The sequence below is a fragment of the Apium graveolens genome, chromosome 3, assembly GCF_009905375.1.
Source record: "Apium graveolens cultivar Ventura chromosome 3, ASM990537v1, whole genome shotgun sequence".
In the NCBI taxonomy this organism is placed as follows: Eukaryota; Viridiplantae; Streptophyta; class Magnoliopsida; order Apiales; family Apiaceae; genus Apium; species Apium graveolens.
Genome location: NC_133649.1, coordinates 5,479,219 through 5,551,307, shown reverse-complemented (window position 1 = coordinate 5,551,307; position 72,089 = coordinate 5,479,219). Strand labels below are relative to the sequence as shown.

Sequence of the window (72,089 nt, the reverse complement as noted above, 5' to 3'; positions counted from 1 at the left end):
TAGCAAAATTGGACAAGAGACATTTCAATGAGAAAAAAAATAAAAAAAAATTCATGATAAGAGAAAGATATATTTCTTTTTTAATTTACTTTTTTTCAATACTTTTGAAAAAAAATCACTTCTAAAATTTAACTTGATTACGTTTTTATTTATCCTTTCATTATCTATTGTTCTATTTATTCTATCATGACAATAATTTATCTTTTGAAATGCTCTTATATATTTATAAACAAAATATCCAAATTAATTAAGCATTTACTTCTCTTTTTTAAGTAAAATAAAGTAAGATATACATAAAAATAGGATTATCTTTTAATTACTTTTAACATTATGCTAAGTTAGTAAAAAAAATTAAAAAGTTCAATAACACATTCATTAAATATTGAGAAAAATAATGGACTAAAATTCAAAAGTAAACACCAATGTCAATTTAGAAACGATAAGACCAATAAACATATCTTCCTATATAGATCAGCCAATACAGCAAGTAAATTGAACAAAATATAAATAGATTAAAACAGAGAAACATAATCAACACAAATAAATTTAGAGATTGAGATCAAGATTGAGATCTTCTTCTTCTTCTTCCTCCTCTTCATGAGGCTCAACAACACCAGCTGCAACAGATGGCCCAAAGAAATTATATGTCCTAGCAGGGGGGATACCAGGCACTGGAGGAGGAGGCATACGGGCACGTACGGGAGCCGGTACCATGGGAGCTGGCAGACAAGGAGCTGTCGGTAAAAGTGTCAAAGCGGACTGTGGAGACATAGGGGTAGATCCATAAGGACCTATTGAGCCTGGTGGAAAAAGAGGCAGAAGAGGTCGTCGAGGAGGTGACACAGGGACTGAGGGGCCAGTCATAGGAGTTACTGGGCCTGGAGGAAAAAGAGCCAAAGTGCGTAGCCTAGGAGGAGAGACAGGGGCTGAACGAGAAGGAGCCACTGGGCCTGGTGGAAATAGAATCAAAGTGCGTGACCTGGGAGGAGACACATGGACTGAGGGACGGGCTGCAGGGGCTGAGGGAGAAGGAAACATCATATGACTAACATGCTGCTCCATCCTCCTCCTTTTCATCAATGTCAGTTCCCACCTTAGCCCAGATGAAGAAGAAATCGAGGAGGAGAAAGAGGATGGATTGTTTAAAGACTCAGCCCTCTTCTTTCGCTCATTTCTGTGAGCATTTTGATGGCCAGCTAGGGCCATAGGGGTGGAAAATGTCAGTGGGCAATATCTGCAGGGATAAATTTTAGCACTGGCTGGTTGAGGTAATATAGATTTATGGTTGGCTGCTGTGTCATTGTCTGAGGAAGATGATGAAGAGACACACATTTTGGTGGAAAGATTTTTTATATTTTGTAATGGATACAAAGTTTAGTGATAATGAGATAGTGATCGTTTAAATAGATGAAATTATATTGTAACTAAAACATTAGGATATGTTTGAATTAAATTATTTCCCAACCACTTTTAATTTTATATGATACTTTTTGATATATTTTGACAGTGTAAATGTAGTTACATTTATTAAATCTTGAATTTTAGAGATTTGATACATCTCCATTTAATAATATGTATTCTCATCTCATAATAAAGATATGACTTTATTTCACTGAATCTATAAAATATTTTTAGCATTAATTTTACTTTATTCAATAACTAACATATGTTTTTTTTTTTTAAAAAGTACTTACAATTTATGAAATTTCAAATCATATTGCAAATGTACCTTGCATTTAATAGTAAAATCCAAAATCTCTTAATAAATATTATGTATTAATTGTCATACATATAGCACCAAGTTTTATGAAATAGAGTCATTTAAAAAAAATCTAAACTCGGAATTTTTTATCTCCTCTCTCTATTTATGATTATTAATTACGATATATTGGGCAAATCTGTTTTTGCTATCAACAAGATATATATTATATAATTACTTTGTAAGTATAGAAAATTGAATATTGATAAAAAAAATTAGGTTTTGCTGCAAAACAAGCTTGTGTCAAATTTTGTTCCTAATTAAAGATAGAATTTTATGATGTGCATATATATGTATAATTAAAAAGAAAAGATATAATTATTTATAAAAATAATTGGATTACTGCATATTATCAATAATCTTTTAATAGCACCAGGAATGCTAATAAAACGTGATTTCTTCTTTTGTTTGGAAGCCTAGCACTAAATGTCAAAAGAAAAAAGCTCTTTTTTAAAAAATAATAGTTAATTAGATACACTTAATCTTTTCTTCTATTCTTTTTTTTCCTTTGGTTTTTTAGAGAAGACTTTCAATTTTTACTTGTTTTAATCTCATAATCTTATTCTGTGTCCTAGCTCAGTTGTGACAATCCAATCCAGTCTTTTTGGATTGTCATCTAGCTGTCAATCGAGTCTTTTTGGGTTGATAGGAAGATAACACCTACAGCCATCCATTAATTCAGACCTAGTTAGTCTATGTCACTTCTCTCCTCAGTCTTTAAAAAATTTGCCTCAAAACTTGTTCTTAATATTGTTACTATATCTTGCTATGAAAATCTTAATTGTTAAACCTTGTTTTCCTCTAAATTTTAGGTTCTCTTGATATATTATGTTGAATTTCTCAAATTTTTAATTGTACTTTGATGACAAAAACACAATTAAATTTATTAACACAATTTCTAATATGTTAGCAGTGCTAACATATTTTTGTTCATTAGGTGATCAGCTGAAATTGAAGTATCTAATGATAATTACTAGATACACATTATTATATGAAGGAACCTGTGTATGATAGATGTATTTAAGCATGTTGGTATAGTTATATTTTCTAGTCATCTAAAGAGAGAAGTATATTTACAATTATATAATAAAAAAACTAACTTCAAACACAAATAATTTTCAATTACTACAATTTAAGTATATTCTAGCTTTTACTTGGCAAATACACAATTTAAACATTGCACTTGTGTACTCACACTTCAAAAAGAGTTTGAAGTGAAAAACTTGGATGTTAATAAATTACAATATTGGTATGAGGGGCTTTCTAGTAATTACATAATATAATTTTAATTGCCTAAAATATCTTTTTTTGCCAGATATTAATAATTTCCAACTCTCTCCATTTAAAATATTTAAGAAAAGAAATTTAAATCTCATTAAGTTTACCTAAAATTCTTTTCTTAAATAATAATATTTACTTGTGAAAATCTTATTCATATTGATGGCTAAATTAAAGCTTTAATTAATATAACTCACACACTTTGTTATGAATTTAGACAGAACAAGATACACCAGAACTACTTACTTCTTATTATTATGCAAACAATACACATAAATAAAAATATGCTCCAAATGTGAGCTAAAAACTAGGAAACTAGGAAGCCACTATTCTAATACAAATGAACTACCCGTTTGTTTCTCAACTACTACTCCTGCAAATTCTCTATCTCATGTCGACTTATTTGAGCTGATGATCTGGAATACAGACAATGCCATAACGGAAACAAAGTGAATAAAAACACAAGTTAACGGAAACAAAGTGAATAAAAATACAAGTTAAGATTAAACTAACAAATCTCTCGTAATCTAAACTTGCCCAGTTAAATCCTTAACTCCAAGAAGCCTCCTCATTTTTTCGAACTTGAATATTGCTCGTGATTTTGTTAAAACATCTGCACGCTGGTTCTCTGAGCTTACATACTTCAACACAATCTCTCCTCTTTCAACGCACTCACGAATAAAATGGTACCGGATGTCTATATGTTTGCTGCGGCCATGAAACACCGGATTTTTGGCTAAGTCGATGGCTGATCTATTGTCTATATATAACACCACAGGACCCAACTTTTTACCTGTTACTTCCATGAGTAAATTCTTTAACCAGATGGCTTGACAGAGTGCTGCAGTTGCAGCCATAAACTCGGCTTCACAAGAACTCAGAGCTACACACCTTTGCTTCTAGGACACCCATGTGATTAAACTTTCATTCAGAAAAAATGTCATACCTCCTGTACTTTTTCTATCATCAATGTGGCCTGCCAAATCGCTATCCGAATATCTAGTTAACATATTATTCCTGCTATCTTCAGTATATGTATGACCAAAGTCCAATGTTCCTTTAATATACCGCATAATATGCTTAACAGCATTTAAATGAATTGTCGTTGGTGTCTCCATGAACCTACTAATAATTCAAACAGAGAAGGCAATGTCCGATCTGGTATGGACAAGATACCTTAGACCTCCAACTATGCTCTTAAAATAAGTCACATCTACCTTTTTGCCTCCTTGATCCTTCGTGATAACCTCATTTGGATCCATAGGATAACTTGTTGGATTGCAATCCTATAAACCAGCTTTCTCCAAGATCCTTTTTGCATATGTTGTCTGTCTCAATTCTATATGACCTGGAGGCTGATTAACCTCAATTTCGAGATAGTGTGACAGGTAACCGAGATCACTCATTTCAAAACGCTCATTCATTTACTTCTTGAACTGCTCTATGATCGACTTCTGTGTTTCAGTTAATAGTAAGTCATCTACGTATACTGCTATAATCAGTGTTTCCTCCCCAAACTTTTTCGTGTAAACCGCATGCTCATAAGGACACCTAACAAAATCAAGTTCCTCCAGAAACTTGTTCAATTTTGCATACCAAGCTCGGGGTACTTGGCGCAACCCGTACAGGGCCTTACACAATTTATAGACCAGATGCTATTTACCTTCTTAACAAAACCTTCGGGTTGTGAAACATACACCTCTTCCTCGATTTCCACATTTAAAAATGCCGTCTTCACATCGAGATGATGAACTTCCCACTTATTTTTTGTTGTACGAGCGAGAAGCAGTCGAACCATTTCTAAGCGAGTAACTGGGGCAAAAATTTCTTCAAAATTAATCCCTTTTATTTGCACGTACCCGTTTGCCACAATTATTATTTTATGCTTTACAATATTCCCACCGGTGTCTCTCTTTATCTTGTAAACCCATTTAAGATCAATAGATTTTTTACCAGCTGGGAGTATTGTCAATTTCCACGTGTTATTTCGTTCAACTGCCTCCAGTTCCTTTTCCATAGCTTCTCTCCATCTCTTGTCTTTCGATGCCTGTTGGTAACTTACTGGTTCGTCTGCTGCTGTAAAATATAGCTCATCACTTTGTAATTCAATTTCTTCCGTGTTGGCATATACTTCAGCAAGCGTTTTATAATTTTGAACTTCATTACTCGCTTCTGATCCAGAAGTCGAATTTGTAATACTTGTGGACTCTGTTCCAAATTCAGTACTTTGTGTATTTTCGGATTTTCTAAGAGTTCTACCAGCATTAAAACTTTGTGTACTGCTCTCTCCCATTGTTTCGCCTCCCCCATAATCAGCAGTACCAAATACCACAAACATTTCCTTTTGTGACGTAGAGTCCTCAACATTTTGGTTCCAAGACCACAATTTTTGCTCCTCAAAAACTACATCCCTGCTTACATAAATTTTCTTACTCACTGGATCATATAAACGATAAGCCTTCGTTCCAGGCTCCTTCCCCAAATATATTACCATTTTGCTTCTGTCATCTAACTTCTTCATATTTACACTTGGTATACGCATATGTGCCATACAGCTAAATACACTGATGTGCCCAATGTGAGCTTTCATTCCAGACCAAGCCTCATACGGGGTGACAATGGACACAGCACGTGTGGGTAACCTGTTCAAGAGATAAATAGTGTGGTGAATTGCCTCTCCCCAAAAGTAACAAGGAAACTGCATCTCCTTTAACAAACACCTCGCCATCTCGATCATGGTCTTGTTTCTCCGTTCAATAACCCTGTTTTGCTGGGGTGTGTAAGGTGCCGTGTATTGTCTGGTGATACCATTCTCCTCGCAGTAACTAATGAATTATTTTGAATAAAATTGTCTTCCTCGGTCGATTCTGAAAGTTTTAATCTTTTTCTCCAGTCCATCTTCAACTTGAGCTCGAAACTTTCTGATTGCCTCAAAAGCCTCATCCTTCGATTTCAATAGGTATGCCCACATAACCCGAATGTAATCATCAACTAGCAAAAACACATACTTGCTCCCGGCCTTTGTTGATGGCGTAACCGGACCACACAAGTCACCGTGCAGTAACTCCAGAACTTTCATGGCACTGTAATTTGATTGGAGCGGGTATGATTTTTTTCGTTTGTTTTGACATAAGGCAGCCCGTGCAGACTTCCTTGGTGTGATTTAAATTTGGTAAACTGTATGCGATCTATTTTGAGGCCATCTGAACAATTACATTGAAATTCAAATGTCCCAAACGGGAGTGCCACAGCCACTCTGGACTATTTCTTTCAGATAACAAGCAACTGTAATCAATAGGTTCAAGAATAATTTTGTACAACTTGTTAAATGACCACATTACTTTCATCAACAATTTTTCTTGCTAATCTCGAATCCATAAATATTCACCACTTAACAATATTTTATACCCTTCTTCTGATAATTGAACGAGACTAATGATATTACTTCGAATAGAGGGAATATAGTATACCTGGTTAAGAATCTTCTCCTCTCCTCTTTTGCACTTGATTGCTATAGATCCCATTCCCTTTATATGAACAACTGAATTATCTCCAAATTTCATTTGCCCCGTTATTTCTTTGTTTAGCTCCTTAAATTTTGATCTTTGCCCGGTCATGTGGTTGCTTGCTCTGTTGTCTAAATACCACAGGTTTGACACAAATTTATTTTCTTCTTCATTTTGATTCAGCCTTGGACTCACCTTGTCTTTATTTAACATCAGAGCATTGCCTTTGTCATTCTCCTTCTCTGCGAGAAGCAATGCCGATTCATCACCGGGTATATGTGAAATATTCACTTCTTCTTTGAATTTCTTGTCGCGTTTGGGCTTTTTACATTCTACTGCAAAATGACCGTACCCCAAAAAATTAAAACATCTGACTTTACTCTTGTCACGAACACCTCGAGTATCTCCCTTTCCTCTGTATCTATGATAAGAACCATCTGTCCTATTTGAGCGCCTCAGCCATTCGATCCTGGTGAGCAGAAGTTTACTCTCTTCCTTATCTTTCTTTCTCCACTCTTCTTCAGTGAGAAGGAGTTGATTAGTACCTCCAGTGGTTTCAGTTTGTCCACACAGTCTCTCGTCATGTGCTTTCAATGACCCAATTACCTCTTCGATGGTCATCTTCTCAAGATCACCAAACTGTTCGATTGCAGACGTGATCTGCAAAAACTTTTGTGGCATCGCTCGCAATACTTTCTTTACTACGTACGACTCAGTCATTTCATCTCCCAGTGCACGAATATTGGTTACCAAACCATTCAACTTCATGCAAAAATAGTCAAGAGACTCAGAATCTCTCATATTCATCGACTCAAACTCCAATCTTAACATCTGAATGCTCGCTGTCTTCACGCGTTCTGTGCCCTGGCACAAAACTTTCACTGCCTCTCAGGCCTCCTTTGTTGTCTCCTTCTCAGCAATGGACATCAATACGTCTTCAGGTACAGCAATACATCTTCAGGTACAGCAATACGTCTTCAGGTACATCAATAAGTCTTCAGGTATACCCTGATAAATGGCAGCTAATGCCATTTTGTCCCTTTTTTCTTCAGCAGCAGTTCTAGAACCAGATTTTGATTTCACGGCTTCCCAGATTCCGTGAGCCTGCATGTTCACTCTCATCTTCAACGCCCACACCGTATAATTTCCTCTAGTCAGCATGGGGTATGTCAAGCCAATTGTGCCCTCCTTGTTCTTTTCTGTCTCCATAGTTAATGTCCTTGGCATACACTTGGGCATCAACTAAAGAAATTAAGGCTCTAATACCAGATTGATGGGTAAATCAAAGCCTTACCTAATATAACTCACACACTTTGTTATGAATTTAGAGAGAACAAGATACACCAGAACGAAATACTTCTTATTATTAGGCAAACAATATAGATAAATAGAAATATGCTCCAATTGTGAGCTAAAAATTAGGAAACTAGGAAGTCACTATCCAAATACAAATGAACTACCCGTTTATTTCTTAACTACTACTCGTGCAAATTCTCCACCTCATGTAGACTTATTCAGGTGATGATCTGGAATACAGACAAGGCTTTAACGAAAACAAAGTGAATAAAGACACAAGTTTAGATTAAACCAACACATATTTCATTTGCATAATATTATTTGAAAAAATCAATTAAAATGTACTCGTATTTGATCAACGGTGATCCAGGTAAGCAACAGTCTATAGATGTATTGATTACAAGTCGATTTAGGATAAGCCTTATTAATCCTTTGATTAGTATGCATTTAAGATAAGCCTTATTAATCCTTTGATTAGTATACTTTTACGTCTAATACTTTTTTTGTTAAATAACTCCCTCTCATACTTAATTCTCTAGAAGTAAGAGATTTAATTCTGTAGAAGTATGAGATTGGCAATTTTGATCTCTAGATTAGACAAAACATAAATTAAAGATGATTATATTTATGTTTTAATAATATAAGTTTAATGGTATTTTGAGTCATGATCCTTTACTAATTTGTTAAAAATAAATAATTTAAATTCTAATTATATAATGTTATTTCGGAGACAAATAGTTTAAAATATAATACAAATAAAGAATATTAATATTTAACTACAAAATGATGTTAACACTATTCTAACCTTAGACCCATGAGATTAGTTCACGTATCAAACTCATCATATAGTAGTTTTTAATATCTTAGAAAAAAATTGTACATCAAATAAAAGTATTCAACATCAAACTTATTTTATTATTTTATTCTGATATATGCAATTACAAGTAAATGTTTAATAAAAAATAAAATAGTCCTCTCCTTTTAGCTACAAGTGTGTAAAAATATGTACTGACTCTAGAGAAAGGAAACTAGAATATACATATATACTATTATGTGAAACGTGAGAAATAAATTTGTATACACTTATCATATAATAAGAATACATGATATTTAAATAGAATTAAATCAACAAGGTGGTAGCATGAAATCATAAATAAAACATAAAGTAAATAATATTATTTATATTAAAATCCCAACAATCTCTCCATTAATTTAAATTTGCCTCAACAAATCCTATCGACCCATATGGCTTTTAATCTAGCCAGCTTGGCTTTCAACTTTTCTGCACAATTCAACTTAAACCGTATGATTTTCACTTTCTCTTCACGTTTAGCATATCAGCTTAGGGTCTGTTTAGCACTGTTGAAAACTGCTGTGATGTGAGAAAAAGTGTTGTTGAAAAAAGTTTTTAGAATTTACCAAACACATTTCTGACAGTTTTGCAGCAAAAAGCTGTTGTAGCTGTGTGCAACAACAATATCAAACAGACCCTTAGTCCATGGGTCTGACTGCATATTTTATAGAACCAAACTACTATGCTAAGAATGAGAGTAATGATTTTATATGAAATTGCAACTGGGATTACTTATAGTGTGTGGAAGATGTACAAAGAATATATAAAATATGCAACCAACGTCTATTACTCATAAAGATCAGGCCATACTCCTGATTTGTCTCCATGATATCCAAACGGCCTATTACTACTTCAACGTAATTGTTGATTTATTCAATCAGATATAAAACAAAACAAATAAATAAAAGATGTTTAGAATTAAGCCTGACATGCTCCCCATTTAACCTAAACATGTTACTGACCTCCAAGTGAATGTCTCATCTTTTCGAACTTTGCTGCAAACAATGCCTTGGTGAATATATCTGCTCGTTGCTCACATGTTCTGATGTGCTTGATCTCGATCAAACCCTGCTCCACACAATCTCTTGTGAAATGATAACGCACATCAATGTGCATACTTTTACCATGGAAAACTGGATTATTTGCAAGGTCTATGGCAGACTTATTATCAATATAGAGAACGACTGGTGCAGCCTTCACACCCATGATCTGACTTAGTACACTTTGAAGCCATATTCCTCGGCTTCGTATGATGACAAGGCTACACATCTCTGCTTCTGTGAAACCCACGGAACTGAGCTTTTATCATAGTAAAAAGCCATGCCCCCTATACTTTTTTGATCCTCAATACTCCCAACAAGGTCACTATCGGAGAAGCCAGACAATAGATAATTACCACGACCTTTTGTGTACACCAGACCGTTAATGCAAAGTACCTTCCAAATATCCACATATCCGTTTTATTGCATTCAAATGCATGACAGTGGGTCTCTCCATGTAACAGCTGACTATGCCTACAGAATAGGCTATATCGGGTCGAGTATAAACTAAGTAGCACAATCCTCCCACCAGGCTCTTATAATGAGCTGGGTTTACTGCTTCACCATATTTGTCAATATCGATTTGCAGCTTTAATTCCACATGATAATTAACTGCATTGCATTCACTTAACCCAGCTCTTTGTAGCACTTTCTTTGCATATGTCGTCTGCTTTATTTCAATACAACCGTTTGTTTGTTCAACCTCCAAACCCAAATAATAAGAAAGTTTTCCAAGATCAATCATGTCAAATTCACGGCTCATCTCCCCCTTGAATTTCACAATGGCTAAAACAGTGGTACCCGTGATGAGCAAATCATCAACATAGACTCCTACGATTAAAGAATCATTCCCATCCTTATATGTAAAAACTACATGTTTATAAAGACACTTGAGAAATCCTAAATGAAGCAAACACTTGTTTAACTGAGAGTACCATGCTCGAGGGGCTTGACATAAATTATATAACGCCTTTAAGAGTTTACCCCTTAGGTTGAGATACGTAGACCTCTTGATATACCCCTTAGGTTTATCGACGATATCTTGATATACTCTAAGTCAGAAGAGGAACATATGAAATATTTGATGATTGCTTTGGAAACCTTGACGAAAGATATGTTAGACGCGGAATTGCCAAATATGAAATTTAGTTAAAGGAAGTTGAGTTTATTGGGCATATAGTTAGTTGTGAAAGCATTACAGTGGATCCCGTAAAGATTGAGGTTGTGATGAACTGGGAAAGACCTAAGACTCCAATAGAAGTAAAAAGTTTTCTAGGATTGGCTGGTTATTATCGATGATTTGTGCAAGATTTCCCTAAAATAGTTGTTCCATTGACTAAGTTGAAAAGGAAAAATGAGAAGTATATTTGGACGGATAAGTGTGAAGAAAGTTGTCAGGATTTAAGGAAATATTTAGTTTCTGCACCAGTATTGGTTCTACCCGATAACTTTATCAACGGAACTGGTAAAAGAATTTGAGAAATTGAAACCAGAAATAAGAGTCCCTGAGTTAGAGTTAGCAAAAGAAAGTGATCAATACAAAGACGTTTCAGCCTGAGATTCTAGAAAAGATTCTGGAAAAGATTCGACGTTGTTAGGAGAAGATAATGGATCACGAAAAGGATAAACTATCTGGTGGTGAAGAGATTAAGGCTCAAAAAGATGATACAAATGATAAAGGTGTAACTAGGTTTATAGATTGAGTATATGTTCTAATAAATTCTCGGAAAGAATAATAGTTCCTTTTTTATTTTTTTTACTAATAAAATTTATAGACTTATAATTGTGAGTATTTGTTCCAATAAATTATATCGGGTAATTTGATTTTTATTTCTGTACTAAAAACACTTATTTCTTATACACTTATAAACACTTATATATTTCAAAAAATTATCGGAGTGAGTAATAGTTTCTTTTTTGCTTTTTTACTATTAAGCTTATAGCCCTTATAATTGTGGGTTTATGTTCTAATAAATTCTTTAGGAAAAGTCTAACTTAGGACCTAGAATTTAGGAACATGGGACAATAGAGGATAAGTTCTTAACCACACTTATCCAATCGTGAGCTCAGATCTAATAATTTTATTAATTTAAAAAGAATATTAGAAATATACTAATTGATTGATCGATAAATTAATAATTATACTAATCTTTGTTATTAAGAAAAAATTATTTTTATAATATACATGTAAAAAAATGATTTAAGCATTAGAGAGGACTCGTAAATCAATTCCACAAATACACAATAAATTTCTAACTAATATATATATATATTTAAAAAATCTAACAAAACATCCAATCTAATGATGAGGTGTAATCTTTGGTAAAACATCTCTCAACCATTTATCAATCAACCACCAGTATATTATTTATAATTATATATAATTTTCATCTCATGACCTTCCTTATTTTTATTCACTGAGTTAGTGCCTCTATCCACATAACATTGGTAAGGATATAGACTTTTTTGGGGCTTATAGACTTGAAACAATATACATTGAACCAACTAATGATGGATAAATGAAACAAATGAAATCTTACATTATGTTTAATTGACATGTATTGAAAAGTAAAGATCATATCATTAGAATGGAAAAAAACTTATAAATATTCCCACTGTTGGGCTGTTTTTAATATAAAAATGCTTAGTCTTTTATTTGTTTGATTAGTAATAAACCAATGTTATTCGTTAACGTTGGAGAGTTTGATTTAGTCTAGGAAGTTGCTTATGTTTAGGAAGTTAGTGGAGATAAAATAGGAGATGTGAACATATTTTGTAGGAGTATGTGGTTTTTTCTCTTATATGTATTTTGCAGTTGTAGTTATTAAAAGTAATAAGATTACTGAATTTTTCATATCAGTAATCTATACAATTCCGTATTTACTTTCAGATTTATATCCATCATCTGGTATCAGAGATTTTACGCATCCTGGGTAAACATTTTAATGGAGTCCAACAGAAGCAAGGAGGGAAGTTATGGTTTAAGCTATCCAATGCTTACAAAGGCGAACTACACGGCCTGGGCAGTTAAAATAAAGGTGATAATACAGGCCTATGGCGTTTGGGAGGCTATCGAACCTAAAGATCCTAAGGCTGCTGTTGAAGAGAAGATGGACAAGCGAGCATTGGCAATTATTTATCAAGGAATCCCTGATGACACCTTGTTAGCGCTGGCAGAAAAAAATCATCCAAAGAGGCATGGACTGCACTTAAAACACTGAGCCAAGGTGCTGACAAGGTGAAACAAGCTAAGGCAAAGACACTAAAAGCTGAATTTGTGGCGTTAAAAATGAAAGACACGTAACACATTGATGATTTCTGTATGAGAGTCAATGGTTTGGTCACAAATATCAGATCGTTGAGGGAGGTAGTTGGTGAAACATATGTTGTTAAGAAGTTGTTGAGGGCCGTACCAACGAGGTTTCATCAAATTGCTTAAGCAATTGAGCAGTTTGGGAACCTCGACACTATGTCCGTAGAAGAGGTCATGGGCTCACTAAAAGCTCACGAAAAGCGTGTGCAGGGAGGGTCAGAAATAAGTGAAGAACAACAACTTTTGATGACAGAGGAGGAATGGAAAAGAAGGGAGAACAAAGACGGAAAACTTCACCTAACACGAGAGGAATGGTTAAAACAAAGTGGGAAGAATGTGTCTCTTGGTGGTAGGGACTATCGTTTAAAAGAGAGTCGAATTGTTAGAGATGGGAGCCAAGTCAACTGTTTCAATTGTGAAGGATACAGTCATTTTGCGATCGAATGTCCAAAACCAAAGAAATTCAGACCACAGAAGGGAGAGGTGAACCTGACCTAGTTAAATGATGATGAGCCTGCGTTACTTATGGTTATGTGTGAAACAAATGCAGATGAAATTATTTTCCTGACAGAGAATGAGAATTCAAAAACCAAGCAAGAAGTAGAGGCGAACACATGGTACCTCGATAATGGAGTGAGTAACCATATGAGAGGATATCGAGAGAAGTTTGAGATTTTGGACAAAATAGTGAAAGGAGAAGTGAAATTCGGAGATGGGTCTGGAGTCAAAATCGAGGGCAAAGTATCTATCAAAATTATATGCAAAAATGTAGAAGTCAGGGAGTTACATGGAGTTTACTACATCCCCACGTTAAGGAGCAACATTATCAGCTTAGGACAGCTATCTGAGGAAGGGAATCGAGTCTTTCTGAATGGTAAAAACCTGTCGGTGTTTGATAGTTGTGGGAAACTACTCATGCAAGTCAAAAGATCTGGGATCTGGCTTTACAAAATTCAAAATTCACATAACTGAAGCAAAACAACAATGTTTACTGACGCATCGTGAGGAAGAAAAGTGGTTATGGAACCATAGACTCGGGCATGTAAATTTTAAAGCGATGCATTTGATGTCCAAGCATAATATAGCACATGGCCTACTTGCACTTGCCCAGCTGAATGAAGATTGCAGTGGATGCATCATGTTGATCTTTATGGACCAATAACTCCATCTACACCTGCATGATGTGGGTATATATGTTAAAAATAAATCTGATGTTCTTCACAGGAGTTGAGATCAGATCGTGGAGGGGAATTTTGCTCCAAAGATTTTAAATCTTTCTGTAATGAACATGGAATATTGAGACACTATACAGCACCCTACACACCCCAACAAAATTTTGTGGTAGAGCACCATAATCGCACAGTTATGGCCATGGTTCGGAACATAGTGAAGGAGAGACAGGTACCTACGAAGTATTGGGGCGAGGCAGTGAGGCATGCTATGTATGTGCTGAATAAATTACCAATGTGTTCATTGTCTTCCATCACACCGTATGAGGCATGGTATAACAGAAAGCCTAGTGTGGAATATTTGAAGATTTTTGGATGCACAGCCTATATGAAGGTCCCATCCGTACCCACAACTAAACTCGATGATCGAAGCAAGTTGGTTGTGCATTTTGGCAGGGAACCAGGGAATAAGGCGTACAGGTTATTCGACCCAGACATCAATAATATCCATCTTAGTTGCGATATGAAGTTTATTGAAGATCAAGCTTGGGCCTGGACTCCTCAAAACACTAGTGATCCATCTGTTCAAGGCCACTGTACGCTGGACATCAGTGACACAGATTTTTCAGTCACTCCCGATGAAACACTTGAGTTACAATCTCCGCACACTAGCTTCAGACCTACTATTGATCCTACAATCGACACTAGTGAGCCACCACGAAAGTACAAGAGTTTGACTGATATTTATGATCACACCACAGAGGTCGAACTGGCAGAAGAAGAACTATTCCTAATGGGGTTGACGAGCCACTGTGCTTCAAACAAGAAGTACAGGAGAAAGTTTGGAAGGTAGCAATGGACAAGGAAATCGAATCCATTGAAATTGACTATGTTACCAAAAGGACATTAAGCTATCGATTTGAAATGGGTTTTCAAACTAAAATCGTTCAGCATGGTGAAATTACGAAGCATAAAGCTCGCCTTGTTGCCAAAGGTTATGCACAAAGGCAAGAAATTGATTATGAGGAGGTGTTTTCCCCAGTCATCCGTTTAGAAAATGTGCGTCTTATTCTTGATTTGGCAGCTAAAAATGACTGGGAGGTCCATCATCTTGACGTTAAATCTGCATTTTTAAATGGTACATTGAAAGAGGAGGTCGGTGTCTCACAGCCAAAAGGGTATGTCAAAAAAGGGCAGGAACACATGGTCTATCATTTGTTTAAAGCTTTGTATGGTTTATGTCAGGCCCCCCGGGCTTGGTACACATGTTTAAATCACTACTTGCTGCAACTGGGGTTTGTTAAGTGCCATTTCGAATACGCAGTTTATTCCAAACGCACCAGTACTGAAGTTTTACTCGTTGGTGTGTATGTCGACGATCTTATCATCACAGGCACAAAACTGTCAATCATTGTCAAATTCAAGGGGAAGATGAGCAAAGAATTTTACATGCCTGACTTAGGAAAACTAACTTATTATCTCATTTTGGAAGTGAATCAGGGTCGTTGTTATATTAAAATTCGACAATCAGCTTATGCAAAAAAAGTTCTTGAACGAGCTGGTTTGGTACAATGCAATTCTTTGAAGTATCCCATAGAGTATAAGTTCTGGGAGAAATATATTTTTTTTGATTTATACTTTTATGCTAAAAATATTAAAATTTTGGCTATACAATTATGCTAAAAGTACTATATTCAAATTATTTTCTCTTATTGCTTGCACAAAATTATATAATGATTATGTATTTTTCTAATCATCATAATATAAAAAATTTGTAATTAAATAATTTCAATTAATTTTTTATGAGAGAAAAGTATTTATATAGTTTCCTCATTGATTCATGTTTTGATTTTTGCAAAAAAAAATCAACGATTCAACCGTACGGATGTCAATATCTATATATTTTAGAAATATTCCCAAAATTTCATTTAAATATAAAATTATTTTCTTTGTGATGTTATGAGTCAATTAGTTATAATCATTGTTTCATCTCGAATTGGTATTTTGATTTTTTTTAAGAAAAATATTTCCTGATGATCCATCCGTATAAATTTCAAAACCTATGTATTTTAGTGATATTTCAAAAGTTTCACAAAAAATAAAATATATTTCAATACGGATTTGAATGGTTAACGAGTTATTTGGCTGATACCTTTAAATTTCCTCTCGAACTCCTATTTTAATATTTTATTTATAGTTCTCCACGGATCCAACTTTACGTATGTCAAGATCAATCTATTTTATTTATATTTCAAAATTTTCAGAAAATAAATAATTCATTTGTTTTAAGATTTTACTACTTCTAACTAGAGTCTCTTCCAAAATTTTTGTTTAGATTTTTAAAAAAATATATTTCTCGAGGATCCAGAACTAAGTATGTCAAGACATATATATATTAATGATAATTCTAAAGTTTCACAAAAAATATTACATTTCGATTGAGATTTTAATTGTCAACGAGTGATTTGTCGCTACTTATAATCATTGTTTCGTCTCGGATTTGTGTTTTGGTTTTTTTAGAAAAATATATCGTGATGATCCATCCATATATATATATATATATATTTCAAAATTAATGTACTTAGTGATATTCCAAAAATTCTACAAAAAATCAAATTTATTTCAATTGAGATTTTAAAACTAAACACGACCAATACTTTTCACTAGTGTTCTACCGAATTTGTATTTCAATTTTTAATTAAAAATTCTCGAAGATCCAACCGTATGGATATCAAAATAGATGTATTTTAGCGATATTCAAAATATTTTAGGAAAAAATAAATTCATTTATTTTGAGATTTTAATAGTCAATTGGTTATTAGTAACTAGAGTTTGCTCTAGATTGTTGTTAAGATTTTTCAAAAAAATATTTCTCAAGGATCGAGAAGCAAGGATGTCAACGTTTATATATTTTAATAATTTTTTTTAAAAAAAATCACAATAAAATTATTATATTTTAATTGAGATTTTAATAGTCAACGAGTCATTTGATCGCTCCTTATAATCATTGTTTCGTCACGAATCAGGGTTTTAATTTTTTAAAAATTAGTTCATGATGATTTATTGAAATATATTTCAAAATCTATATATTTAGTGATATTCAAAAATTTTCATAAAAAATCTATTTTAATTTAAATTTTAACTGTTAACGAGTTATTTGACCGACATTTTAAACTAGTGTTCCTCCAGACTCATATTTCAAATATTCTAATAATAATTCTCTACGATCTAACTGTATGGATGTTAAGATCGATGTATTTTAATGATATTACAAAATTTTGAGAAAAAAATAATTTCTTTTATTTTGAGATTTTAAAAGTCAACAAGTTAATATACTAATATTTCTAACTGTAGTTTCGTCGGGATTGTTGTTTAGATCTTTGAAAAAAATCTCGAGGATCGATAATTAAGGATGTCAAGATATATTTATTTTAATAATATGAAATTGAGATTTTAATAGTAAACCGGTTATTTGACCGATAATTTTAAATAGTGTTCCTCTAAAATTCATGTTTCAATTTTTTAAAAAAAATATATCTCGATAATCCAGCCGTATGTATGTCAAGATCTATATATCTTAATAATATTCCAAAAATTAAAAAAAACATTTGATTTAAGATTTTAACAGTCAACTAGTTATGTGACGTGACGTTTGGTCGGTTTTCATATTGTTGGTCGGTTATGAGTTGGTCAGAAATGAAATGATGTGGTTGTGGCCCCATCAGTACATGACATATGGTTGGTTATAAGTTGGTCGGAAACGATAGTGACGTGGATGTTCGGACCGAACTGGTTCATAACTGACCACTATTGGTTGGTTATGATATTATTTATGGCCGATTTTTATGGTCGGTTTATCTGTCGGTTATAAGTTATCTTTTCTGACCAATATTCCTTGGTCACAAATGAGTCGAGTAAGAACTACGTGATAGAATTAGAAATGTAGATACCTTGATTAGGGATCTAAAAATTGTTGTTATCTTTGGCAGGAATCCAAAACTTATTAACCTAATTACTTCCTCAAATTACGAATCCTAAATTTTTATTGCACTATATAAGTACCCAAATAAAATATTAGTTTAAAGTTCTATCCATAATCAAAGTTAGCATTAAAAGATATATTTTTTGACCTTTTAAATGTAAGGTTTTAACAAACATGATATTTTTTATGTATGAACATGTGAAGAGAATTGTACTGTGGTGAGCATTTTAGGTGAATTGTTAAAAAAATAACTTAATCAAGAAAAATGTATACAAATAATATATTAGCTTAATGACCTTTTGGCCGGGCAGTTATACCCATCATCCCCAAATATATTAAGTCATAACTTTTAATCCTATAGTATCTGTCACCATACCTTTTGACCATTTTTCGTTCCTAAATGATATATTGGTGAATATCGGAGGGTAGAATTAGCTTTTACTAAAATTAAATATCGTAAAAGGGTTAAAAGATATGAAGACGGATACTATAGGGGTCAAGAGGTATGACTTTATACAGTTGGGACAATTAGGAGAATAGAAAAATCATTTTTAGCAGCAACTTAAATTGTCTATGGTATGGTGCTCCAAGCCTATCAGCATGTAACAATTTCATTTGTGAAGAAAATTCATCCCAACTTAAAGCACCAGTTGTGCATCCAAATCATATATTAGTTTAACAAAGTTTAATTTGCAACATGGAAGGGGAAAACAAAGAAATCGTCAATATATGAGCTATAGACACAGGACTAATATAATATTACAATAAGATGAACCAAAACACAACATGATTTGTGGTTACGAGGCAGAGGAACATATGGCGGGGTTTCTTGATGAGATGAAACATAAGCTTTTTCTGATTTTGGTATATTATATGAAGGGGAAACTACACTTGGTTCATGTTTATGAGGTGGAGGAACATTAGCTAGCTTCTCTTTGCTGAAAGAAGCATGTTTTAGAAGTGGAGGGGAAGTTGGTTGCTTTTCTGATGAACCAATTTTATAAGTCGGTGGTTTCTCTTTACGAGATGATGCACGTTTATGGGGTTTCTCTATGCAGGATGGAGGATCACTAGAAACTGATTTTTGTTTATGAAAATCTACATGAACAGAATCACTAGACATTAATTATTTCCAATAACTGGGAAATACCATCCATACAAGGTTACAAATTATGGGCCTTCGTAACAAATCTCTTAGCCCTTGAAAAATCTTGTTTAATCAACTTCCTCTCAGTAATATAATCTTCAGAATTATATGCAATATTTGAAATCATACCTTTTGACCCCTATAGTATTGGTCTCCATACCTTTTAACCATTTTTCGATATTTAATTTTAGTAAAAGACGATTTTACCCTCCGATATTCACCGATATATCATTTTGGAGCGAAAAAGGGTTAAATGGCATGAAGACAGATAATATATGGTTCGAAATATATGTATTCATACATTTGGGGTTGATTGGTATAATAATGGCCCATACTTTAAAGGCTAAAAGGTCATTAAGCCTAATATATACACTTAGGTGAATTCATGAGAACTAATATATTATTACATAGATATATTGAATACATAATTCTTTTCAAAAAAAATTAACTTCTAGATGACTAATTATAATCTTATTTCAATTAATTATACTAAAACCCGTGATATCAAGTTTAAAAGTTCTTTCTTAGTGCTAATTTCTCAGTGCTAGTGACAAGGATGCCGTGTGCATATTGAATAATAATTTTTAATAGATTTCTCTAACAAAGTCCAAGTCGATCTATAAAGACAAATAAGCTAGGATTATATTAAGCAAATACGTTGTATTTATCAAATAACTAAAAATAGCTTGAATTAAGTAACTCGCTAGCATGAATTAATATAAATATGATTTCCCACCCGGTCAATCATATAATACTCAAAAGGAAATAAATGTCTTATAAAATACCAATAACCTTTCTCGAGTATTAATGACTTCTCTAAAATACAATCAAGCCTATTTTATGGTATCATACAATTGAAAAAAATTAAACACACCATTCTAATTTACTAAAAATATGTTCTACCCATTTTCATGGAGAAGTTCATGTCCTCTTATTGGATAAATCAGTACCATCTAAAGTCAAAATTTGTTGATAAACAAATATTAGTTTAAACAATATACATACTCACATCTAACTTGTAATTGTTAATTAAGCACAACTTAATCAGCAAAAGCATGTAATAGACCAAAATTGGGAATTGTGAAAATCATACATCAATCACAACTATCACTACAAGAAAAAAGAGTAAAAGCGACCAAATAAAAGCGAACAACTATAAATTCCACCAAAAATGTTGGCTTTTAAGGTCAAACTCACTTGACCAAAAACCGCGGTTAAAAGCGACCAATGTCGATGGATTTTATTAGCGGTCGCTTTTATTCGGTGGATTTTATTAACGGTGGCTTTTTGTCAGTGGTCGATTTTAAGATTTCAAGATTTGGTGGGAAAATTGCCGCCAAAATGAAGCCTGAAATTAAAAAACAAAAGTGATCATTCGGTCGCTTTTAAATTGATTATCCCCACCTCCTCCCATACACCACCCCTGCTCCCCTCTTCTCACTGAGTCGTCCCCCCTATTTGTGTTTAAGTTTAATATGGGAAGTGATGTGAACCAAGTTTCGACAAAAGGGGGCGTACAGCTCAGGTTAGTTTTCAATCTTATCCTGTTGAGTTCAAGGTTTAGTTTGCATGTACTTAGATACTGCTTGTACAAATTCACATTTAAGTTGATGAAGGAATTGAAATATTGTAAACACATTTGATGTTTCTATCTGTTCTTCAGGTAAATATCATTTGTGAAGATTGTCCGAATGGACAATGTAAAGGTATGTGTTTTTTTATGGAAAAATAGTGAACTATAAATGTACATTTTTTATAGATCTTTCAAAGATTTCCAAATAGTTTTCTCACTTTCCAAAACAAGTCGCAACGGAGGATGAAAGAGAGACGGCGTCGCCGAAACTTAGTTTCAGGTATCGTTTAAGCTCCGTTACAACGGAGGATGAAAGAGAGACGGCGTCGCCGAAACTTTTTGCCGGAGGTGGCCGGAAGTTGCACGGTTGATGGGTGAGGTGGTTTATTTTTTTTAAAACATTTTATGTTAAAATCGACCGATTTTGGTGTAAATTATTCAGGGACGGGAGATTCAAATTTTCACAAAATTTTGAATTTTAAATTTTGTAAAAGCGACCAAAGATTCGGTCGATTTTATATAAATTCCATCGCAAAACTTAAAATCCATTCTCTTAAAAGCCACCAACATGCGTCGGTCGAATTTATACTAAAATCCACCGAATATGGTCGATTATAGATAAATTCCACCTATATTTGGTGGTTGATTTTAGTAATTTTTGTTGTAGTGTGTGTTTCAAATTAAGCCTATATTAAAAAATCTACTCATTTATAACTAAATTAAAAAAACACATTATATTCTGATAAAAAATATATAATTGATATTAATTAATGAGAATAAAGTATAAAACCTTAAATCTTCATTTTAAGCTATACAATGAATATATCAAATACATTGGAGAATTTCGAGGTACACAAAAATAAAATTCGTTTACGTTAGAGCATAATATCTTACCTAGATGTATACAAACCTGTAAGTAAATATTGCTTCTCTAATCTAGTTCAGAAAGGACACCATCAACAACTTTCTGGATTCAGTTTTAAGTACCAAAACTAAATTCACTGAAGTTAGATTTATAATTTTATATACAACCTAGTCGCAAAACTATAACTTGATCGTTGTCACAGATGGAATAAAATCAATGTTTTTTCAGATAAAATCTTAAATATATACATGTATTACATGAAAAAAGTTAAGATTGCAAACATTTAAAATTACGGTCCTTTTTAGATTATTAACATCGCTTTTCTAGATATACTTTCTAGAATAGGAATTTCAACTCTGACACTCTATTATCTAACTTTTAAGTCAAAAGAATATGAATTAGATGTATAAATTATATGCAGAAATTTAAACAAAGAAATAGGTACTAAAATTTCAAAAGCTTTTTTGTGCAATAATGTGCACAAATATTTTGCGCACGTAAGGGATACATATAGTTAATCAAAACATGCATAAACATTTAGCATATATTGTAATCAGAATCTTATGTATATATCCTTACAAGTGTTATCACATCATCAGGTCACGAGTTTGATTATGCAGCCATTGTCTCATAACAGGGACTTGTTAGTATTGGAATTTGCATGGGTTGATTATTAGGATGTCCAACATCTCCCTATATGGCTGTTACATTATAAATGATTGTTGAACTTTTATCCATAAGTACTTGTCTTTGTGTTACTCGCTGTTACATTATAAATGATAGTTCACCTTTTATCCATAAGTCCTTGTCTTTGGTATATAGTTAAATCTCTTTCAATTAATATGGTTGGTACTAAGAAAAAATATTATTTTATCGAGTTTATTACGAATTTATCGGGAGTAAAAATACACTGTCTCGATTAAGTTGGGAGTGGAGAAAAATATTATTTTAGCTAACTTATTACTTTATCAATTATTATTTTATCCATGTTCAAGTGTAGTGATAAGTGATTGATTCTAAGAGCAACCATTTCATCTAATTGGTTTACTAATTTGACACCAAAAGAAAATTTAAACCTCGATTGGAGTTATTTAAAAAAAATCAACTATAACTTGACATTATACATAATTGAAATAAATGAATAAATGTTTGTTCCCAATTGAGTTTAAACTTGTGACTGTGATATAGATATTTGTGATGTTGTGAAAGAGATGAGAGAGGGATGTGCAATGCTGAGAGAGGCTAAGAGAGATGAGAATATAGAACACAGAATGAGAGTGTCCTCTCTCTAATAAAAAGAGGGAAGTTGAGGGAAAGTAAAATTTTGTCAACAGAATTGAAAGTGATCTTTCTCTAATAAAAGGAGGAAAGTTGAAGGGAAGTAAAAATTTTGTCAACTTGAAACAAATTTGTTGTTTTAGGGCAAAAATATTTGGGTAAATGTGGGGAAGTTATGAGAAAAATATTTTAATACATATCTTATATTTTGGTATTTGATATTTGAGTTATAAAGCTAAATAAAATATAATTGTTATAACATTATTTCATTGGATGGTTTTTGGTGCTTGTATTTTTAGTTTTGAAATTTGTTTAATTAATTATTTATTTTAAGTAATTTTAGATCGGATAGATCGATTTTAATAATTGTTTATTATTATTATAAAGGGGGACGAATCTAGTGTGAGTAGTACTTTTTCGATATTTTTCAGTTTCTATGGTGCAAGACAGTTTCATATTTTTAATAATTGTTTTATATGAATAAAATATTTATTGTTGACTTCGTACAGTTGGATCTTCGAAAATTTATTAAAATTTTTGTCTTTGTTACTCTGGGAAGAATCTCGTATAGGAAAATAGTGTGTTTACGACATTTTTTCATTGCCATACAAGATAAATTTGATTTTTTTGATAATTTTTTTAATATAACAAAAATAAGTGTATCTTATCATCTTTAGGGTTAGATGAGCGAAAAATCTTTTAATTTTTTTTCTTGTTAATCGAAGATAAATGTTATGATATAGTTAGTAGTGCCTTTACCAATTCTATATATAATATTTAGAGATTTGTTATGTATTTATTAAAATTATTTTTCTAATATATGTTTACGGTCACACAATTAAAATTAGGTAATAGATTTTAATTACTTTGATTCTTATTAATTAAAATGGTCCCACAACAAATTCTATGTGATCAAAAGAAGTCAACTCATAAACTAAGTAGTTGTCATGTACATGGATATATTAAAAAGATTTTTTTATTAAAATAGGATATTATAATTTCAAATTTTGTACTTAAATAATAGAAAACAACCCACGCAAATGAAATATAAAATTGAAAAATTATAATGAACTTGTACCTACATAAACATCCTTCATTAAAATACTATTATGACCTTGATAATATAAGTGTGGTGATTTTAAAGGGGGCTCATTGTTACAGTGCCCTAAAACCCCTATTGAAGAGGATTTTAAGAAGGAACAACCTATCATCATTATTAGTTGTTATAGAAAAATGAACCTGAGCTTTCAATAAAGCTTGGGATGTGTTGTCAAGTACATGGATATATTAAAAAGATTTTTTTATTAAAATAGGATATTATAATTTCAAATTTTGTACTTATTCTAGATTTTACACACATGAAGAACTTATTAGATCAAATTATATTTGTTATCCAGAAGATATATAACTTGAATTGATTAAATTATTATATCTTGTTAAAAGAATATCAATGATTTAAATTTTGAAAGTAAGATGATAATATCATGTTCACTTGTTAATTAATCAAAACAAACATTCTTTCTGGTTGAAGTTTTTCTGTTGTGAGTGAATATTGATGTGTATGTAAACAAAAGTATGAAAATTGGACAAGAGACATTTCAATGAGAAAAAAAATAAAAAAAAAATTCATGATAAGAGAAAGATATATTTTTTTTTAATTTACTTTTTTCAATACTTTCAAAAAAATCACTTCTAAAATTTAACTTGATTACGTTTTTATTTATCCTTTCATTATCTATTGTTCTATTTATTCTATCATGACAATAATTTATCTTTTGAAATTCTTTATATATTTATAAACAAAATATCCAAATTAATTAAGCATTTACTTCTCTTTTTTAAGTAAAATAAAGTAAGATATACATGAAAATAGGATTATCTTTTAAATTACTTTTAATATTATGCCAAGTTAGTAAAAAAAAATTAAAAAGTTCTATAACACATATATAAGATATTGAGAAAAATAATGGACTAAAATTCAAAAGTAAACACCAATGTCAATTTAGAAACCATAAGACCAATAAACATATCTTCCTATAGAATCTTGTGTACAATATATAGATCAGCCAATACAGCAAGTAAATTGAACAAAATATAAATAGATTAAAACAGAGAAACATAATCAACACAAATAAATTTAGAGATTAAGATCAAGATTGAGATCTTCTTCTTCTTCTTCCTCCTCTTCATGAGGCTCAACAACACCAGCTGCAACAGATGACCCAAAGAAATTATATGTCCTAGCAGCGGGGATACCAGGCACTGGAGGAGGAGGCATACGGGCACGTACGGGAGCCGGTACCATGGGAGCTGGCAGACAAGGAGCTGTCGGGGCTGATGGTAAAAGTGTCAAAGCGGACTGTGGAGACATAGGGGTAGATCGATAAGGACCTATTGAGCCTGGTGGAAAAAGAGGCAGAAGAGGTCGTCCAGGAGGTGACACAGGGACTGAGGGGCCAGTCATAGGAGCTACTGGGCCTGGAGGAAAAAGAGCCAAAGTGCGTAGCCTAGGAGGAGACACAGGGGCTGAAGGAGAAGGAGCCACTGGGCCTGGTGGAAATAGAATCAAAGTGCGTGACCTGGGAGGAGATACATGGACTGAGGGACGGGCTGCAGGGGCTGAGGGAGAAGGAAACATCATATGACTAACATGCTGCTCCATCCTCCTCCTTTTCATCAATGTCAGTTCCCACCTTAGCCCAGATGAAGAAGAAATCGAGGAGGAGAAAGAGGATGGATTGTTTAAAGACTCAGCCCTCTTCTTTCGCTCATTTCTGTGAGCATTTTGATGGCCAGCTAGGGCCATAGGGGTGGAAAATGTCAGTGGGCAATATCTGCAGGGATAAATTTTAGCACTGGCTGGTTGAGGTAATATAGATTTATGGTTGGCTGCTGTGTTATTGTCTGAGGAAGATGATGAAGAGACAGACATTTTGGTGGAAAGATTTTTTATATTTTGTAATGGATACAAAGTTTAGTGATAATGAGATAGTGATCGTTTAAATAGATGAAATTATATTGTAACTAAAACATTAGGATATGTTTGAATTAAATTATTTTCCAACCACTTTTAATTTTATATGATACTTTTTGATATATTTTGACAGTGTAAATGTAGTTACATTTATTAAATCTTGAATTTTAGAGATTTGATACATCTCCATTTAATAATATGTATTCTCATCTCATAATAAAGATATGAGTTTATTTCACTGAATCTATAAAATATTTTTAGCATTAATTTTACTTTATTCAATAATTAACATATGTTTTTTTGTAAAAAAAAGTACTTACAATTTATGAAATTTCAAATCATATTGCAAATGTACCTTGCATTTAATAGTAAAATCCAAAATCTCTTAATAAATATTATGTATTAATTGTCATACATATAGCACCAAGTTTTATGAAATAGAGTCATTTAAAAAAAATCTAAACTCGAAATTTTTTATCTCCTCTATCTATTTATGATTATTAATTATGATATATTGGGCAAATCTGTTTTTGCTATCAACAAGATATATATTATATAATTACTTTGTAAGTATAGAAAATTGAATATTGATAAAAAAATTAGGTTTTGCTGCAAAACAAGCTTGTGTCAAATTTTGTTCCTAATTAAAGATAGAATTTTATGATGTGTAAGTATAATTAAAAAGAAAAGATATAATTATTTATAAAAAGAATTGGATTACTGTATATTATCAATAATCTTTTAATAGCACCAGGAATGCTAATGAAATGTGATTTCTTCTTTTGTTTGGAAGCCTAGCACTGAATGTCAAAAGAAAAAAGGTCTTTTTTAAAAAACAATAATTAATTAGATACAATTAATCTTTTCTTCTATTCTCTTTTTTCCTTTGGTTTTTTACAGAAGACTTTCAATTTTTACTTGTTTTAATCTCATAATCTTATTCTGTGTCCTAGCTCAGTTGTGACAATCCAATCCAGTCTTTTTGGATTGTCATCTTTTTGGATTGTCATCTAGCTGTTTGTCAATCGATCGAGTCTTTTGGGGTTGATAGGAAGGTATCTAGCTGTTTGTCAATCGATCGAGTCTTTTGGGGTTGATAGGAAGGTAACACCTACACCCATCCATTCTTTCACACCTAGTTAGTCTATGTCACTGCTCTTAGCAGTCTTTAACAAATTTGCCTCAAAACTTGTTCTTAATATTGTTACTATATCATGCTATGAAAATCTTAATTCTTAAATCTTGTTTTCGTCTAAATTTTAGGTTCTCTAGATATATTATGTTGAATTTCTCAAATTTTTAATTGTACTTTGATGACAAAACACAATTAAATTTATTAACACAATTTCTAATATGTTAGTAGTGCTAACATATTTTTGTCCATTAGGTGATCAGCTGAAATTGAAGCATCTAATGATAATTACTAGATACACATTATTATATGAAGGAACCTCTGTATGATAGATGTATTTAAACATGTTGGTATAGTTATATTTTCTAGTCATCTAAAGAGTGAAGTATATTTACAATTATATAATAAAAAAACTAACTTCAAACAGAAATAATTTTTAATTACTAGCATTTAAGTATATTCTAGTTTTTACTTGGCAAATACACAATTTAAACATTGCACTTGTGTACTCACACTTCAACAAGAGTTTGAAGTGAAAAACTTGGATGTTAATAAATTACAGTATTGGTATGAGGGGCTTTCTAGTAATTATATAATATAATTTTAATTACCTAAAATATCTTTTTTTGCCAGATATTAATAATTTCCAGCTCTCTCCATTTAAAATATTTAAGAAAAAAAATTTAAATCTCATTAACTTTACCTAAAATTCTTTTCTTAAATAATAATATTTACTTATGAAAATCTTATTCATATTGATGGGTAAATTAAAGCTTTAATTAATATAACTCACACACTTTGTTATGAATTTAGAGAGAACAAGATACACCAGAACTACTTACTTCTTATTATTATGCAAACAATACACATAAATAGAAATATGCTCCAAATGTGAGCTAAAAACTACGAAACTAGGAAGCCACTATTCTAATACAAATGAGCTACCCCTTTATTTCTCAACTACTACTCCTGCAAATTCTCTACCTCATGTTGACTTATTTCAGCTGATGATCTGGAATACAGACAATGCCATAACGGAAACAAAGTGAATAAAAACACAAGTTAACGGAAACAAAGTGAATAAAAATACAAGTTAAGATTAAACCAACAAATCTCTCCTAATCTAAACTTGCCCAGTTAAATCCTTAACTCCAAGAAGCCTCCTCATTTTTTTGAACTTGAATATTGCTCGTGATTTTGTTAAAACATCTGCACGCTGGTTCACTGAGCTTACATACTTCAACACAATCTCTCCTCTTTCAACGCACTCACAAATAAAATGGTACCGGATGTCTATATGTTTGCTGCGGCCATGAAATACCGGATTTTTGGCTAAGTCGATGGCAGATCTATTGTCTATATATAACACCACATGACCCATCTTTTTACCTGTTACTTCAATGAGTAAATTCTTTAACCAGATGGATTGACAGGGTGCTGTAGTTGCAGCCAGAAACTCGGCTTCACAAGAACTCAGAGCTACACACCTTTGCTTCTAGGACACCCATGTGATTAAACTTTCATTCAGAAAAAATGCCATACCTCCTGTACTTTTTCTATCATCAATGTGGCCTGCCAAATCGCTATCCGAATATCTAGTTAACATATTATTCCTGCTATCTTCAGTATATGTAAGACCAAAGTTCAATGTTCCTCTAATATACCGCATAATATGCTTAATAGCATTTAAATGAATTGTCGTTGGTGTCTCCATGAACCTACTAATAATTCCAACAGAGAAGGCAATGTCTGATCTGGTATGGACAAGATACCTTAGACCTCCAACTATGCTCTTAAAATAAGTCGCATCTACCTTTTTGCCTCCTTGATCATTCATGATAACCTCATTTGGATCCATAGGATAACTTATTGGATTGCAATCCCATAAACCAGCTTTCTCCAAGATCCTTTTTGCATATGCTGTCTGTCTCAATTCTATATGACCTGGACGCTGATTAACCTCAATTTCGAGATAGTGTGACAGGTAACCGAGATCACTCATTTCAAAACGCTCATTCATTTGCTTCTTGAACTGCTCTATGATCGACTTCTGTGTTCCAGTTAATAGTAAGTCATCTATGTATACTGCTATAATCAGTGTTTTCTCCCCAAACTTTTTCGTGTAAACCGCATGCTCATAAGGACACCTAACAAAATCAAGTTCCTCCAGAAACTTGTTCAATTTTGCATACCAAGCTCGGGGTGCTTGGCGCAACCCGTACAAGGCCTTGCACAATTTATAGACCAGATGCTATTTACCCTTCTTAACAAAACCTTCGGGTTGTGAAACATACACCTCTTCCTCGATTTCCCCATTTAAAAATGTCATCTTCACATCGACATGACGAACTTCCCACTTATTCTTTGCTGTAAGAGCGAGAAGCAGTCGAACCATTTCTAAGCGAGTAACTGGGGCAAAAATTTCTTGAAAATCAATCCCTTTTATTTGCACGTACCCGTTTGCCACAATTATTGCTTTATGCTTTACAATATTCCCACCGGTGTCTCTCTTTATCTTGTAAACCCATTTAAGATCAATAGATTTTTTACCAGCTGGGAGTGTTGTCAATTTCCACGTGTTATTTCGTTCAACTGCCTCCAGTTCCTTTTCCATAGCTTATCTCCATCTCTTGTCTTTCGATGCCTGTTGGTAACTTACTGGTTCGTCTGCTGCTGTAAAATATAGCTCATCACTTTGTAATTCAATTTCTTCCGTGTTGGCATATACTTCAGCAAGCGTTTTATAATTTTGAACTTCATTACTCGCTTCTGATCCAGAAGCCGAATTTGTAACACTTGTGGACTCTGTTCCAAATTCAGTACTTTGTGTATTTTCGGATTTTCTAAGAGTTCTACCAGCATTAAAACTTTGTGTACTGCTCTCTCCCATTGTTTCGCCTCCCCCATAATCAGCAGTACCAAATACCACAAACGTTTCCTTTTGTGACGTAGAGTCCTCAACATTTTGGTTCCAAGACCACAATTTTTGCTCCTCAAAAACTACATCCCTGCTTACATAAATTTTCTTACTCACTGGATCATATAAACGATAAGCCTTCGTTCCAGGCTCCTTCCCCAAATATATTACCATTTTGCTTCTGTCATCTATCTTCTTCATATTTACACTTGGTATACGCATATATGCCATACAGCTAAATACACTAATGTGCCCAATGTGAGCTTTCATTCCAGACCAAGCCTCATACGGGGTGACAACGGACACAGCACGTGTGGGTAACCTGTTCAAGAGATAAATAGTGTGGCGAATTGCCTCTCCCCAAAAGTAACAAGGAAACTACATCTCCTTTAACAAACACCTCGCCATCTCGATCATGGTCTTGTTTCTCCGTTCAACAACCCTGTTTTGCTGGGTTGAGTAAGGTGTCGTGTATTGCCTGGTGATACCATTCTCCTCGCAGTAACTAATGAATTATTTTGAATAAAATTTTCTTCCTCGGTCGGTTCTGAAAGTTTTAATCTTTTTCTCCAGTCCATCTTCAACTTGAGCTCGAAACTTTCTAAATGCCTCAAAAGCCTCATCCTTCGATTTCAATAGGTATGCCCACATAACCCGATTGTAATCATCAACTAGCAAAAACACATACTTGCTCCCAGCCTTTATTGATGGCGTAACCGGACCACACAAGTCACCGTGCAGTAACTCCAGAACTTTCATGGCACTGTAATTTGATTGGAGCGGGTATGATTTTTTCATTTGTTTTGACATAAGGCAGCCCGTGCAGACTTCCTTGGTGTGATTTAAATTTGGTAAACCGTATGCGATCTGTTTTGAGGCCATCTGAACAATTGCATTGAAATTCAAATGTCCCAAACGGGAGTGCCACAGCCACTCTGGACTATTTCTTTCAGATAACAAGCAACTGTAATCAATAGGTTCAAGAATAATTTTGTATAACCTGTTAAATGACCACTTTACTTTCATCAACAATTTTTCTTGCTAATCTCGAATCCACAAATATTCACCACTTAACAATATTTTATACCCTTCTTCTGATAATTGAACGAGACTAATGATATTACTTCGAATAGAGGGAATATAGTATACCTGGTCAAGAATCTTCTCCTCTCCTGTTTTGCACTTGATTGCTATAGATCCCATTCCCTTTATATGAACAACTAAACTATCTCCAAATTTCATTTGCCCCGTTACTTCTTTGTTTAGCTCCTTAAATTTTGATCTTTGCCCAGTCATGTGGTTGCTTGCTCCGTTGTCTAAATACCACAGGTTTGACATAAATTTATTTTCTTCTTCATTTTGATTCAGCCTTGGACTCACCTTGTCTTTATTTAACATCAGAGCATTGCCTTTGTCATTCTCCTTCTCTGCGAGAAGCAACGCCGATTCATCACCGGGAATCTGTGCAATATTCACTTCTTTTTTAAATTTCTTGTCACGTTTGGGCTTTTTACATTCTACTGCAAAATGACCGTACCCCAAAAAATTAAAACATCGGACTTTACTCTTGTCACGAACACCTCGAGTATCTCCCTTTCCTCTGTATCTATGATAAGAACCATCTGTCCTATTTGAGCGCCTCAGCCATTCGTTCCTGGTGAGCAGAAGTTTACTCTCTTTCTTATCTTTCTTTCTCCACTCTTCTTCAGTGAGAAGGAGTTGATTAGTACCTCCAGTGGTTTCAGTTTGTCCACACAGTCTCTCGTCATGTGCTTTCAATGACCCAATTACCTCTTCGATGGTCATCTTCTCGAGATCACCAAACTGTTCGATTGCAGACGTGATCTGCAAAAACTTTTATGGCATCGGTCGCAATACTTTCTTTACTACGTACGACTCAGCCATTTCATCTCCCAGTGCACAAATATTGGTTACCAAACCATTCAATTTTATGCAAAAATCGTCAAGAGACTCAAAATCTCTCATATTCATCGACTCAAACTCCGATCTTAAGGTCTGAATGCTCGCTGTCTTCACGCATTCTGCGCCCTGGCACAAAACTTTCACTGCCTCTCAGGCCTCCTTTGTTGTCTCCTTCTCAGCAATGGACAACAATACGTCTTCAGGTACAGTAATACGTCTTCAGGTATACCCTGATAAATGGCAGCTAATGCCATTTTGTCCCTTTTTTCTTCAGCATCAGTTCTAGAACCAGATTTTGATTTCACGGCTTCCCAGATTCTGTGAGCCTGCATGTTCACTCTCATCTTCAACGCCCACACCGTATAATTTCCTCTAGTCAGCATGGGGTATGTCAAGCCAATTGTGCCCTCCTTGTTCTTTTCTGTCTCCATAGTTAATGTCCTTGGCATACACTTGGGCATCAACTAAAGAAATTAAGGCTCTAATACCAGATTGATGGGTAAATCAAAGCTTTACCTAATATAACTCTCACAATTTGTTATGAATTTAGAGAGAACAAGATACACCAGAACGACATACTTCTTATTATTATGTAAACAATATAGATAAATAGAAATATGCTCCAATTGTGAGCTAAAAATTAGGAAACTAGGAAGTCACTATCCAAATACAAATGAACTACCCGTTTATTTCTTAACTACTACTCCTGCAAATTCTCCACCTCATTTAGACTTATTCAGGTGATGATCTGGAATACAGACAAGGCCTTAACGAAAACAAAGTGAATGAAGACACAAGTTTAGATTAAACCAACACATATTTTATTTGCATAATATTATTTGAAAAAATCAATTAAAACATACTCGTATTTGATCAATTGAATTATGCAACTATATTTTATAATAAAAAGAATTAAGATTTTTTAAATATAAAATGGAACTATTATAAATATTGTTTTGTAAAAATCAAAGATTAGATTATGTAATTACTAAAATGATCATTTACTAAAAATCATATTTAACATTAAGAGACTAAATTTAAAATATGGGGAACATTTTTTATTAAAATGGAAACTTACATGTATTCACTATAGTTAATAATTAACAAAAGAATTGAATTTTTACCTTAAGAAACGAATCAAAGATCATTTCTCTCAACACTTACAGCTAGATTGTACAACCACTTCTAACAAAGTAGTTGCAGTAAGTGTAGTGCCAGAGGATTGTTCTGATAAATTGTGAGCTTAGATACAAAAGAAAATTGTTGTATTAGCTAGATAGTCCACATATGTGATTGTTAGAGCCACTAATTGGTAAAAAGGTGGGTGATCCAGGTAAACAAGGGTCTATAGATGTATTGATACCAAGTCGATTTAGGATAAGCCTTATTAATCCTTTGATTAGTATGCATTTAGGATAAGCCTTATTAATCCTTTGATTAGTATGCTTTTAGGTCTCATACTGTTTTTATTAAATAACTCCCTCTCATACTTAATTCTCTAGAAGTAAGAGATTTAATTCTCTAGAAGTATGAGATGGGCAATTTTGATCTCTAGATTAGACAAAATATAAATTAAAGATGATTATATTTATGTTTTAATAATATAAGTTTAATAGTATTTTGAGTCATGATCCTTTACTAATTTGTTAAAAATAAATAATTTAAATTCTAATTATATAATGTTATTTCAGAGACAAATAGTTTAAAATATAATACAAATAAAGAATATTAATATTTAACTACAAAATGATGTTAACACGATTCTAACCTTAGACCCATGAGATTAGTTCACGTATCAAACTCATCATATAGTAGTTTTTAATATCTTAGAAAAAAATTGTACGTCAAATAAAAGTATTCAACGTCAAACTTATTTTATTATTTTATTTTGATATATGCAATTACAAGTAAATGTTTAATAAAAAATAAAATAGTCCTCTCCTTTTAGCTACAAGTGTGTAATAATATGTACTGACTCTAGAGAAAGGAAACTAGAATATACATATATACTATTATGTGAAACGTGAGAAATAAATTTGTATACACTTATCATATAATAAGATTACATGATATTTAAATAGAATTAAATCAACAAGGTGGTAGCATGAAATCATAAATAAAACATAAAGTAAAAAATATTATTTATATTAAAATCCCAACAATCTCTCCATTAATTTAAATTTGCCTCAACAAATCCTATCGACCCATATGGCTTTTAATCTAGCCAGCTTGGCTGTCAACTTTTCTCCACAATTCAACTTAAACACTATGATTTTCACTTTCTCTTCACGTTTAGCATATCAGTTTAGGCTCTGTTTAGCGCTGTTGAAAACTGCTGTGATGTGAGAAAAAGTGTTGTTGAAAAAAGTTTTTAGAATTTACCAAACACATTTCTGGCAGTTTTGCAGCAAAAGCTGTTGTAGCTGTCTACAATAACAATACCAAACAGACCCTTAGTCCATGGGTCTTAGTGCATATTTGATAGAACCAAACTACTGTGCTAAGAATCAGAGTAATGATTTTATATGAAATTGCAACTGGGATTACTTATAGTCTGTGGAAGATGTACAAGGAATATATAAAATATGTAACCAATGTCTATTACTCATAAAGATCAGGCCATACTCCTGATTTGTCTCCATGATATCCTAACGGCCTATTACTACTTCAACGTAATTGTTGATTTATTCAATCAGATATAAAACAAAACAAAAAAATAAAAGATGTTTAGAATTAAGCCTGACATGCTCCCCATTTAACCTAAACATGTTGCTGACCTCCAAGTGAATGTCTCATCTTTTCGAACTTTGTTGCAAATAATGCCTTGGTGAATATATCTGCTCGTTGCTCACTTGTTCTGATGTGCTTGATCTCGATCAAACCCTGCTCCACACAATCTCTTGTGAAATGATAACGCACATCAATGTGCTTACTTTTATCATGGAAAACTGGATTATTTGCAAGGTCTATGGCAGACTTATTATCAATATAGAGAACGACGGGTGCAGCCTTCACACCCATGATCTGACTTAGTACACTTTGAAGCCATATTCCTCGGCTTCGTATGATGACAAGGCTACACATCTCTGCTTCTGTGAAACCCACGGAACTAAGCTTTCATCATAGTAAAAAGCCATGCCCCCTATACTTTTTCGATCCTCAATACTCCCAACAAGGTCACTATCGGAGAAGCCAGACAATAGATAATTACCACAACCTTTTGTGTACACCAGACCGTTAATGCAAAGTACCTTTCAAATATCAACATATCCATTTTATTGCATTCAAATACATGACAGTGGGTCTCTCCATGTAACGGCTGACTATGCCTACAGAATAGGCTATATCGGGTCGAGTATAAACTAAGTAGCACAATCCTCCCACCAGGCTCTTATAATGAGTTGGGTTTACTGCTTTACCATATTTGTCAACATCGATTTGCAGCTTTAATTCCATATGATAATTAACTGCATTGCATTCACTTAACCCAGCTCTTTGTAGCACTTTATTTGCATGTATCGTTTGCTTTATTTTAATACAACCCTTTGTTTGTTCAACCTCCAAACCCAAATAATAAGAAAGTTTTCCAAGATCAATCATGTCAAATTCACGGCTCATCTCCCACTTGAATTTTACAATGGCTGAAACAGTGGTACCCATGATGAGCAAATCATCAACATAGACTCCTACGATTAAAGAATCATTCCCATCCTTATATGTAAAAACTACATGTTTATAAAGACACTTGAGAAATCCTAAATGAAGCAAACACTTGTTTAACTGAGAGTACCATGCTCGAGGGGCTTGACATAAATTATATAACGCCTTTAAGAGTTTACCCCTTAGGTTGAGATACGTAGACCTCTTTATATACCCCTTAGGTTTATCGACGATATCTTGATATACTCCAAGTCAGAAGAGGAACATATGAAACATTTGATGATTGCTTTAGAAACCTTGATGAAAGATATGTTAGACGCGAAATTGCCAAATGTGAAATGTAGTTAAAGGAAGTTCAGTTTATTGGGCATATAGTTACTTGTGAAAGCATTACAGTGGATCCCGTAAAGATTGAGGTTGTGATGAACTGGGAAAGACCTAAGACTCCAATGGAAGTAAAAAGTTTTCATGGATTGGCTGGTTATTATCGATGATTTGTGCAAGATTTCCCTAAAATAGTTGTTCCATTGACTAAGTTGAAAAGGAAAAATGAGAAGTATATTTGGACGGATAAGTGTGAAGAAAGTTGTCAGGATTTAAGGAAATATTTAAATTCTGCACCAGTATTGGTTCTACCCGATAAAAAAGGTGAGTTTGTAATCTATAGTGATGCATCTCATAAAGGATTGGGTTGCGCTTTGATGCAACATGGAAAAGTAATAGCTTATGCTTCTCGTCAATTAAAGCATCATGAACAGAAATATCCTATGCCTGATTTGGAATTGGAAGCAATTATGTTTGCCCTTAAGATTTGGAGACACTATCTGTATGAAGAGAAGTGTGATATTTATACGGATTATAAGAGTTTAAAGTACATCTTTACTCTGAAAGGGTTGAATATGAGACAAAGGCGATGGTTGAAACTAATCAAAGACTACGATTGTACCATAAAGTACTATTCGGGGAAGGCGAATATTGTGGCAGATGCGTTAAGTCGCAAGGAGAGATTGAATATGATAACTTCATCAACGGAACTGGTAAAAGAATTTGAGAAATTGAAACCAGAAATACGAGTCCCTGAGTTAGAGTTAGCAAAAGGAAGTGATCAATACAAAGATGTTTCAGCCTGAGATTCTAGAAAAGATTCTGGAAAAGATTCGACGTTGTTAGGAAAAGATAATGGATCACGAAAAGGATAAACTATGTGGTGGTGAAGAGATTAAGGCTCAAAAAGATGATATAAATGATAAAGGTGTATCTAGTTTTATAGATTGAGTATATGTTCTAATAAATTCTCGGAAAGAATAATAGTTCCTTTTTTATTTTTTTTACTAATAAAATTTATAGACTTATAATTGTGAGTATTTGTTCCAATAAATTAGATCGGGTAATTTGATTTTAATTTCTGTACTAAAAACACTTATAGACTTTCAATTATGAGTATATATATTTCAAAAAATTATCGGAGTGAGTAATAGTTTCTTTTTTGCTTTTTTACTAATTAAGCTTATAGCCCTTATAATTTTGGGTTTATGTTCTAATAAATTCTTTAGTAAAAGTCTAACTTAGGACCTAGAATTTAGGAACATGGGACAATAGAGGATAAGTTCTTAACCACACTTATCCAATCGTGAGCTCAGACCTAAATCTTTTATTAATTTAAAAAGAATATTAGAAAGATACCAATTGATTGATCGATAAATTAATAATTATATTAATCTTTGTTATTAAGAAAAAATTATTTTTATAATATACATGTAAAAAAATGATTTAAGCATTAGAGAGGACTCGTAAATCAATTCCACAAATACACAATAAATTTCTAAATAATATATATATATATATATATATATATTTAGAAAATCTAACAAAACATCCAATCTAATGATGAGGTGTAATCTTTGGTAAAACATCTCTCAACCATTTATCAATCAACCACCAGTATATTATTTATAATTATATATAATTTTGATCTCATGACCTTCCTTATTTTTGTTCACTGAGTTAGTGCCTCTATCCACATAACATCGGTAAGGATATAGACTTTTTTGGGGCTTATAGACTTGAAACAATATACATTGAACCAACTAATGATGGATAAATGAAACAAATGAAATCTTATATTATGTTTAATTGACATATATTGAAAAGTAAAGATCATATCATTAGAATGGAAAAAAACTTTAAAATATTCCCACTGTTGGGCTGGTTTTAATATAAACATGCTTAATCTTTTATTTGTCTGATTAGTAATAAACCAATGTTATTCGTTAACGTTGGAGAGTTTGATTTAGTCTAGGAAGTTGCTTATGTTTAGGAAGTTAGTGGAGATAAAATAGGAGATGTGAACATGTTTTATAGGAGTATGTGGTTTTTTCTCTTATATGTATTTTGCAGTAGTAGTTATTAAAAGTAATAAGATTAGTGAATTTTTCATATCAGAAATCTATACAATTCCGTATTTACTTTCAGTTTTATATCCATCATCTGGTATCAGAGCTTTTACGCATCCTGGGAAAACTCTTTAATGGAGTCCAACAGAAGCAAGGAGGGAAGTTATGGTTTAAGCTATCCAATGCTTACAAAGGCGAACTACACGGCCTGGGCAGTTAAAATAAAGGTGATAATACAGGCCTATGGCATTTGGGAGGCTATCGAACCTAAAGATCCTAAGGCTGCTGTTGAAGAGAAGATGGACAAGCGAGCATTGGCAATTATTTATCAAGGAATCCCTGATGACACCTTTTTAGCGCTGGCAGAAAAAAATCATCCAAGGAGGCATGGACTGCACTTAAAACACTGAGCCAAGGTGCTGACAAGGTGAAACAAGCTAAGGCAAAGACACTAAAAGCTGAATTTGAGGCGCTAAAAATGAAAGACACGTAACACATTGATGATTTCTGTATGAGACTCAACGGTTTTGTCGCAAATATCAGATCGTTGAGAGAGGTAGTTAGTGAAACATATGTTGTTAAGAAGTTGTTGAGGGCCGTACCAACGAGGTTTCATCAAATTGCTTAAGCAATTGAGTAGTTTGGGAACCTCGACACTATGTCCGTAGAAGAGGTCATGGGCTCACTGAAAGCTCACGAAAAGCGTGTGCAGGGAGGGTCATAAATAAGTGAAGGACAATAACTTTTGATGACAGAGGAGGAATGGAAAAGAAGGGAGAACAAAGACGGAAAACTTCACCTAACACGAGAGGAATGGTTAAAACAATTGACTTGGTGGTAGGGACTATCGTTTAAAAGATAGTCAAATTGTTAGAGATAGGAGCCAAGTCAATTGTTTTAATTGTGAAGGATATAGTCATTTTGCGATCGAATGTCAAAAACCAAAGAAATTCAGACCACAGAAGGGAGAGGTGAACCTGACCTAGTTAAATGATGATGAGTCTGCGTTACTTATGGTTATGTGTGAAACAAATGCAGATGAAATTATTTTCCTGACAGAGAATGAGAATTTAAAAACCAAGCAAGAAGCAAGAAGTTTGAGATTTTGGACAGAACAGTGAAAGGAGAAGTGAAATTCAGAGATGGGTTTGTATTCAAAATCGAGGGCAAAGTATCTATCAAAATTATATGCAAAAATGTAGAAGTCAGGGAGTTACATGGAGTTTACTACATCCCCACGTTAAGGAGCAACATTATCAGCTTAGGACAGCTATCTGAGGAAGGGAATCGAGTCTTTCTGAATGGTAAAAACCTGTGGGTGTTTGATAGTTATGGGCAACTACTCATGCAAGTCAAAAGATCTGGGATCTGGCTTTACAAAATTCACATAACTGAAGCAAAACAACAATGTTTACTGATGCATCGTGAGGAAGAAACGTGGTTATGGAACCATAGACTCGGGCATGTAAATTTTAAAGCGATGCATTTGATGTCCAAGCAAAATATGGCACATGGCCTACTTGCACTTGCCCAGTTGAATGAAGATTGCAGTGGATGCATCATGTCCAAACAAACTCATAAAATATGCCTTGGACTTGATATATGTTGATCTTTATGGACCAATAACTTCATCTACTCCTGCTGATGTGGGTATATATGTTAAAAATAAATCTGATGTTCTTCACTATTTTAAAAACTTTAAGTTGATGGTTGAGAAAGGACCGAACGGAGTATACAGGAGTTGATATCAGATCGTGGAGGGGAATTTTGCTCCAAAGATTTTAAATCTTTCTGTAATGAACATGGAATATTGAGACACTATACAACACCCTACACACCCCAACAAAATTTTATGGTAGAGCGCCGTAATCGCACAGTTATGGCCATGGTTCGAAACATAGTGAAGGAGAGATAAGTACCTACGAAGTATTGGGGCGAGGCAGTGAGGCACGCTATGTATGTGTTGAATAAATTACCAATGCGTTCATTATCTTCTATCACACCGTATGAGGCATGGTAGAACAGAAAGCCTAGTGTGGAACATTTGAAGATTTTTGGATGCACAGCCTATATGAAGGTCCCATCCGTACCCACAACTAAACTCGATGATCGAAGCAAGTTGGTAGTAAATTTTGGCAGGGAACCAGGGAATAAGGCGTACAGGTTTTTTGACCCAGACACCAATAATATCCATGTTAGTTGGGATGTGAAGTTTAATGAAGATCAAGCTTGGGCCTGGACTCCTCAAAACACCAGTGATCCATCTGTTCAAGGCCACTGTACGTTGGACATCAGTGACACAGAGTCTTCAGTCACTCCCGATGAAACACCTGAGTTACAATCTCCGCACACTAGCTTCAGACCTACTATTGATCCTACAATCGACACTAGTGAGCCATCACGAAAGTACAAGAGTTTGACTGATATTTATGATCACACCACAGAGGTCGAACTGGCAGAAGAAGAACTGTTCCTAATGGGGTTGACGAGCCACTGTGCTTCAAACAAGAAGTACAGGAGAAAGTTTGGAAGGTAGCAATGGACAAGGAAATCGAATCCATTGAAAAAAATCTAACATGGAAACTGACTACGTTACCAAAAGGACATTAAGCTATCGATTTGAAATGGGTTTTCAAACTAAAAATCGTTCAACATGGTGAAATTACAAAGCATAAAGCTCGCCTTGTTGCCAAAGGTTATGCACAAAGGCAAGAAATTGATTATGAGGAGGTGTTTGCCCCAGTCATCCGTTTAGAAAATGTGTGTCTTATTCTTGCTTTGGCAGCTAAAAATGACTGGGAGGTCCATCATCTTGACGTTAAATCTGCATTTTGAAATGGTATATTGAAAGAGGAGGTCGGTGTCTCACAGCCAAAAGGGTATGTCAAAAGAGGGCAGGAACACATGGTCTATCATTTGTTTAAAGCTTTGTATGGTTTATGTCAGGCACCCCGGGCTTGGTACACATGTTTAAATCACTACTTGCTGCAACTGGGGTTTGTTAAGTGCCCTTTCGAAAACGCAGTTTATTCCAAACGCACCAGTACTGAAGTTTTACTCGTTGGTGTGTATGTCGACGATCTTATCATCACAGGCACAAAACTGTCAACCATTGTCAAATTCAAGGGGAAGATGAGCAAAGAATTTTACATGTCTGACTTAGGAAAACTGACTTATTATCTCATTTTGGAAGTGAATCAGGGTCGTGGTTATATTAAAATTCGACAATCAGCTTATGCATAAAAAGTTCTTGAATGAGCTGGTTTGGTACAATGCAATTCTTTGAAGTATCCCATAGAGTATAAGTTGCAAACGCACATGGACAAAGAAGGGATTCCAGTGAATCCAACGTATATCAAAAGTGTTATAAGAGGGCTTCGTTATCTTGTGCATACATGGCCTGACATTGCCTATCCTGTTGGGATAGTATGTCGGTATATGGAAAGGCCTGTGGAGTTGCACATCAATATCGTAAAATGCATTTATCGATATGTGAAGTGGACATTGTGTTATGGTTTGTTGTATAAACAAGGGCATGGTGATTACATGTTATCAGGATTCTCGGATAGTGACATGGCAGGGAGTATGGACGATCGGAAAAGCACCAGAGGGATGGCTTTTTATTTGGACGAAAACCTTATTACATGGGTATCTCAAAAGCAACGTTGTGTCGCTCTTTCTTCCTGTGAGGCCGAGCTTATGGCAGCTATAGTTGCGGCATGTCAAGCTATATGTCTTCAACGTGTTCTTAGTTATATCATGGATGTTTAAACGAGTCCAGTCACTATATATATCGACAACAGATCGGTTATTGATCTCGCCAAGAACCCAACTTTTCATTGTAGGCGCAAACATAATGATTTACGGTACCATTTTATAAGAGATTGTATTGAGTAGGGTCTCATTGTCATCAAGTATGTTAGCATAAATGAACAGCGAGCTGATATAATGATCAAGGCATTGGTAGCGACTAAATTTCAGAAGATGAGGAATTTGTTGGGTTTCATGATGCTTGAAGATCGATTAGATGAATGGGGAGTATGTTGAGCTGGTTTTAATCTAAACATGCTTAGTCTTTTATTTATCTGATTGGTAATAAACCAATGTTATTTGTTAATGTTGGAGAGTTTGATTTAGTCTAAGATGGTGCTTATGTTTAGGAAGTTAGTGGAGATAAAATAGGAGATGTGAACTTGTTTTGTAGGAGTATGTGGTTTTTTCTCTTATATGTATTTTGCAGTAGTAGTTTTTAGAAAGTAATAAGATTAGAGAATTTTCCATATCAGTAATCTATACAATTCGGTATCTACTTTTAGTTTTATATCCATCAGCCATACAGTCCATGGATAAACATAATATGGATCAAAAGTATGTAAAATATCATCATAATATAAACTAATTGGTCAAAAACTGAACATTAATATATGGTCTCTGGAACTAGAGCTTGAGATCTAAATCAAGATCCATCTCTCCTCCTTCTTCCTCCTCTTCCTCTTCATCTATGGCGTCTCTAGCGCTGGATGCTCCATCACCTGAAGGATCTATGGTTGCAGCAGAAGGCGGGAAAATGTCTCACACTCCAATGGTAGTTCTAGGTTGTTCTTGAGGAGCTAAGGGGGCTAGTGGAGGAGAGGGAGCAAAACGCTGGAAAAAGACTAGAACTCCAAACAATATAGTTCTTCTAGGTTCTTCAGGAGGAACCAAGGGAGCTAGTGCAGGAGAGGGAGCCATGGGGACCGGTACTAGATTGGGGGCCAAAGGGGCTGACAGAGAAGCCTCTCTCCGGGTCCCAGCAAAATAGTCTAGGAGGTGAGGAAGATCCCTGGAGAATGAGGACGAAGGAGATTCCCTTACTGGACCCACAAAAGATGGCCGGGTGCCAATGGACTCCATCCTCAATGCCGGTGAATAAGATGTAGAATATAAGAACGGATTTAATGTATATATATTTATAAGCACGTGCAATAAACACTTATTTTGAAAGAAATAGGAAGACATTTTGTTATTAAGTCTCAGAGAAATAAAAAACAACATACAGGTCTAATATATAGACTAATAAAGATAATGGCTACAAATAAGCAACCTTCTCCTGGAAAAACTCAAACACTCCCATCACCCCAAGACTCTCCTAAAATAGCTTAACTAAAACAAATGACCAAGTCTAAACTACATGACTAACTACGTGACTAACTAGGTGACTAAATATTAGCCTAAATAATTAAAACATGGATTAAACATATAATTTAGACTAAAATCCCAACAATCTCTCCCTTAATTTAAATTTTCCTCAATATATACTAGCAGCCCGTATGGCTTTTAACCTAGCCCGTGTGGCTTTCAACTTTTCTGCCCGTTTGGAACTTCAACATAGCCCGTCTGGCCTTTTCTTTGCCCGTCTGGCATGTCTTGTTACCCGTCTAGCATTTCTTATTTGCCCGTCTGGCATTTCTTATTTGCCCGTCTGGCATGCTACTTCTATCTATAACAAAGCTGGTTCATCATCATCCACATGTTTGAGGTTCACTTCTTGTATCCGTTCCTTGTCTTGTCTTTGTTTATAATATTCTGCAGCGTAGTGGCCCAAGATGTTACAGTTATAGCATTTTATTTTGCTCTTGTCACGTTCACTATTTCTATTATATGATCCTCCACGGGATCTTGCCTTCCATTCTTCTCAAGTTAACAACAGCTGATTTCCATTGTCTTTAACATGTCCACGAATCCTCTCTTCATGAACTCTTAGCCTCCCGATTAACTCCGTAACAGACATGTTGTCCAAGTCACCAAATTGTTCAACAGTTGAAGCAATCTGCAGAAATTTTGTTGAGACTGCTCGTAGTAATTTTTTCACAACACAGGACTGTTCCACTTTATCTCCCAGAGCTCGAATATTACTCACAATATTAGTCAATTTCATGGAGAAATCATCGATATTTTCCATCACTTTCATGTTGAGAGCTTCAAACTCGGACCTAAAAGTCTGCACTTTTGCTTTCTGAACATGATCAGCTACGATACACATTATTTTGATAGAATCCCAAGCCTCTTTGGTTGTCTCTTTCTCCGCCACGGACAACAATATGTCTTCTGAAATTCCCTGATAAATGGATGTCAATGCCACATTAACCTGCCTTGGATAAATTACATCCTTTGGGTCACTATTCTCAATAGCTTCCCAGACGCCTCGTGCCCGCATGAATACCTTCATTTTTAACGACCATGTCGTGTAATTGTTTTTGGCCAACATAGGATAACTGAGTCTGACAACACCTTCCTTCATCTTTGGCACGTCCAAGCTTATTTTTCTCGCCATGTACTTGGGCATACACAACCTTGCTCGGATACCAAGTGTAGAATATAAGAACCGATTTAATGTATATATATATATAAGCATGTCCAATAAACACTTATTTTGGAAGAACTAGGAAGACATTTTGTTATTAAGTCTCAGAGAAACAAAAAACAACTTAGAGGTCTAATATATAGACTAATAAAGATAATGGCTACAAATAAGCAACCTTCTCCTGGAAAAACTCAAACACTCCCATCACCCCATAACTCTCCTAAAATAGCTCAACTAAAACAAATGACCGAGTCTAAACTACATGACTAACTACGTGACTAACTAGGTGACTAAATATTAGCATAAATAATTAAAACATGGAGTAAACATATAATTTACATTAAAATCCCAACATAAGACGGGCCAACACTCCTTGGTTTTTCACTTCTTTTTCTGTGAGCATTCTGGTGCCCACCCATTGCCATTGAAGTGGAGAAAGTTTTGGGGATGTTTTCTTTGTTATTAGCATCAGAGTGGGGATAAGACATGATTTAGAAGAGAGTGGGGGATAGGGTGAGTTCTTTGCTCTCAAGTATAAATGGGAAAGGAAGACATGGTTTAGCTCTGATGAAGGGCAACCATTATATTGATATTTTACGGATTACCAGATACGACATTTAGTGCATTTAGTGATAAATTTTATTCTTTTCAAATTTTAACAACATAGTTCAAAGCATTACGATAAAGTCAAATTATTTCTTATTTTTTTGAATATTTTTAGTAACTCCAAATTATTTTAAATGGTCAAGTGACAAAAGTAGATGAAAAGAATTGAATTAATAAATAAAACATATGAATCATTATAAAAAAAATTAAATTAAATTGCTTTCACATTACAACCAAACACAACTATTATCATATATACAAATAAATTTGTAATCATATATGCAATTGAACTTGTAATTATATAAGCATTAAGAAATCATTCAATTACATGATAAATCTTCATATAACAAATTACAAACTTGTAATTAAATAAACATTAAGCAATTATTCAATTACATGATAAATCTCTCTATAATAAATTACAAACTTGTAATTATATAAAAATTAAGCAATTATTCAATTACATGATAAGTTTCCTATAACAAATTACAAGGGTCTCTGTAGTCATGGGCTTAACTTATTACTAGTCTATTACCGGTGCGATGCACGGATTGTTTTTAACATTCGATAGTTTTTAATAATATATTTTATAATATAATTTTCAATAGTTGAAAAATAAATCGAAGAATATAATCAATTATAACAATATATGTTTTATAATAATTTGAGATTTGACTGAAAATAAATAATATAATATAATATATTGTTTAAATAAAGAATATAAAAGTTTAAATATAATAACTGTTGACGGGGTTCGAACCCTGAATCCATGAGAGGAGTTTAAATATTAATATAATAATATTTTATTATTGTATCCAATGGTTCTCATTTTTCTGACTTTAGATCTAACGGTTGTTATTTGTCATACCAAACAATTGTACCGAGCAACTCTCAAACAACTGTACCGAGCAACTACCAAATAGAGGGTGTTCTGTTTATAATAGTATAGTATAGATAGATTGATAATATTTTGTGTTTAATAAGGCAAAATTTCACAACTCTTCTTTCATTTTGTACCTTAGACACAGTAGAAAATGAGAAATTACAATATTAAAAAGGTATCGTATAACAGTTGTACACCCTTGTCTTTTTAAATAATATTAGTTAATAACCTTAACAAGCACCTAACTGTAAGATTAAAAATATTAAATTAGTATTTACAAATATTTGAACCTTATGATCAAGGCGAAACACAGATCGAAATTATAATATCACTATCAAATAATAAATTGGTATTAAGTAGTTTAAAGAAATCGAATCAAATATAGTTATATAATTTTACCGTAGAATTTTAATTATGCACCTAGTTGTTTACTTCTTATATAAATATAAGCTTTGTTACTAACCACATATTTTTTGAAACGGATTGTATATGTAATTATCTTATGACCAAACATCTTTTTGATTTTAGATAATTTAAAAATATTTGATAATTTTCTTTTTCAATATAATTTATTTAAATATTACTTCTTTAATTAAAAAATCAAATTAATAGTAAAGAGATATTTTTACTTAATTTAATATTACTTAATAAAATCTAAATACAACTCATTAATTTTTTAAAGTTTAAAAATGTTTATTAACTTAATATAAATATACGTTGGGACGGACACTAACAAATACAATCGTTGAACCAATGATTTTCAGTTTAAAAATAAATGAAAATCAAAAAAGTTATTTACTACTACTTAACTATTATTAAAAAAAAAGTTTTCCAATTTAAAAAGTAACTCATTTTGATACACACTAACTAATTGAAAATAATGTTTACAAATAATAGAAGTCAATTAGTTAAATTTAAAAATATCAAATATTAAAATATTTATATAACTATCCTATAAGTACCAAAATTTGCACTACAAAAAAGCGGGCATTTTCGATCAACCGAAGACGATAACAGCTAGAATCGACCATATTCAGTCGAATTAGGGGTAACATGTAAATTCTACCATTTATGGTCGAATTAAGGAGTGGTCGGTTTTAATAGGTCAAATTTAGTGGATAAATTTGACTGGTTTTTTATTTGGTCGAATTGAGTTCTCGTCAAAAAACGGGAAAAACTTCTCATTAAAAACTTAAATTTGGGAAAATAAATTAGACCGAATACGGTCGAATTTAGCCAAATTTTTTGTAGTCTTGATATTTTGTATTTTTGATACTTTTGTACTTGTAATAGTAATAAAGAGTATCGATAAAGTTTGATAATATAATAAAAACATTCCTCTATAAATATAAATGAATAAATATTTATTTAAGTAAGAAAATACTATAAGAAATTAAATTTAGTTTTAATCTTTTTGCAAATTTTGAAAGGATAATTTCATTGTGATATTTATTAACCCTAAACCTTTTCATATTAATATGAATATTTAAACATCCAAAGTGCAGTAAACAAAATATGTCCAATTTTAGATTTGATAAATGAATATAAGAAATTACTTGCAACAAAACCTCATATAATCAAATCTAATTTAAAAATCAAACGTTTCTTAAATATTATTCATTATAACATATAATTTATATTGGTCCTTTTGGCTAGAAAACTCACTTATTTAACGTTGTAAATGTGTGGTAACATATATAAGATGTGTTTGTTGAATAATATTTGTTTGACATAGATTATTATATTTTGGGTGTGTTTGAGTCTATGCACAGTAAGTTTATTTGGAAAATAAAAACTTTTGGGTCTGCTACCACTACAAGAAATTTGCAATCAAACAACACTTGATAGACAATGGTTAAAAAAAACCGTCGTCCTAAAAAATCATACAACGGTGAATTGATTTTGCAGAAAAAACAGTTGTGTGAGCTCCTGAACAAACAACGGATATCCATCTTTTTTAAACTATTGTACAGGTTGTATCCTCTCATCGAGTCAGACAATGGTTTTTTAAATATAGTGTTGTTGTAGATCTTTAACACAATGATTACAAACCGTTGTAACTATGTTAACATATTGGGATAGAAGACAACGGTTTTGACATTATATTGGGTAATTCAGATAATGATTTTTCAGAAAGGTTATCCTCTAAACCATCAAACAACGGAATGAAAACAGTTTTCTGAGGAATTTCAATCGGTACCACGTATTGAGGTGGCAACACGTGATAGGTGGTAAATCATTTACAAGGATTGCTGAGGTGGCGAAATGAGAGCCCTTCATTGAAATGAGATTTGATATCGGCCGTTAGATCGAAAAATAGTTGATATTCTTATTCAACGGTTTTAAGTTAAAACAAAAGTGTTGTCTTAGTTGGTCTCATACAAGCTTTTAGATATTACGTTGTGTAATTCATACAACAGTTTTTAGAATAGTTGTCTTAAAAACCTTCATACAACGGAATAAAACAGTTGTCTAAAATAATTATTTTATAATTAAAATGGGCACCACCTGATGAGGTGGCAGCGCATGATAGGTTGTAAACATTTTACTCGAATTGCTGAAGTGCCGGAATGACAGCCCTTGATTGAAATGAGATTAGATATTAGCCGTTAGATTGAAAAAAGCTGATATACTTACACAACGGTTTTATAATAAAAAAGCGTTGTCTAAGTTTATCTTTACACAATGGTGTTTCAAGGAAACCATTGTAAAAGTATAACTGTATAAAATAAGATTCCAAGTTAACAAGTTAAATTTTTAAATGATTTTTCGATGATCCAACCGTACGGATGTTAAGACATATCAATTTTAACCATATGAAAAAATTATTAAAAAATATAAAATTCATATTACTTGTCAGAATTAGAAAAATCTAGTAAAAGTACCACTCACGACAACGAGACTCATTCCCGATTTACAACATTAATTTTTAAAATTCATGTTTCGACGATCCAACCGTACGGATGTTAAGATATATCGATTTTAGTCATACGAAAAAACTATTAACAAATTTAAAATTCATCTTGCATGTCAGGATAAGAAAAATCCAGTAAAAGTATAACTCCAGACAACGAGACTCGTTCCCGATTTACAAGATTAATTTTTAAAATGATTTTTTCAATGATCCAACCGTACGGATGTTAAGATATATCGATTTTAGTCATTTGAAAAAATTATTAACAAATTTGAAATTCATCTTGCATGTCAGGATTAGAAAAATCCAGTAAAAGTACCACTCCTGACAACAAGACTCGTTCCTCATTTACAAGATTATTTTTAAAATTATTTTTTCGACAATCCAACCGTAAGGATGTTAAGATATATCGATTTTAGTCATCTGAAAAAATTATTAACAAATTTGAAATTCATTTTGCATGTCAAGATTAGAAAAATCTAGTAAAAGTACCCCTCCCGACAATGAGACTCGTTCCCGATTTACAAGATTAATTTTTAAAAATTATTTTTTCGATAATCCAACCGTACGGATATTAAGATATATCGATTTTAGTCATGTGAAAAAATTATTAACAAATTTGAAATTCATCTTGCATGTCAGGATTAGAAAAATCAAGTAAAAGTACCACTCCTAACAACGAGACTCGTTCCCGAATTAAAAGATTAATTTTAAAATGATTTTTTTGATGATCCAACCGTATGGATGTTAAGATATATCGATTTTAGTCATATGAAAAAATTATTAACAAATTTGAAATTCATCTTTCAGGTTAGTATTAGAAAAATCCAGTAAAAGTACCACTCCCGAAAACGAGACTCGTTCCTGATTTACAAGATTAATTTTCAGAATGATTTTTTCGACAATCCAACCGTACGGATGTTATGATATATCTATTTTAGTCATGTGAAAAAATTATTAACAAATTTGCAATTCATCTTGCATGTTAGGATTAGAAAAATCCAATAAAAGTACCACTTCCGACAACGAGACTCGTTCCCGATTTACAAGATTAATTTTTAAAATGATTTTTTCGACAATCCAACCGTACGGATGTTAAGATATATCGATTTTAGTCATATGAAAAAATTATTAACAAATTTGAAATTCATCTGGCATGTCAGAATTAGAAAAATCTAGTAAAAGTACCACTCCCGACAACGAGACTTGTCCCGATTTACAAGATTAATTTTTAAAATGTTTTTTTCAATGATCTAACCGTACAGATGTTAAGATATATCAATTTTAGTCATATGAAAAAATTATTAACAAATTTAAAATACATCTTGTATGTCAGGATTAGAAAAATCTAGGAAAAGTAATACTCCCGACAACGTGACTCGTTCCCGATTTACTAGATTAATGTTTAAAATGATTTTTTCGACGATCCAACCGTACGGATGTTAAAATATATCAATTTTAGTCATATGAAAAAAAAATTAACAAAATTAAAATTCTTCTTCCATGTTAGGATTAGAAGAATCTAGTAAAAGTACCCCTCCCTACAACGAGACTCGTTCCCGATTTACAAGATTAATTTTTAAAATGTTTTTTCAACAATCCAACCATACGAATGTTAAGATATATCAATTTTAGTCATATGAAAAAATTATTAAAAATTTAAAATTCATTTTACATGTCAGGATTAGAAAAATTTAGTAAAAATACAACTCCCGATAATAAGAATCATTCCCGATTTGCAAGATAATTTTTTCAAATGATTTTTCTGATGATCTAACTGTACCGATGTTAAGATATATTAATTAGCCAGACATCTGTTTTCAGGATTTTACATCCTTTTCATTTAAACTTTTTTTAAATATTTTTTTTCTATTAGCAATATTAAGATATAACAAATTTAATTCTTAAGTATTTATATATATTTGAATATCTAAAAAGTTACCAATAAAAATGAGTATTATGATAATATTCTTTTGTTAATATCAACTAAATTTGATTTTATATTCAAGTTCACTCTATATTAATATAAATATTATGCTTTAAATTTTATTATATTTAATAGATAAATATTATGATAATATTGGGTCAATTCCCATAGATCCATATTCTCTCTTTGTTGGGCGGCAAGTCCAAAATTTTGGGGAGGGGCAAAAAATCCACTCTTCTAATTAGTAAATCTACTGCTTTACTTTTATTTTTCTATCAAATCTCACCCATTCTACACAATCTCATCCTCTTCATGTATTCCTCAATCTCTATCATTCCACCACGGTCATTCAATCTTGTTATGTTTAAATCTGTTCTTCAATTTGGTCCATCTTCAGTTCATTACATCTATTTGATTTGAATTATGACTTTGATTTTGGGCTATTTTTCAATTTATATTCTTCAATCAGGGTTTCAATTTTTAGTTGTTACCCTTGTCGCTTTAATTTAATTTCAGTTTTTGGTGTTTTTTTGTTCTTTTTTGGGTTTTGCATATTTAATTTGGGGCTTCAATGCATTTTGTTATTTTCATATGTAATTTATGTTGTAAATGATCAAACAGTTATAAATACATGTATAAGCTGTTTAGAAGTAAGAACATAGAAACAAAGTTTGTGCTTGTCAAAAGACCACGCAAAAATGTTTTTTATTCTGCAGCACTATTACATATCGAAAGCTAAACAACTGACTACCAGAAAATCAGGGACTACATGCCATGACTTTCCTTTAACAGACTCCATGATCCCTATATTCTTGCTACTGCTTATTCTACCAAATCAATCTACTTATTCGACCATATCAATTTACTAACGACTAGAATTGCATAATAAAAACAAATAAGTTTAAGATTATAACTCCAACACTCTCCCCCTTAATTTTAAACTCTCAGACAAGTTCCTTTACTCCCAGAAGTTCCCTCATTCTCTCAAACTTGATGGTGGACAGTGCATTTGTCAAAATGTCAGCTCGTTGATGTTCACTAGCTATGTGCTTTATGACTATTTCCCCACGCTCCACACACTCCCGAATGAAATGATAACGAATACTAATATGGTTGCTGCGCCCATGGAAAACAGGATTTTTGGCAAGATCTATAGCTGACTTGTTGTCTATGTATAGAACAATTGGCCCTATGCATTCATTCATCACCTGACTTAAAACATTTCAAAGCCACATACCTTGACAAGCGGCCGCTGTGGCAGCCATGAATTCGGCCTCACAGGAGGACAAAGCTACACATTTATGCTTTTGAGACATCCATGTGATCATGTTTTCATTTAAATAAAACACCATACCCCCAGTACTCCTCCTGTCATCAATATTACTTGCCAAATTGCTATCTGAATATGCCGTTAGAATGTTATTACCTCCCTGTTTCGAATAGATCAGTTCGTAGTCAAGCGTGCCTTTTATATATCGAAGTATCCTCTTTACATCATTTTAATGAAGAACAGTTGGTCGTTCCATGTAACGACTTACCATGCCAACAGCATACGAAATGTCAGGCCTTGTATGAACAAGGTAACGAAGTCCACCCACCATACTTTTATACTGAGTCGTGTCTACTGGTTTACCTCCCTCATCTTTGGTTAACTGTTCTTTTGGGTTTATCGGGTACTTGGTGGGATTGCATCCTATCATTCCTGCCTTCTCCAGAATTTTCGTTGCGTAACTCGACTGCTTTATCTCAATATAACCCTCCTTTTGCTGAACTTCAATTCCCAGATAGTACGTTAGCTTTCCCAAATCACTCATTTCAAATTTTGAGTTCATTTGCTTCTTGAACTCCTCAATGATGCCCACATTAGAACCTGTGACCAACAGGTCATCTACATAAACTGCGATTATCAACTTTTCACCTTTTACTTGCTTAGTATATACAACATGTTCATACGGGCAACGCTTGAACCCAAGTCCCAACAAACAGCTGTTGAGTTTCGCATACCAGGCTCGAGGGGCCTGGCACAATCCGTACAAGGCCTTCAGAAGCTTATATACAAGATGTTCTTTTCCCTCATTTTCATATCCTTCCGGTTGAGCCACATAAACCTCTTCGTTAATTTCACCATTCAGAAACGCAGTTTTCACATCAAGATGATGCACTTGCCACTGATTTTTTGTAGATAAAGCTAGTAACAAGCGAACAGTCTCCAATCGAGTCACAGGGGGAAAAATTTCATCGAAATCCACACCATATTCTTGAGCGTAGCCTTTTGCTACGAGTCGCGCTTTATGTTTCACTATTTTTCTGTCTGCATCTTTCTTCAGTTTGAATATCCACTTTAGGCCTATGGTCTTGTGCTCGTCTGGAAGTTCCGTTAGTACCCAAGTTTCATTTTTTTCGATGGATTCAATCTCCTTGTCCATTGCTTATTTCCATTCCCTTTTTTTAACTGCTTGCCCATAGTTCACAGGTTCTTCCATGCCCACTAAAAGTAACTCGTCCTCCACTTCTACTACCTCTGAATTATTGTAAATATCATTAAGGGTTCTGTAACACTTTGGCTCGCTGCTATCATCATAGTTGTCAGAATTTTGGTAGCTCGATGGTGAGTGAGGAGGTGTTGTTTCACGATCTTCCGAGATGTCATCATTTTCTGCACCTTCTTGCTGAGACAATTCGATATCTGTATGCATTTCAGGAACTAAGAAAGACCCAGCATAACTTTCTTCCTCTTTTTGTCGATTCCAAGGCCAGTGTTTTAACTCATCGAACACAACATCCCTACTTACATATACTCGTTTGTTTATAGGATCAAACAAGCGATAAGCCTTAGTACCTGGTTCCTTTCCAAGATTAATTACTTGCATACTTCGATCATCCAATTTTTTTATGTGCACATGTGGGACTTTCATATGCGCCAAACATCCAAAAACACGGACATGACTAATATTTGGCTTTGAAGCTGTCCAAGCCTCATAAGGTGTTTGTCCAGACAGAGGTCGAGTGGGTAACCTGTTAAGTATGTAAACTGAGTGCCGAACTGCCTCCCCCCATAATTCTGATGGTAACTTTGTTTCTTTCAAGTAGCTACGTGCCATTTCAACCACTGTTCGATTTCTGCGCTCCACAATACCATTTTGTTGGGGTGTGTATGGGGCCGTATAGTGCCGCTCAATCCCAATCTCTTCACAATACGAAGTGAATTCCCTTGAGGAAAACTCTCCTCCTCGATCTGATCTAAAAACCTTCACTTTTTTTTCATTTCCATCCTCAACTTTCGCTCGAAATTTTTTAAAAGCACTAAAAGCCTCATCTTTACTTTTGAGTAAGTATATCCACATGACACAACTGAAATCATCAACAAGAAGGAAGAAATATTTGTTACCTCCAGCAGTTGCAGGTTCAATAGGACCGCACAAATCACCATGGACTAACTCTAGGACTTTGCTGGCCCTGTAGCTTGATTTCGATGGAAATGACTTTCTTGTTTGTTTCGACACCAAACATCCCGTACAAACATCATTTGGTTGAATAATGTTTAGCAGCCCATACACCATTCTATCCTTATACATCAAAGCAATGGATTTGAAATTGATGTGCCCCAAGCGTGTGTGCCACAGGTACGCTACTTCTTGAGATCTAGAAAATAAGCACTCTGGCTCAACATTCTCAATGATTAACTTATACAACCTGTTGGAAGATCTTTTTACCTTCATCAATAAATCTCCTTTCTTCTCATAAACCCACAGATAGTCTCCATTTAGCACGACTTTATTTTCTTCCTCTGACAGTTGACCTAGGCTGATTATATTGCTGCACAAACTGGGTATATAATAAACATCATGGAGTGTACGTTCCTCACCATTTTTATATTTAAAGATTATTGACCCTTTTCCTTTTATGTTGACTGTTGATCCATCCCCGAACTTGACTTGACCATTTACTCCCTCGTCTAGAGTCTTGAATTTTGACTTTGCACCCGTCATATGATTGCTAGCGCCGTTGTCTAAATACCATACATTAGATTCCACTCGTTTTTCTTTGTCATTTATTATGAGTTTTCGTCGCATCCCCTGTTCATTCAGCAACATTAAACCGACATGCTTTGCTAATAATAGCGCTGGTTCATCATCATCCATCCTGGATAATTGGACCTCCTGTGTCACTTCTCTAGTACGACGGGGTTTTCTGCACTCCGCTGCGTAGTGTCCATAATTGTTACAATTGTAACATTTTATTTTGCTTTTATCCCTTGCACCTCGCCCTTTCATGTAACCAGTGGAGTCTACTCCAGTTTTTCCAGTTCGTTTTAGCCACTCTTCTCTGGTCAATAGTAGTTTACACTCATCCTTCTCTTTCTTAGCCCATTCATCCTCTGTGAGTAGTAACTGACTGCTAGCACCTTCAGTATGGCCTTTCAATCTTTCTTCATGTGCCTTAAGAGATCCCACAATCTCTTCAACCGTCATAGTCTCCATATTCCCAAATTGCTCCAACGTTGAGGCTATTTGCAGGAATTTCGTTGGTACAGCTCTTAGTAACTTTTTCACCACATAGGATTCATTTATTTCTTCTCCGAGTGCCCTGATGTTTGTTACCAGTCCACTGAGTCTCATGCAGAAATCATCAAGCTGATCATTGTCCTTCATCTGCAATGATTCAAACTCCGTTTTCAAAGTCTGGATCCTTGCTTTTTTAACTCTGTCGGCTCCTTGGCACAGAGTTTTGATAGCTTCCCAGGCATCTTTAGCCTTCTTTTTATCTGCAATCGAAAGTAAACTCTCTTCTGGTATTCCCTGGTAAATCATGGCCAGGGCAATCTTATCAGTGCTCTCGTCTATCATAGCCTTTGGATCAGTTGGTTCTATTGCCTCCCAGACTCCGTGTGCTTGCATAAACACCCTCATCTTTAACGCCCAAGCAGTATAGTTGCTTTTGGTTAACATCGGATAACTCAAACCCATAGATCCTCCCTTCATCTTGTTTGCGTCCATCGTTGCTTTTGACATAGACATGAACTATCACTTTGAACCTTAATGCTCTGATACCAAGTGTTGTAAACGATCAAACAGTTATAGATACATGTATAAGCTGTTTAGAAGTAAGAACATAGAAACAAAGTTTGTGCTTGTCAAAAGACCACGCAAAAATGTTTTTTATTCTGCAGCACTATTACATATAGAAAGCTAAACAACTGACTACCAGAAAATCAGGGACTACATGCCTTGACTTTCCTTTAACAGACTCCATGATCCCTGTATTCTTGCTACTGCTTATTCTACCAAATCAATCTACTTATTCGACCATATCAATTTACTAACGACTAGAATTGCATAATAAAAACAAATAAGTTTAAGATTATAACTCCAACAATTTATATTTGGGCTTCTTTTGTGGTAAGGTGTCTATTGTCTCGTAGGAATTATTCTGCAGTGGTGGATCTAGTTAGGCGGGGGAGGAGTTTGAGTTATTCTGGTGAAGGGAATTTGAGGGTTAGTTCATGGGAGAATGTTGTTTATGAGGATGTCATTGATGGGGAGACTGTTGTGGTGTTTGCTAAAGGGTTGAATTTGAGGCCGGATAGGGAATAAGATGTAGCTCAATTTAGTTGTCATTTTGGGTTGGGGAATTGGGAGAGGGGTGGGAGGTTTGTGCTTACGACGAAGGTGGTTACTGCGGCTCAGATGGTTGTGAAGTGTTTGTTGCCGAGGAGTCCTGAGAAGGCTCAAGGGGTTAGAGTCACATTATGAGTGACTCCTCATGTTTGTTGCAGAGGTAGAGATGCTCAGCTTATGCCTTATGCCTTCTGTTGCTAAGATTTCTAATTCGAAGTCTTTGGGAGAAAATAATAAGAAGTATGAGCTTTGTGCTTTTACAATGGTATAGAACCAAGCGAACTCTGGCATATTAGAGAACAAAGCATTAGCCTCCAAGTCAAATTAGGTCTCTGCAACAATATTTTACCACACTTTCTTAAAGGTTTCATGTTCTTTCTTATTTTTTTAACTTCTGTCTCCTAATTGTTTATCCTCTCTGCCCTCATTTTTTGATTCACCCTGTTGCAATTCTGTTAGTCACACATGTTTTCCTGCTTATTACATAAATGACAGCAAACAACTTAGGTAGTACAAATGCTCCAACCTAGAGGTAAATTATTGCAACTTATAAGTTATTTTGAAAAAAGATGTTAGCTGGTAATATACATTTGGGGCTGAAAATAAATGCAGTGTTAAAAAATATTATATCATTTCCATGGATGAACCAAATACATATGCTGGTGGTAGTTGTTTATTCCAAAATTGAAATATGAAATTTGTCTAATGGAGGTTATGTTTAGATTCTTTAATTTTACTTTCTGAGCATAATTTTTCGAGTCCTTTGCAGCTAGTAAGGACAAGGTACCCAAGAACGATATAAGCATTTATGTTTCAAGAGCTTCATGCACTTTCATTTGTGAATTTGTTAGTGCATGTATCCTATAGCAAAAGCTTCTTTACATTTCTTTCATAAGTTTCACAATAGTCTAACTTTATTGTTTATGTAATATATCATTTTTCAATTTTAATTTTAGGTGATAAGGACATGGGGTGTTTAAAACAAAATACAGAAGTCGTTGGTGAAGTGAGTTCATTTTCTCGCAATTTTTAAACAGGAATTTTTCAAATTTCTTTTTATTGTTTGTCTTGTAGTTGGTACTAAATGCTCAGATTCCTGCGATATCTAACTTCTTTTTGCTCATTTGCAGGCTCGTGACTATTTATCTAAATTGGATGATCTGAGCCAGACTCAAATATTTGCAAGAATTGAGAACATAAAAGTGAGTTAAAAATATTGATGCCAGTTCTATACAATTATCTAGTATATCGATTATTGATTTTCTTCCATATGTAATTTTGTTAAATATGGATCTCTACATTATTTTCTTTCTGATTTAGGGTTTGACTCATTTTGATGAAATACTGCAAGAGGCATATAGTATTATCCTTTCTCGTGGAAATCTCAGTATAGACCTTCCACCTGAGAAGGTCACTTCTCAGAGTAATAATTTATATGATACTAAAATTAAATTTTGATTAGCTTCATACAGGGTGAAGACACATGTACCGATAATTTCCCACATCACACACACACTATACAAGCCAATGGAGGTAATGCTTTATCAAAACTTCTTATTGTTGGACTTATAGAAGCTGAGGGTGATACATGGGTTAAACAGAGGAAAATCCTCAGTCTTGCCTTTCATATTTGTTCATCTTCATATTACATATATGTACTTAGTTTTAGCCTTGTTGGTATAAGACCATAAAGATTATTTAGTACTGTAAGTTCGAAAACCTATGCACGTACCGAAGCTATCAGGTATTAATTTTTTATGTTTGGAAACAGAATCTGTTGTCAGCTGTTTACCTGGAGTTCTTTTGAGATCATGCACATATGAGAAGATATGGTTTCTGTACATGAGCAATGGGAGCTGGATGTATGGCCTAATTTACAAACTTTAAGAAGTAGTTGCAAGCTGCACCATCAGTGTGCAAACTTGGCATGAGGTCATTTACTCATGTTATCCTGCCTTGATCAAAATTGATGAAGAATTCTCTTAATCTTTGGAGAAAGCTAGGGAAGACTTTTTATACTAAATAGTTTTGTATCCCCATAAATATTGGTATAATTATTTAGTTATAGTTGTAATTTTTGTTGATGACTTTTGTATATTTAATATTAGTTTCAATTGTAAAAATAACTATTGCATTACGACAAATACAATTTTATTTATAAATTATTGATTTCTTTTATTTTATATAATGTGCTTAATCTTGTAAACAATTAGGTAAAAGTCACTCAAAAATGATTAAAACCATTGCATGTCTCATTGCACAAAAAGATTTTTGCAAATAAACAGTTGTATATGATAATATGGGATAATTGTTTTTGAGTAAAGATATGGTTGAATAATTAACTAGACAGGAAACCATTGTTTGAGGAAGACTATAACAAATCTTTAAAAAATATAGAAACTGTTATCTGACAAGCTTGCTAGTAATCGTTGTCTATAACAAAGTACAATAAAGGTTTTATTTATAAAATTGTTGTTGTTAAGTTTTCAAACAACAGTTTATATTATATTAACCGTTGTCCATTGTATTTTTTAAGTAGTGCAAACTATTGTTGAACAATTATCGAGACAATATTTCAATAGAGAAACCGTTGTTTGAAGAGGACTGTAACAAAGGTTTGAAAAATTAAAACTGTTGTTTGACAAGACTGCTAGTAAACCATTGTGTATATTATACAAGAATAAAGGTGTTATTCATAAAACTGTTGTTGTTAAGTTTTTAGACAATGGTCATGTTAAACCACCCGTTGTCTCTTTTGTATTATAACATGTGTTAGAAAACTGTTGTGAAGTCTTCTTCTAACAAGTGTATAAAGAACCGTTGTCTGGTATTCGATCACACGAGTGTTAGATAGACAACGGAAACTCTATTTGTCACACAACAGCAAAAAAAAAGTTGTATGATTGCAAATATGTTGTAGTGTACTTGGCTTAGTAAAATATTTGGTGCAAAGATTTATTAGGATTTAAAGCGAGTAATTAATTAAAATCATTATTAATTAGCTAAGAACATAGACTCCTAGGATTAAAGAATCATTCCCATCCTTACATGTAAAACTACATGTTCATAAGGACAGTTGAGAATCCTAAATGAAGCAAACACTTGTTTAACTGAGAGTACCATGCTCGAGGGGCTTGACATAAATTATATAGCGCCTTTAAGAGTTTACCCATAAGGTATACGTAGACCTCTTGATATACCCCTTAGGATTATCGACGATATCTTGATATACTCCAAGTCAGAAGAGGAATATGTGAAACATTTGATGATTGTTTTAGAAACCTTGTGGAAAGAAAAGTTATACGCGAAATTTCCAAATGTGAATTTTAGTTAAAGGAAGTTCAGTTTATGGGGCATATAGTTAGTAGTGAGAGCATTACAGTGGATCCCGTCAAGATTGAGGTTGTGATGAACTGGAAAAGACCTAAGACTCCAATGGAAGTAAAAAGTTTTCTAGGATTGGCTGGTAATTATCGATGATTTGTGCAAGATTTCCCTAAAATAGTTGTTCCTTGACTAAGTTGAAAAGGAAAAATGAGAAGTATATTTGGACGGATAAGTGTGAAGAAAGTTTTCAGGATTTAAGGAAACATTTAGTTTCTGCACCAGTATTGGTTCTACACGATAAAAAAGGTGAATTTGTAATCTATAGTGCTGCATCTCATAAAGGATTGGGTTGCGCTTTGATGCAACATGAAAAAGTAATAGCTTATGCTTCTCATCAATTAAAGCATCATGAACAAAATTATCCTATGCCAGATTTGGAATTGGAAGCAATTATGGTTGCCCTTAAGATTTGGAGACACTATCTGTATGAAGAGAAGTGTGATATTTATATGGATCATAAGAGTTTAAAGTACATCTTTACTTTGAAAGGGTTGAATATGAGACAAAAGCGATGGTTGAAACTAATCAAAGATTACGATTGTACCATAAAGTACCATCCGGGGAAGGCGAATATTGTGACAGATGCGTTAAGTCGCAAGGAAAGATTGAATATGATAACTTCATCAACGGAACTGGTAAAAGAATTTGAGAAATTGAATTCATCAACGGAACTGGTAAAAGAATTTGAGAAATTGAAAACAGAAATACGAGTCCCTGAGTTAGAGTTAGCAAAAGGAAGTGATGAATACAAAGACGTTTCAGCCTGAGATTCTATAAAAGATTCTGGAAAAGATTCGACGTTGTCAGGAGATGATAATGGATCACGAAAAGGATAAACTGTCTGGTGGTGAAGAGATTAAGGCTCAAAAAGATGATAAAGATGATAAAGGTGTATCTAGATTTATAGATTGAGTATATGTTCTAATAAATTCTCGAAAAGAATAATAGTTCCTTTTTTAATTTTTTACTAATAAAATTCATTGACTTATAATTGTGAGTATTTGTTCCAATAAATTAGACCGGGTAATTTGATTTTTATTTCTTTACTAAAAATATTTATAGACTTACAATTATGAGTATATATATTTCAAAAAATTATCGGAGTGAGTAATAGTTTATTTTTTGCTTTTTTACTAATAAAGCTTATAGCCCTTATAATTGTGAGTTTATGTTCTAATAAATTCTTTAGTAAAAGTCTAACTTAGGACCTAGAATTTATGAACATGGGACAATAGAGGATAAGTTCTTAACCACACTTATCCAATGGTGAGCTCAGACCTAATATTTTATTAATTTAAAAAGAATATTAGAAAGATACTAATTGATTGATCGATAAATTAATAATTATATTAATCTTTGTTATTAAAAAAAATATTTTAATAATATAAATGTAAAAAAAATGATTTAAACATTAGAGAGGACTCGTAAATCAATTCCACAAATACACAATAAATTTCTAACTAATATATATTTATATATATATATTAAAAAATCTAACAAAACATCCAATCCAATGATTAGGTGTAATCTTTGGTAAAACATCTCTCAACCATTTATCAATCAACCACGAGTATATTATTTATAATTATATATAATTTTGATCTCATGACCTTCCTTATTTTTGCTCACTGAGTTAGTGCCTCTGTCCACATAACATCGGTAAGGATATAGACTTTTTTGGGGCTTATAGACTTAAAACAATATACATTGAACCAACTAATGATGGATAAATGAAACAAATGAAATCTTACATTATGTTTAATTGACATGTATTGAAAAGTAAAGATCATATCATTAGAATGGAAAAAAACTTTAAAATATTGCCACTGTTGGGCTGGTTTTAATATAAACATGCTTAGTCTTTTATTTGTCTGATTAGTAATAAACCAATGTTATTCGGTAACGTTGGAGAGTTTGATTTAGTCTAGGAAGTTGCTTATGTTTAGGAAGTTAGTGGAGATAAAACAGGAGATGTGAACATGTTTTGTAGGAGTATGTGGTTTTTTCTCTTATATGTATTTTGCAGTAGTAGTTTTTAAAAGTAATAAGATTAGTGAATTTTTCATATCAGTAATGTATACAATTTTGTATTTACTTTCAGTTTTATATCCATCATCCGGTATCAGAGCTTTTACGCATCCTGGGTAAACTTTTTAATGGAGTCCAATAGAAGCAAGGAGGGAAGTTTTGGTTTAAGCTATCCAATGCTTACAAAGGCGAACTACACGGCCTAGGCAGTTAAAATAAAGGTGATAATACAGGCCTATGGCATTTGGGAGGCTATCGAACCTAAAGATCCTAAGGCTGTTGTTGAAGAGATGATAGACAAGCGAGCATTGGCAATTATCTATCAAGGAATCCCTGAAGACACCTTGTTAGCGCTGACAGAAAAAAAAATCATCCAAGGAGGCATGGACTGCACTTAAAACGCTGAGCCAAGGTGCTGACAAGGTGAAACAAGCTTAGGCAAAGAAACTAAAATCTGAATTTGAGGCATTAAAAATGAAAGACACGGAACACATTGATGATTTCTGTATGAGACTCAACGGTTTGGTCACAAATATCAGATCGTTGAGAGAGGTAGTTGGTGAAACATATGTTGTTAAGAAGTTGTTGAGGGTCGTACCAACGAGGTTTCATCAAATTGCTTCGGCAATTGAGCAGTATGGGAACCTCGACACTATGTCCGTAGAAGAGGTCATGGGCTCGCTGAAAGCTCACGAAGAGCGTGTGCAGGGAGGGTCAGAAATAAGTGAAGGATAACAACTTTTGATGAAAGAGGAGGCATGGAAAAGCAGGGAGAACAAAGATGGAAAACTTCTCCTAAGACGAGAGGAATGTTTAAAACGGAGTGGGAAGAAATTGTCTCCTGGTGGTAGGGACTATCGTTTAAAAGATAGTCGAATTGTAAGAGATAGGAGCCAAGTCAAGTGTTTCAATTGTGAGGTATACAGTCATTTTGTGATTGAATGTCGAAAACCAAAGAAATTCAGACCACAGAAGGGAGAGGTGAACCTGACCTAGTTAAATGATGATGAGCCTGCGTTACTTATGGTTATGTGTGAAATAAATGCAGATGATATTATTTTCCTGACAGAGAATGAGAATTCAAAAACCAAGCAAGAAGTAGAGGCGAACACATGGTACCTCGATAATGGAGCGAGTAACCACATGAGAGGATATCGAGAGAAGTTTGAGATTTTGGACAGAACGGTGAAAGGAGAAGTGAAATTCGGAGATGGGTCTGTATTCCAAATCGAGGGAAAAGTATCTATCAAAAGTATGTGCAAAAATGTAGAAGTCAGGGAGTTATATGGAGTTTACTACATCCCCACGTTAAGGAGGAACATTATCAGCTTAGGACAGTTATCTGAGGAAGGGAATCGAGTCTTTCTGAATGGTGAAAACCTGTGGGTGTTTGATAGGTGTGGGCAACTACTCATGCAAGTCAAAAGATCTGGGATCTGGCTTTACAAAATTCACATAACTAAAGCAAAACAACAATGTTTACTAACGCATCGTGAGGAAGAAATATGGTTATGGAACCACAGACTCGGGCATGTAAATTTTAAAGTGATGTATTTGATGTCCAAGCACAATATGGCACAGGGCCTACTTGCACTTGCCCAGTTGAATGAAGATTACAGTGGATGCATCATGTCCAAACAAATTCGTAAGTCTTTTCCCTTTAAAACTAATTTTTCTGCAAAATATGCCTTGGACTTGATACATGTTGATCTTTGTGGACCAATAACTCCATCTACACCTACGGGTAATAGATATTTTATGCTCTTGGTAGATGATTATACCCGCATGATGTGGGTATATATGTTAAAAATAAATCTGATGTTCTTCACTATTTTAAAAACTTTAAATTGATGGTTGAGAAAGGAGCTGAACCGAGTATACAGGAGTTGAGATCAGATCGTGGAGGGGAATTTTTCTCCAAAGATTTTAAATATTTCTGTAATGAACATGGAATATTGAGACACTATACAGCACCCTACACATCCAAAAACAAATTTGTGGTAGAGCATCGTAATCGCACAGTTATGGCCATGGTTCGAAGCTTAGTGAATGAGAGACAGGTACCTACGAAGTATTGGGGCGAGGCAGTGAGGCACGCTGTGTATGTTCTGAATAAATTACCAATGTGTTTATTGTCTTCCATCACACTGTATGAGGCATGGTATAACAGAAAGCCTAGTGTGGAACATTTGAAGATTTTTGGAAGCACAGCCTATATGAAGGTCCCATCCGTATACACAACTAAACTCGATGATCGAAGCAAGTTGGTGGTGCATTTTAGCAGGGAACCAGGGAATAAGGCGTACAGGTTATTCGAACCAGACACCAATAATATCCATGTCACTCACGATGCGAAGTTTAATGAAGATCAAACTTGGGCCTGGACTCCTCAAAACAGCAGTGGTCCATCTGTTCCAGGCCACTGTACGCTGGACATCAGTGACACAGAGTCTTCAGTCACTCCCGATGAAACACCTGAGTTATAATCTCCGCACACTAGCTTCAGACCTACTGTTCATCCTACAATTGACACTAGTGAGCCACCACGAAAGTACAAGAGTTTGACTGATATTTATGATCACACCATAGAGGTCGAACTGGCAGAAGAAGAACTGTTCCTAATGGGGTTGACGAGCCACTGTGCTTCAAACAAGAAGTGCAGGAGAAAGTTTGGAAGGTAGCAATGGACAAGGAAATCGAATCTATTGAAAAAAATCGAACATGGAAACTGACTACGTTACCCAAAGGACATTAAGCTATCAATTTGAAATGGGTTTTTAAACTAAAAATCGTTCAGCATGGTGAAATTACAAAGCATAAAGCTCGCCTTGTTGCAAAAGGTTATGCACAAAGGCAAGAACTTGAATATGAGGAGGTGTTTGCCCCTGTCACCCGTTTAGAAACTGTGTGTCTTATTCTTTCTTTGGCAGCTAAAAACGACTGGGAGGTCCATCATCTTGACGTTAAATCTGCATTTTTAAATGGTACATTGAAAGAGGAGGTCTATGTCTCACAGCCAAAAGGGTATGTGGGCAGAAACACATTGTCTATCATTTGTTCAAAGCTTTGTATGATTTATTTCAGCCCCCCCCGCCTTGGTACACATATTTAAATCACTACTTACTGCAACTGGGGTTTGTCAAGTGCCCTTTCGAATACACAGTTTATTCCAAATGCACCAGTACTAAAGTTTTACTCGTTAGTGTGTATATCGACGATCTTATTATCACAGGCACAAGACTGTCAACCATTGTCAAATTCAAGAGGAAGATAAGCAAAGAATTTTACATGTCTGACTTAGGAAAACTGACTTATTATCTCGGTTTGGAAGTAAATCAGGGTCGTGGTTATATTAAAATTCGACAATCAGCTTATGCGAAAAAAATTCTTGAAAGAGCAGTTTATTAATGTTGGAGAGTTTGATTTAGTCTAGGAAGTTGCTTATGTTTAGGAAGTTAGTGGAGATAAAAAAGGAGATGTGAACCTGTTTTGTAGGAGTATGTGGTTTTTTCTCTTATATATATTTTGCAGTAGTAGTTTTTAGAATGTAATAAGATTAGAGAATTTTCCATATCAGTAATCTATACAATTCAGTATCTACTTTTAGTTTTATATCCATCAGCCACACAGTCCATGGATAAACATAATATGGATCAAAAGTATGTAAAATATCATCATAATATAAACTAATTGGTTGAAAACTGAACATTAATACATGGTCTCTGGACCTAGAGCTTGAGATCTAAATCAAGATCCATCTCTCCTCCTTATTCTTCCTCTTCCTCTTCATCTATGGCATCTTTAGCGCTCGATGCTCCATTACCTGAAGGATCTATGGTTGTAGCAGAATGCGGGAAAAAGTCTCACACTCCAATGGTAGTTCTAGGTTGTTCTTGAGGAGCCGAGGGGGCTGGTGGAGGAGATGGAGCAAAACGCTGGAAAAAGACTGGAACTCCTAACAATATAGTTCTTCTAGGTTGTACAGGAGGAACCAAGGGAGCTGGTGCAGGAGAGGGAGCCATTGGGACCGGTACTAGATTGGGGGCCAAAGGGGCTGACAGAGAAGCCTCTCTCCGGGTCCCAGCAAAATAGTCTAGGAGGTGAGGAAGATTCCTGAAGAATGAGGAAGAAGGAGATTCCCTTACTGGTCCCACAAAAGATGGCTGGGTGCCAATGGACTCCATCCTCAATACCGGTACGTAAGATGTAGAATATAAGAACAGATTTAATGTATATATATTTATAAGCACGTGCAATAAACACTTATTTTGAAAGAACTAGGAAGACATTTTGTTATTAAGTCTCAGAGAAACAAAAAACAAAATATAGGTCTAATATATAGACTTATAAAGATAATGGCTATAAATAAGCAAACTTCTCCTGGAAAAACTCAAACATACACATCACCCCATGACTCTCCTAAAATAACTCAACTAAAACAAATGACCAAGTCTAAACTACATGACTAACTACGTGACTAACTAGGTGACTAAATATTAGCCTAAATAATTAAAACATGGATTAAACATATAATTTAGATTAACATTCCAATAATCTCCCCCTTAATCTAAATTTTTCTCAACTAATACTTGCAGCCCGTATGGCTTTTAACCAAGCCCCTGTTGCTTTCAACTTTTCTGCCCGTTTGGCACTTCAACATAGCCCGTCTGGCCTTTTCTTTGCCCGTCTAGCATTTCTTATTTGCCAGTGGAGACAAAATAGGAGATGTGAACCTGTTTTGAGACACTATACATCACCCTACACACCCAAACAAAATTTTATGGTAGAGCGCCGTAATCGCACATTTATGGCCATAGTTCGAAGCTTAGTGAAGGAGAGACAGGTACCTACGAAGTATTGGGGCGAGGCAGTGAGGCACGCTGTGTATGTGCTGAATAAATTACCAATGTGTTTATTGTCTTCCATCACACTGTATGAGGCATGGTATAACAGAAAGCCTAGTGTGGAACATTTGAAGATTTTTGGATGCACAACCTATATGAAGGTCCCATCCGTATACACAACTAAACTCGATGATCGAAGCAAGTTGGTAGTGCATTTTAGCAGGGAACCAGGGAATAAGGCGTACAGGTTATTCGACCCAGACACCAATAATATCCATGTCACTCGCGATGTGAAGTTTGATGAGCTTGGGCCTGGACTCCTCAAAACACCAGTGATCTATCTGTTCCAGGCCACTGTACACTGGACATCAGTGACACATAGTCTTCAGTCACTCCCGAAGAAACACCTGAGTTACAATCTCCGCACACTAGCTTCGGACCTACTGTTCATCCTACCATCGACACTAGTGAGCCACCACGAAAGTACAAGAGTTTGACTGATATTTATGATCACACCATAGAGGTCAAACTGGCAGAAGAAGAACTGTTCCTAATGGGGTTGACGAGCCACTGTGCTTCAAACAAGAAGTGCAGGAGAAAGTTTGGTAGGTAGCAATGGACAAGGAAATCGAATCCATTGAAAAAAATCGAACATGGAAACTGACTACGTTACCCAAAGGTCATTAAGCTATCAATTTGAAATGGGTTTTCAAACTAAAAATCGTTCAGCATGGTGAAATTACAAAGCATAAAGCTCCCCTTGTTGCCAAAGGTTATGCACAAAGGCAAGAACTTGATTATGAGGAGGTGTTTGCCCCTGTCACCCGTTTAGAAAATGTGTGTCTTATTCTTTCTTTGGCAGCTAAAAACGACTGGGAGGTCCATCAACTTGACGTTAAATCTGCATTTTTAAATGGTACATTGAAAGAGGAGGTCTATGTCTCACAACCAAAAGGGTATGTGGGTAGAAACACATTGTCTATCATTTGTTCAAAGCTTTGTATGGTTTATTTCAGCCCCCCCCGGCTTGGTACACATGTTTAAATCACTACTTGCTGCAACTGGGGTTTGTCAAGTGCCCTTTCGAATACACAGTTTATTCCAAATGCACCAGTACTGAAGTTTTACTCGTTAGTGTGTATATCGACGATCTTATTATCACAGGCACAAGACTGTCAACCATTGTCAAATTCAAGAGGAAGATAAGCAAAGAATTTTACATGTCTGACTTAGGAAAACTGACTTATTATCTCGGTTTGGAAGTGAATCAGGGTCGTGGTTATATTAAAATTCGAGAATCAGCTTATGCGAAAAAAATTCTTGAATGAGCTGTTTATTAATGTTGGAGAGTTTGATTTAGTCTAGGAAGTTGCTTATGTTTAGGAAGTTAGTGGAGATAAAAAAGGAGATGTGAACCTGTTTTGTAGGAGTATGTGGTTTTTTCTCTTATATGTATTTTGCAGTAGTAGTTTTTAGAATGTAATAAGATTAGAGAATTTTCCATATCAGTAATCTATACAATTCGGTATCTACTTTTAGTTTTATATCCATCAGCCACACAGTCCACGGATAAACATAATATGGATCAAAAGTATGTAAAATATCATCATAATATAAACTAATTGGTTGAAAACTGAACATTAATACATGGTCTCTGGACCTAGAGCTTGAGATCTAAATCAAGATCCATCTCTCCTCCTTATTCTTCCTCTTCCTCTTCATCTATGGCATCTTCAGCGCACGATGCTCCATTACCTGAAGGATCTATGGTTGTAGCAGAATGCGGGAAAAAGTCTCACAATCCAATGGTAGTTCTAGGTTGTTCTTGAGGAGCCGAGGGGGCTGGTGGAGGAGATGGAGCAAAACGCTGGAAAAAGACTGGAACTCTAAATAATATAGTTCTTCTAGGTTGTACAGGAGGAACCAAGGGAGCTGGTGCAGGAGAGGGAGCCATGGGGACCTGTACTAGATTGGGGGCCAAAGGGGCTGACAGAGAAGCCTCTCTCCGGGTCCCAGCAAAATAGTCTAGGAGGTGAGGAAGATTCCTGAAGAATGAGGAAGAAGGAGATTCCCTTACTGGTCCCACAAAAGATGGCTGGGTGCCAATGGACTCCATCCTCAATACCGGTAAGTAAGATGTATAATATAAGAACAGATTTAATGTATATATATTTATAAGCACGTGCAATAAACACTTATTTTGAAAGAACTAGGAAGACATTTTGTTATTAAGTCTCAGAGAAACAAAAAACAAAATACAGGTCTAATATGTAGACTTATAAAGATAATGGCTATAAATAAGCAAACTTCTCCTGGAAAAACTCAAACATACACATCACCCCATGACTCTCCTAAAATAACTCAACTAAAACAAATGACCAAGTCTAAACTACATGACTAACTACGTGACTAACTAGGTGACTAAATATTAGCCTAAATAATTAAAACATGGATTAAACATATAATTTAGATTAACATTCCAATAATCTCCCCCTTAATCTAAATTTTCCTCAACTAATACTTGCAGCGCGTATGGCTTTTAACCTAGCCCCTGTTGCTTTCAACTTTTCTGCCCGTTTGGCACTTCAACATAGCCCGTCTGGCCTTTTCTTTGCCCGTCTAGCATTTCTTATTTGCCAGTGGAGATAAAATAGGAGATGTGAACCTGTTTTGAGACACTATACAGCACCCTACACACCCAAACAAAATTTTATGGTAGAGCGCCGTAATCGCACATTTATGGCCATAGTTCGAAGCTTAGTGAAGGAGAGACAGGTACCTACGAAGTATTGGGGCGAGGTAGTGAAGCACGCTGTGTATGTGCTGAATAAATTACCAATGTGTTTATTGTCTTCCATCACACTGTATGAGGCATGGTATAACAGAAAGCCTAGTGTGGAACATTTGAAGATTTTTGGATGCACAACCTATATGAAGGTCCCATCCGTATACACAACTAAAATCGATGATTGAAGCAAGTTGGTAGTGCATTTTAGCAGGGAACCAGGGAATAATCCGTACAGGTTATTCGACCCAGACACCAATAATATCCATGTCACTCGCGATGTGAAGTTTGATGAAGATCAAGCTTGGGCCTGGACTCCTCAAAACACCAGTGATCTATCTGTTCCAGGCCACTGTACACTGGACATCAGTGACACATAGTCTTCAGTCACTCCCGAAGAAATACCTGAGTTACAATCTCCGCACACTAGCTTCAGACCTATTGTTCATCCTACAATCGATACTAGTGAGCCACCACGAAAGTACAAGAGTTTGACTGATATTTATGATCACACCATAGAGGTCAAACTGGCAGAAGAAGAACTGTTCCTAATGGGGTTGATGAGCCACTGTGCTTCAAACAAGAAGTGCAGGAGAAAGTTTGGTAGGTAGCAATGGACAAGGAAATCGAATCCATTGAAAAAAATCGAACATGGAAACTGACTATGTTACCCAAAGGTCATTAAGCTATCAATTTGAAATGGGTTTTCAAACTAAAAATCGTTCAGCATGATGAAATTACAAAGCATAAGCTCGCCTTGTTGCCAAAGGTTATGCACAAAGGCAAGAACTTAATTATAAGGAGGTGTTTGCCCCTGTCACCCGTTTAGAAACCGTGTGTCTTATTCTTTCTTTGGCAGCTAAAAACGACTGGGAGGTCCATCATCTTGACGTTAAATCTGCATTTTTAAATGGTACATTAAAAGAGGAGGTCTATGTCTGACAACCAAAAGGGTATGTGGGCAGAAACACATTGTCTATCATTTGTTCAAAGCTTTGTATGGTTTATGTCAGGCCCCCCGGGCTTGGTACACATGTTTAAATCACTACTTGCTGCAACTGGGGTTTGTCAAGTGCCCTTTTGAATACGCAGTTTATTCCAAACGCACCAGTATTGAAGTTTTACTCGTTGGTGTGTATGTCGACGATCTTATCATCACAGGCACAAAACTGTCAACCATTGTCAAATTCAAGAGGAAGATGAACAAAGAATTTTACATGTCTGACTTAGGCAAACTAACTTATTATCTCGGTTTGGAAGTGAATCAGGGTCGTGGTTATATTAAAATTCGATAATCAGCTTATGCGAAAAAAGTTCTTGAACGAGCTGGTTTGGCAGAGTGCAATTCTTTGAAGTATCCCATAGAGTATAAGTTGCAAATGCATATGGACAGAGAAGGGACTCCAGTGAATCCAACATATATCAAAAGTGTTGTAGGAGGGCTTCGTTATCTTGTATATACACGGCCTGACATTGCCTATGATGTTGGGATAGTATGTCGGTATATGGAAAGGCCTGCGGAGTTGCACATCAATGTCGTAAAATGCATTTATCGATATGTGAAGTAAATATTGTGTTATGGTTTGTTGTATAAACAAGGGCATAGTGATTACATGTTATCAGGATTCTTGGATAGTGACATGGCAGGGAGTATGGACGATTTAAAAAGCACCAGAGAGATGGTTTTTAATTTGGACGAAAACCTTATTACCTGGGTATCTCCAAAGCAACGTTATGTCGCTCTTTCTTCCTGTGACGCCGAGTTTATGGTAGCTATAGTTGCGGCATGTCAAGCTATATGGCTTTAACGTGTTCTTAGTTATATCATGGATGTTTAAACGAGTCTGGTCACCATATATATCAACAATAGATCGGTTGTTGATCTCGCCAAGAACCCAACTTTTCATTGTAGGCGCAAACATATTGATTTACGGTACCATTTTACAAGAGATTGTGTTGAGTAGGGTCTCATTGTCATCAAGTATGTTAGCACAAACGAACAGCGAGCTGATATAATGATCAAGGCGTTGGCAGCGACTAAATTTCAGAAGATGAGGAATTTGTTGGGTATCATGAAGCTTGAAGATCGATTAGATGAACGGGGAGTATGTTGAGCTGGTTTTAATCTAAACATGCTTAGTCTTTTATTTATCAGATTGGTAATAAACCAATGTTATTTGTTAATGTTGGAGAGTTTGATTTAGACTAGGAAGTTGCTTATGTTTAGGAAGTTAGTGGAGATAAAATAGGAGATGTGAACCTGTTTTGTAGAAGTATGTGGTTTTTTCTCTTATATGTATTTTATAGTAGTAGTTTTTAGAAAGTAATAAGATTAGAGAATTTTCCATATCAGTAATCTACAAAATTCGGTATCTACTTTTAGTTTTATATCCATCAGCCACACAGTCCATGGATAAACATAATATGGATAAAAGGTATGTAAAATATCATCATAATATAAACTAATTGGTTGAAAACTGAACATTAATACATGGTCTCTAGACCTAGATCTTGAGATCTAAATCAAGATCCATCTCTCCTCCTTCTTCCTCCTCTTCATCTTCATCTATGGCATCTTCAGCGCTGGATGCTCCATCACCTGAAGGATCTATGGTTGCAGCAGAATGCGGGAAAAAGTCTCGCACTCCAATGGTAGTTCTAGGTTGTTCTTGAGGAGCCAAGGGGGCTGTGGAGGA

General features: G+C 34.3%; 2 protein-coding genes across 2 annotated transcripts; one reads left to right on the top strand and one right to left on the bottom strand.

Annotated features, from left to right (window-relative positions):
* Window positions 1-43,732: 43,732 nt before the first annotated feature.
* On the bottom strand, window positions 43,733-44,371 carry LOC141713770 (uncharacterized). Its single transcript, XM_074517344.1, has one exon. The coding sequence runs from the start codon at window positions 44,369-44,371 to the stop codon at window positions 43,733-43,735; it is 639 nt and encodes a 212-aa protein (XP_074373445.1).
* A 17,867-nt stretch (window positions 44,372-62,238) lies between these two features.
* On the top strand, window positions 62,239-70,961 carry LOC141713768 (uncharacterized). The gene is made up of 14 exons (XM_074517343.1): window positions 62,239-62,488; window positions 62,813-63,508; window positions 63,628-64,243; window positions 64,354-64,441; window positions 64,562-64,765; window positions 65,497-65,640; window positions 65,741-65,864; window positions 66,360-67,075; window positions 67,338-67,541; window positions 68,273-68,416; window positions 68,526-68,640; window positions 70,253-70,323; window positions 70,407-70,524; window positions 70,693-70,961. Exons 1-14 carry the CDS (start codon window positions 62,239-62,241, stop codon window positions 70,959-70,961), a joined length of 3,759 nt encoding a protein of 1,252 aa, XP_074373444.1.
* The last annotated feature ends 1,128 nt before the right edge of the window (window positions 70,962-72,089 follow it).

Bases quoted from the DNA above. Each gene is read 5' to 3' on its own strand.
- LOC141713770 (XM_074517344.1), bottom strand. From the start codon at position 44,371: ATGGCGAGAAAAATAAGCTTGGACGTGCCAAAGATGAAGGAAGGTGTT.
- LOC141713768 (XM_074517343.1), top strand. From the start codon at position 62,239: ATGAAAGACACGGAACACATTGATGATTTCTGTATGAGACTCAACGGT. The intron at 62,489-62,812 runs GTGAAGGATAAC...AAATAAATGCAG, and splicing joins GCAGGGAGGGTCAGAAATAA to ATGATATTATTTTCCTGACA. The intron at 64,244-64,353 runs GTTATAATCTCC...ATCACACCATAG, and splicing joins ACTCCCGATGAAACACCTGA to AGGTCGAACTGGCAGAAGAA.